General features: G+C 35.7%; 2 protein-coding genes across 4 annotated transcripts; one reads left to right on the forward strand and one right to left on the reverse strand.

The window, feature by feature from the left end:
- Positions 1-34,883: 34,883 nt before the first annotated feature.
- On the forward strand, positions 34,884-37,347 carry LOC135092384 (basic-leucine zipper transcription factor A-like). The gene is made up of 3 exons (XM_063990843.1): positions 34,884-35,411; positions 36,022-36,145; positions 36,839-37,347. Exons 1-3 carry the CDS (start codon positions 35,078-35,080, stop codon positions 37,305-37,307), a joined length of 927 nt encoding a protein of 308 aa, XP_063846913.1. The 5' UTR covers positions 34,884-35,077; the 3' UTR covers positions 37,308-37,347.
- Positions 35,413-40,471, reverse strand: LOC135092385 (putative nuclease HARBI1). Of its 3 annotated transcripts, XR_010262834.1 has the most exons (4): positions 39,559-40,471; positions 37,985-38,292; positions 37,365-37,521; positions 35,413-37,143 (listed from the first exon to the last, which is right to left on the reverse strand). XR_010262834.1 is itself a non-coding variant. In XM_063990846.1 (3 exons), the coding sequence occupies exons 1-3, from the start codon at positions 39,906-39,908 to the stop codon at positions 37,519-37,521; spliced, it is 552 nt and encodes a 183-aa protein (XP_063846916.1). In that variant the 5' UTR covers positions 39,909-40,465; the 3' UTR covers positions 37,365-37,518. The 3 variants fall into 3 exon arrangements, 2 of the variants coding, with proteins under 2 accessions (XP_063846916.1, XP_063846915.1); XM_063990846.1 differs by lacking the exon at positions 35,413-37,143 and having other exon boundaries at positions 38,094-38,292; positions 39,559-40,465; XM_063990845.1 differs by lacking the exon at positions 35,413-37,143 and having other exon boundaries at positions 37,998-38,292; positions 39,559-40,461.
- Positions 40,472-72,089: the final 31,618 nt, after the last annotated feature.

The following is a 72,089-nucleotide window of genomic DNA, read 5'->3' on the forward strand; positions in this document are numbered from 1 at the left end:
CTGGGGAGCCCAACGGAGAAGAAAGGGTGAAAGTATAAGCAGAAGGATTAGAGGTCAGGTAAAGGTCAATAATGTTGGGCGTATCTCCGAGACAGTCAGGAGTACGAGTATGGTGTTGCACCAGTTGCTCTAGGTCATGGAGGATAGCAAAGTTGTAGGCTAGTTCACCAGGATGGTCAGTGGAGGGAGAGGAAAACCAAAGCTGGTGGTGAACATTGAAGTCTCCAAGAATGGATATCTCTGCAAAAGGGAAGAGGGTCAGAATGTGCTCCACTTTGGAAGTTAAGTAGTCAAAGATTTTCTTAAAGTCAGAGGAGTTAGGTGAGAGGTATACATCACAGATAAATTTAGTTTGAGAGTGACTCTGTAGTCGTAGCCAGATGGTGGAAAACTCGGAAGATTCAAGAGCGTGGGCACGAGAGCGTGGGCACGAGAGTCATTGCGCACATAAACGCAACATCCAGATTTGTATCGAAAATGAGGATAGAGAAAGTAGGAGGGAACAGAAAAGGGGCTACTCTCAGTTGCCTCAAACTCCTGAGTTTCAGTGAGGAAAAGAAGATTAGATTTAGAAGAGGAGAGGTGATGTTCTACAGATTGAAAATTAGATCTTAGACCGCGAATGTTGCAGAAGTTAATGAAGAAAAAGTTGAGAGGGGTGTCAAGACACTTAGGGTCGTCGACAGAAAGGCAGTCCGACCTGGGGACATTTATGGTCCCCTCCCCAGATGGGGACTCCGAGGCTGGTGTAGGAGTCGCCATGATAATTCTAAAATTTTTGAGTGAAGGGTGTGTGTGTTATTAGGTGCTTTTACTTTTGTGTGGAGAAAGAGAGTTGTCTTTAGAGGGCAGGCTGTGACTGCCCCCTTGTGTCGTGAGACACAAAGGGAAACGTTCAGTGAGGTCACAGCTGGGTTTAATGATAAGTTCACAGCACCCCCTGAACAGTGCTTTAGACCTCACTGGGAGTAATTATCGTTTCGGCAGGTGTCTACTGCCTCCTCCTTTAAAGATTTAAAGATATAGGGTGCTTTATATGCATTTTGGCGTTTTTGTACTTTATAAGCTCAAAAACACTAATAATACACGTTTTTGGTAATGTTCTGTTTCTTCATATACGGTGCTTTATATGCATTTTGGAGTTTTGGTACATAACAAGATGAAAACACTCATGATAACGTCTTTAGTAATGCTGTTTTGTTTCTCCATATAGTGTCATTCACGCGTTTTAACGTTTTTGCACCTAAGACACTTAAAAACACTTATACACGCTGATGTAAAATCGTTTCGTTTAACCAAGTCGGTTACTTTTGCATGCATTTCAGCGTTTCAGTATCTAACAAGCCTGAAAGCACTCAAAGTACACTTTTATTGGTAATGTAGTTCTGTTTCTCAATATAGTGTGTTTTGCTTTGGTTTCACCATAGGAACCCTCAAAAGACTTTTTTTTTTTGTATTTTTTTTATTTTATTTAGTAAGTACACCCTTCATGTGGGGTGCTTTTCATGTGTTTTAGCGTTTTGTTGCCTAACTTGCTGATAAACACCAATAGACACGTTTCTGGTAAAACTATTTTTTTTCCTCAAATTTTGGGGTTCGCCTGCATTTTCGCGTTTGTGCCTTACAATAAAAAAAAAATCAAAAGACATAAATGCATACTTTACATGCATTTAGGCTTTTTGGTGACTGATTTCCTTAATAACGCTTATAATATACATTTTTGGTAATGTTGTTCTGTTTCTTCATATAGGTGGCTTTGTATGCATTTTTGCATTTTACTGGATTTTGGTAATGTAGTTGCCTTTCTCTATATAGGGTGCTTTCCATGCGTTTTAGCGTTTTGGTATGCAAGAAGCTCAAAAGTATTCAAAAGACACTTTTTTTTATTGTGTATGTGGTGTTTTGCATGCATATTTACTGTTTTGGTACCTAACACGCTCAAAAATACTTGTAGTACACGTTTTGCTAATGTTGTTGTTTTTTTTTTTTTTTCACTCAAGGTGCTTTGGACGTCTTTTTTTCCGTTTTTGTGTCTAAGATGGTGAAAAACATTCATAATGCGCAATTTTGGTAATATTCAAAAGACATGTTAGTGATAATATTGTTTTCTTTTTTTGTATACAATTTTGCGTTTTGGTACCCAACACAGTGAAAAACACTCATAATACACCTTTTAAGAAACATAAGATCATAAGAAATAAGGGAAGCTGCAGGAAGCCATCAGGTCTTCACATGGCAGTCCCTGTATAAAATATACTTAGCTATTTCCACCTGTCAACCCCATTTATAAATCTGTCTAATATTATGTTAAAGCCCCCTAATGACAGCTCTAACAATTTGATTACTGAGTCCGTTCCATTCATCTACAAATCTATTTGAGAACCAATGCCTTCCTCTGTCTTTTAACCTAAATTTTTCAAGCTTGAACCCGCTATTTCTTGTTCTATCCTGGTTACTGATCCTAAGAATTTTGGTGACGTTCCTCTTGTTAAAACCCTCATGCCATTTAAAGACTTCTATCAGGTCCCCTACGTCTCTCTAAAGAATGTAAATTCAACAGTTTCAATCTTGCTTCGTAAGGAATGCTCCTAATTCCCTATATCCTTTTAGTCATCTTCCTTTCTACTAATTCTAATAGACCTATATAATTCCTGAAATACGAGAACTAGAACTGCACAGCGTGCTCTATATGAGGTCTCACCAGCGCCAAATATAGCTTTAATATTACTTTGGGACTTCGACATTTAACACTCCTGAAAATTAATCCCAATACCCTATTTGCCCTGTTTCTGACCTCTTTGCATTGCTTTCTTAGACGGAGTTCAAAGCTATCTATACCTCGTAAATGTTTTTCGTACCCTGAATCTACCAGAGCTTCGTTGTTTATTACATACCTACTGTGTGGGTTTCCTACACCTACGCTAAGTACTTTGCATTTGTAGATATTAAACTGTATTTGTCATCTGTCTTTTCATTCGTTCATTCTATCCAAATTTGCCTGCAAGGCGCTGACATCCGATTCTGACTTAATTAATCTACCTATCTTCGTGTCATCCAGAAATTTACTAATATCACTACTAATTCCACTATCCAAGTCTTTGATATATATTACAAACAACACTGCCCCTAATACTGATCCCTGTGGCACCCAACTAATTACTTGACCCCACTCGAATTCAGAGCCGTTGGTTACATCTCTCTGTCACCTATTGCTTAGACACAACCTCATCCAGTCTAACACCTTCCTATCTATCCCGTGCGCCTTAACCTATCTCAGTAGCCTCTGATGAAGTTCCATGTCAAACGCCTTACTAAAGTTCAAATATAGGATATCATAACTATCAACATTATCTGCCGTCTCGAAAACCTTACAGTAAAAATTACTGTAAAAAACTTTTGTCTAAATGCTACCAGATGTTCTTCGCTATTATTTATTCTGTTATTTTACCTACAATATAAGTTAAGCTGACAGGTATATAATTAGACGTTAAAGTTTTATCTTCTTCCTTAAAGATAAGAACTATATTCGCCTGCCTCCACATTACCGGTACCTCACTGATTCAAGTGATTTCCTAAAAACTGAAACTAACTGTTCACTAATAACTTCTTTGCATTCCTTAAGTACACTGGGATATATTTCATCTGGTCGTAGTGGCTTGATCTTTTCCGGCCTCTTCATTTGTTCCACTATCTCCTTAGTTCTGGTAACATCTGTCAGCTTCTCATTCTCTTCTGTCCTAAACATCTGCTCACTATTCGGAATTTCTGTATGTTTTTTTTTCTTTCTTTTTTTCTGGTTGAAAACAGTTAAAAGTTAGAATTTTACTAATCTCCCCAGAACTGACCAGGTCTTCATATGCTGCCTTTAGTGGACCTATTGTTTATCTATTCTTCGTCCTATATACGTGATAAATCCCTTGTGGTCCGTCTTCACCTGGCTGGCTACCTTTAATTCATAATTATTCTTAGCTTTCCTCGTTAATTTTCCGACTGTTCTAACTAATTAATTATATTGTGGCCTTAAAATCTCTTCCCCTGCCTTTAATCTCATATATGTACTTCTCTTCCGCCCTATGTAGTGTTTTAACATAACAGTCATCCATTTATTATCATTCTTCTGTGATCTTATTGTTCTATAAGGGATGTTTGCTAACTTTCCAGTATGTAATTTATCAACGAAATATTTATACAACTCATCTATATTTACTTTCCCTAGTCTTCTAATCTCGGCCCCCTCCATCCTCTCCACTCCATCTTCTACTCGCCTCGACCTCTCCTCGCCCATCTCATCATAACCTGACTCTCTAACATGCACATATCTCCCCCTCTCTCACTACTCCGACCCCTCCGGATCCTTCTCCCCTCCTCCTGCCCTTCACCCTCACACCTCACCTCACCTCCCTCATCCTGCCTCATCTCTCTCAACTCTGTTCTGGACCATACCTCCCCTTGCGTCCGGTGCTAATCAACTCCTTGGAGATACATCTTTAATTCCTTACTAGTGTTTCCAATTTTATTAGTTTCCTCCTATTTAAATGTGTACATAATTTCACAATGTTCACTGCTAACTAGCTGTCTTCCAACTTCTACCTGCGTGACTACTTCCTTCCTGTCGGTTAGAATTAAATCTAGAATAATGCTCCCACATGTGAGCTCTAAGATTACCTGTTAAAAAAAAAATCCTGAATTACCTTAAGAAATTCCTCTACTTCACTGTTAGAAACCATCAGGCTCCTTTCGATTTTCCTAAAATTTAAATCTCCTACAACACATACCTCATTGTACCTGCCTACTTTATTTCCTGCCATAGTGAGGTGTTAATTTCCTTTGTACTGTTCGGTGGTCTGTAAACTAACCCAAGTACTACTAACTGTCATCCATCCTTAATATCTACTAATTTGGAGTGTGTTTTGCTATTTTAAATCTACTATTAATACAATTTTGTAATGTGTCCCTATCGTACAGCGCAACGCCACCTCATCTCCTGTTTTCCCTGCTTTTTTTTTTTTTTTTATAGAATATTGCATAACCATCTATCTTAACCTCTGGATTAAATACTTTTCCTGACATATCTAACCAAGTTTCTATTATAGCAAAAACATAAAAGTTCTCTACACACGCCATTCCTTTAAGCAAGTCTATTTCATTCTTCCACAATTTGTATAGTAAACACTAAAGCTATCCCACGCTTCTCTGAGCTACATACCTTTCTAGATTTAACTAATTTTTTGTATGCGTTGCTGCGTTTTGGTTCGTAAGAACCTGAAAAAAAAAGTTTTTTGGTAATGTTTAATTTTCAAATACTGGGTGTTTTTCACACTTCTTAGAGTTTTGGTGCTTCTTTTCCATTTTTTTTTTTCCTCCATAAAGGGTGTTCTGCATACGTTTTGGCAATTTGTTAGGTAAAAAGTTCAAAAACACTCACAAGACACGTTTTTTATCATGTTTTATTTTCCCATATAGGGTGCTTTACATACATTTTGACGTTTTGGTACCTAACAAACTCAAAAGCACACATAATACACGTTTGTGGTAATGTTCTGTTTCTTCATATAGGGTGATTTGTATGTATTTTAGCGTTATAGCACCTAACAAAGTGAAAATCGCTCATAATACACGCTTTGGGTAATGTTTTGTTTCTCCATATAGAGTGCTATTCATGCGTTTTAGCGTTTTGGTACCAAAGACGCTCAAAAACACTCATTACACACGCTTATTGCATTTTTTCATATTGATTATTTTAGATGTATTTAGGCATTTTGTTACCTATCAAGCATGAAAGCACTCTAAATACAGCTTTTGGTAATGTTCTTATGTTTGTTTGTTTTTTCAATATAGGGTTTTTTTTTTTTTTTTTTGCTTGCGTTTTAGCGTTTTGGTATCCAATCATAGAATCACTCAAAACAGATATTTTCAGTAATATTCTATTTCTACATATAGTGTGCTTTTCATGTGTTTTTTTGCGTTTTGTTGTCTAACATGCTTCTAAACACCTAAAAGACACGTTTCTGATAATATGATTTCGTTTCTCTATGTGTTGCTTTGCCTGCATTTTGGTGTTTTTTACCTTACAAGATGAATAACACACATACATGGATTTGGTAATATCCTCTCATTTCTTCATAAAGGCTCCTTTTCATGCATTTAGGCATTTTCATATTTAACAAGAACACTCAGAAACAAAAACACTCAGAATACACGTTTTTTTTTTTTAATGTTTCTCCATATGGGGAGCTATTCACGTTTCTTTGCGTTTTTTGTACACAAGAAACCCAAAAATACTCAAAAGACACATTTTTTTATAATGTTGTTTTCTTATTTCCATATATGGTACTCTGCATACAGTTTAGCGTTTTAGTACCTAACATGCTCAAAAACACTGAAAATACACGTGTTTGGTAATGTTGTTCAGTTTCTTCATTTAGGGTGTTTTTTATGCATTTTGGCATTCTGGTACTTAACAGGGTGAAAAAATCGTAAAACACGTTTTTTTGGTACTGTCAATGTGTTTCTCCATATGTAATGTTTTGCATACGCTTTAGGGATTTGGTACGTAAGAAGACCAAAAATACTTAAAAGACACGTATTTGGTAATGAGGTTTTCTTTTCCATATAGGGTGCTTTGCATGCATTTTGACGTTTTCGTACATATCAAGGTGAAAAACGCTCATGATGCACGTTTCTGGTAATATTGTTTTATTTCTTCATGTAGAGTGCTATTCAAGACGCTGTAAAAAAAAAAAAAAAAGAAAGAAAGAAAAAATACACGTTTACAGTAATATCGTTTTGTTTCCCATACTGGTTATTTTACATGGATTTCGGCGTTTTCCCACCTATCAAGATTAAAAACACTCAAAATACGCGTTTTAGGTAAAATTGTTCTCTCTCTTAATATAGTGTTTTCTGTTTGCTTTTCAGCATAGAAACACTCAAAAGACACGTTTTTAGTAATATTTTTTTTTTTTTCATATAGGGTGTTTTTAATGAGTTTTAGCATTTTGTTACCTAACATGCTTATAAACAACCAAAATACAAATTTCTGGTAACATCGTTTTTTTTTCCCCCATATGTGGTATTTTGCCTGCGTTTTGGCGTTTTCTGCCTTACAAGCTGAAAACACTCAAAATGAACTTTTTTATTATTATATTTTTTTATTTATTTATATTTATTTATTTTTTTTCCATATAGGATGCTTTGCATATATTTTCGCTTTCTGCTCAAATTCACACATAATACACGTTTTTTTGGTAAGGTTGTTCTGTTTCCTCATATAGGGTACTTTGTGTACATTCTTTTATTATATTTTGTTACTTAACAAGGTGAAAAACAGTCATCATACAAGTTTCTAGTAATGCTCTTGTGTTTCTCTATACGAGAAGTTTTGCATGCGTTTTAGCATTTCGGTACACTTAAAAACACTAAAAAAGAAATTTTTTTGGTTGTGGTTTTCTTTTCATATATAGTGTGTTTTGCTAGCCTTTCGGAGTTTTCGTACCTAACACGGTGAAAACTCTCATAATACACCTTTTTGGTAATGTTGTTCTGTGTGTTCATAAAAGGTGTTTTACATGCCTTGTTGCGCTCAAGATAGAAACTGGCGGAGAAGTCTCAGAACATCTAACTTCATAGAAACTGTTTTAGCTAGAGATGGGATGTGAAGTTTCCAGTTAAGATTATAAGTAAAGGACAGACCGAGGATGTTCAGCGTAGAAGGTGGGGACAGTTGCGTGTCACTGAAGAAGAGGTGATAGTTATCTGGAAGGTTGTATCGAGTTGATAGATTGAGGATTTGAGTTTTTGAGGCATTGAACAATACCAAGTTTGCTCTACCCCAATCAGAAATTTTAGAATGATCAGAAGTCAAGCATTCTGTGGCTTCCCTGCGTGAAATGTTTACTTCCGGAAGGGCTGGACGTCTATGAAAAGACGTGGAAAAGTGCAGGGTAGTATCATCAGCGTAGGAGTGGATAGGACAAGAAGTTTGGTTTAGAAGGTCATTGATGAATAATAAGAAAAGAGTGGGTGACAGGACAGAACCCAGAGGAACACCACTGTTAATAGATTTAGAAGAAGAGTGATCGTCTACCACAGCAACAATAAAACGGTCAGATAGGAATGTTGAGATGAAGTTACAGAGAGGAGGATAGAAGCCGTAGAAGGGTATTTTTGGAAATCAAAGCTTTGTGCCAGACTTTATCAAAAGCTTTTGATATATCGAAGGCAAAAGTTTCACCAAAATCTCTAAAAGAGGATAACCAAGACTCGGTATGGAAAGCCAGATCACCAGTAGAGAAGCCTTAACGGAAACCATTCTGGCGATCACATAGAAAGTTGTGAAGTGATAGATGTTTAAGAATCTTCCTGTTGAAGATAGATTCAAAAACTTTACATAGGCAGGAAATTACATATATATATATATATATATATATATATATATATATATATATATATATATATATATATATATATATATATATATATATATATATATATATATATATATATATATATATATATATATATATATATATATATATATATATATATATATATATATATATATATATATATATATATATATATATATATATATATGTGAGGAAACGGGACAAGCTTACCAGAAAACGTGTTTTACGTGTGAATTTGAGTGTGTTAGGTAGCAGAAAGCGAAAATACATGCAAAGCACCCTATATGGGAAAAAAAAAAAAAGTAAAAAAAAAATTCATTTTCAGTGTTTTCAGCTTGTAAGGCACAAAACGCCAAAACGCAGGCAAAATACCACATGTGGGGAAAAAAACGATGTTACCGGAAATTTGTCTTTTGGTTGTTTATATGGGTTTTAGGCAACAAAATGCTAAAACTCATCAAAACACCCTATAAGAAGAAATAGAATACTACTAAAAATGTTTCTTTTGAGTATTTCTATGTTGAAAAGCAAACAGAAAACACTATATTAAGAGAGAGAACAATTTTACCTAAAACGTGTATTTGGAGTGTTTCAACCTTGCTAAGTGCCAAAACGCCAAAATCCATGTAAAATAAACAGTATGGGAAACAAAACGATATTACCGTAAGCGTGTTTTTTTTTTTTTTCAGGGTCTTAGGTACCCAATCGATGAAACGCTTGAATAGCACTCTATATGGAGAAATAAAACAATATTACAAGAAACATGTATCATGAGTGTTTATTACCTTGCTATGTACGAAAAGAAAAGAAAATCTCTTTACCAAATACGTGTCTTTTCAATATTTTTGAGCTTCTTACGTACCAAATCCCTAAAAGGCATGCAAAACATCGTATATGGAGAAACGCATCAACAGTATCAAAAAACGTGTATTACGATTTTTTCACCCTGTTAAGTGTACCAGAATGCCAAAATGTATATAAAAGAACCCTAAATGAAGAAACTGGACAACATTACCAAACACGTGTATTTTGAGAGTTTTTGAGCATGTTAGATACTAAAACGCTAAACTGCATGCAGAGTGCCATATATGGAAATAAGAAAAAAAAAACATTATCAAAAACGAATTCCATGCTAAATTGCATATGGTCAACTCGTATCTCCTCCCTTATTTATTGAGCAATGTCTTTCATTCAAAAATATAATTTTAATCAGGAGGGATAGGAGATCATTATATGCTATCATTTTCCTTATTTAATAGTGCAATATATATATATATATATATATATATATATATATATATATATATATATATATATATATATATATATATATATATATATATATATATATATATATATATATATATATATATATATATATATATATTTTTTTTTTTTTTTACAAATATTTTTAGCAAATATTTTTAACAAATATTTGAAAGTCAGAATTGTTTTTACTAATCCGTATATATATATATATATATATATATATATATATATATATATATATATATATATATATATATATATATATATATATATATATATATATATATATATATATATATATATATATATATATATATATATATATATATATATATATATATATATATATATATATATATATATATATATATATATATATATATATATATATATATATATATATATATATATATATATATATCGATGGATTAGTAAAAACAATTCTGACTTTCAAATATTTGTTAAAAATATTTGTAAAAAAAAATCTCCACATAAAATTTTCGATAGCAGTCCTTATTTGTTTCTCATACTTTCATAAGCCGCAATAGCCCATATATGTGTCAGAGGAACAGCAATGGATGAATTAATTTTCATATAACAAAATCTACTTATTTTGAGATATGAAGCGATAAAGTTGAAAGAGTTTATATAATTTACCTATTGCACATTACAATTGCAATTGCAGACTTGCTATTCACATGATGTATATATAATAATAGGTGGGAAAAAAAGCAGACATAGTTCCTGTTAGTTAATCGATTGGTTCTGTACATAGGTCTAAAGTGATTCATGACTTCACTGTTGAATTACCGCAAAGAGGGTGTGTCATTAATAGAATTTTATTAGATTTTGTTATATTTCTAAGTGAAAACCAGTTTTTTATTGTTTAAAATAAATAAAATATTCATTCAAAGAACATTTGATGCAGATACATTGATTTTTGTTGGATTTATGAAGAAATAATATATATTTATTTATAAATATATATATTTATATATATATATATATATATATATATATATATATATATATATATATATATATATATATATATATATATATATATATATATATATATATATATATATATATATATATATAATCATAGAATCATACATAATCATAGAATGAGAAAATTTTACACTGTTTTTCTTCGGTTTATATATTAAAAAAAATATATATACATATATATTAAAACAAATATATATACATATATATATATATATATATATATATATATATATATATATATATATATATATATATATATATATATATATATATATATATATATATATATATATATATATATATATATATATATATATATATATATATATATATATATATATATATATATATATATATATATATATACGAGTATATATATATAAACCGAAGAAAAATAGTGTTAAATTTTCTCGTTCTATGATTATGTACGCAAAGAGAAAGCCATGAATTTTAATTAACGACTAAAGATACACATTATATGAGAGAAATACTGGAAAAAGGGAAAAGAAAAAAATGTCGCGGTGCGTGAAGCAATGAAATTTCATAACTGGAAACCTCATTGCATATAAAAAAGAATTGTTGAGAAATTTTTTGCATAAAGCCCCCCCCCCCCAAAAAAAAAGAGGATAAAAAGATACAGAAAAATATAAAATATAAAAATTTTCAGTTCGAGAAACGTTTATTATGTGTGATTTTGAGCTTCTTTGGTACCAAAACGCTAATACGCGTGAATATCACTTTATATGGAGAAACAGAACAACATTGCCAAAAATGTGTACTTTGAGGATATTTCACATTGTATGCAAATCATTCTATATGGGAGAACGAAAAGACATTACCAGACACATGTCTTTTGAGTGTTTTTGAGCTTGTTAAGCACCAAAACGCTAACGAGCATTGCAAGCATCTTATATGGGGAAACAAAATAACATTACCAAAAACGTGTTTTTTCAGCGTTTTTGAGCTTCTAACGTACCAAAACGCTGAAAAGAATGCAAAACACTCTTTATAGAGGGACAGAATAACATTAACAAAGACGTATTTTAAGTGTTTTCACATTGTTAGGTATCAAAACGCTAAAATGCATGCAAAGTACCCTATATGGGGAAACGAAAGGACATTACGAGAAACGTGCATTACGAGTGTTTTTGAGCTTCTTAGGTACCAAAATGCTAAAACGCATCGATAGCACTCTATATGGAGAAAAAAAAAACATCACGAAAAACTTGTATTTTGAGTGTTTTTCACTATATGGAGAAACAAAACGACATATCCAGAAACGTGTCTTTTGAGTGTTTATGTGGTGTTAGACACCAAAATGATAGAAAAAAAAAAGCATGAAACCATCCTATATGGGAATAGAAAACAACATTACCAAAAACGTGTCCTTTGAATGTTTTTGAGCTACTTACGTACCAAAATGCTAAAAGCATGCAAAACTCCATCTACAGAGAAACACGATAACATTGCGAAAAACATGCATTTTTAGTGTTTTTACGTACAAAAACGTCAAAATATATGCAATGTACCCTATATGGGGATAGGAAACGAGATTACGAGAAACATGTATTATGGATGTTTTTAAGATTCTTAGGTAAGAGAACCCTAAAACGCATAAATAGCACTCTATATGGAGAAACATAACAGTACTGAAAAAAAATGTGTAATTTGAGTGTTTTTCACATTGTTAGATACTAATGCGCCAAAATGCTTGCAAAGCTTAGTATATGGGGAAACAGAACGACATTACCAGAGTGTTTTGAGTGTTTTTGAGCTAAATACCATGGAAATTATCATATGTGCAAATATAAAGTAAAATTACCGAAAAAAAAAACGTGTCTTTTGAGCTTTATACCTAACAAATCGTTAAAATGTATGCAAAACATTCCTTGTGGAAACATAATAACATTATCAAAACGTGCATTTCGAGTTTTTTTTTTTTTCAGCTTGTTACGTACAAAAACGCCAAAAAATTTGTATCCCTATGTAGGGATACTAAAGGACATTACGAAAAACATGTATTATGAGTGTTTTTGAGTTTCTTACGTACCAGAAACGCTAAAACACATTAATAAAATTCTATATGGAAAAAAAAATATACTAAAAAGGTTTGTTTGTTTTTTTTCGCAATATTAGGTACCAAAATGCCAAAATGCATGCAAAATACTTTATATGGTAAAACGAAAAAAACATTTCTAGTAACGTGAGTTTTGAATGTTTTTAAGCGTATTAGGTAGTGATACGCTAAAAATCACTGAAAACCATATATATATATATATATATATATATATATATATATATATATATATATATATATATATATATATATATATATATATATATATATATATATATATTGTTTCTCTTTAAAGTGTGTTTTCCTTGCTTTTTACCATTCTGGTACGTAAAAAAGCTCAAAAAACTCTAAAAACACGTTTTTTGGTAATGATGCTTGGTATATATATATATATATATATATATATATATATATATATATATATATATATATATATATATATATATATATATATATATATATATATATATATATATAAAACCGAAAAACTTTTTTTTTTTTTAGCTTTTTACGTATCAAAACGGTAAAAAACAAGGAAAACACACTTTAAAGAGAAACAGAAACATTACTAAAAACATGCATTTTAAGTGTCTTGAGCTTCGCACGTACGAAAACACCAAAATGCATGCAAATTATCCTTTATAAGGAAGGAATCGATATTACCAGAAACGTATTTTGAGTGTTTATGAGCTTCTCAGGTACCAAAATGCTAAAACGCAGGAATAGCAGTCTATATAAAGAAATAGAAAAAAGTAAATATTACGAAAAACGTGTACTTCGAATGTTTTTTTTTTACAATGTATTTTACCAATACGCCAAACTGCATACAAAGAACCCTATATGGGGAAACGGAAAGATATTTCTAGAAACGTGTCATTTGAGTGTTTTTTCAGCGTGTTACGCACCAAATATACTGAAAAACAAGGAAAGCACGCTATATGGGAAAACAAAATAACATTACCAAAAACGTGTCTTTTGAGTGTGTCTTGAGCTTCTTAAGTAGCAGACTCTAAGCATTCAAAATACCTTTTCAGGCGAAACAGAAAAGAAAAAAAAAATATTTCAGGTACAAAACGCCAAAATGTATGCAAAGTGTATGGAGATGCGAATGGATATTAAGAGAAATATGTATTTTCAGTGTTGTTTTTAGTTGCTTAGATACCACAATGCTAAAACGCATAAATAGCACTCTATAAGAAGAAAAAGAACATTACCAAAAACGTGTATTTTGAGTGTTTTTCACATTCTTAGGGACAAAAACACCAAAATGCATTCATAAGAATGGAAAGAAAACGACATTACTGGAAACGTGTGTTTTGAGTGCTTTTAGTGTGTTAGATACCAAAACGATAAAATCATAGAAATCACCCTATATAAGAATTCAAAATAACATTAGTAAAAGTATATTTTTTAAGTGTTTTTGAGATTCTTACGAACCAAAACGCTAAAACGTATGCAAAACACCCTTTGTTGAGTTGCAAAATAACAACACCAAAATGCTGCATTTTGAGTGTTTTTGAGTTTACGTACAAAAGCGCCAAAATGCATGCAAAGTAACCTATAACAGGAAACCAAAGGACGTTACGAGAAACGTGTATTATAGGTAATTTTGAGCTCCTTAGCTACCAAAACGCTAAAACGCAGGAATAACATTCTATATGGAGAAAGAGAAACATTGCAATAAACGTGTATTTTGTGTTTTTCGCATTGTTCGGTATCAAAACGCCAAGATGGATTTAAAGACCCTTATTATGGGGAAACAAAACGACATTTACCAGAAACGTGTCTTGAATGTTTTTTTTGAGCGATTGATGCACCAAAACGCTAAAACGTAAGAAAACCATCGTATATGGGAATACAAAACAATGCCAAAAACGTGTTTTTATTTTTAATTTTTTATTATTTTTTTTTTATGTTTAGCTTTTTACGCACCAAGACGCTAAAACACGAGCAAAATACTTTTTGTGGAGAAAAGAATATTACCAAAAACCTCTGTTTTGGATGTTTTGAGCTCGTTACGTAATGGAACACCAAAATACATGGGAAGTACCTTATACCGGAAAGGAAAGGACATTTTCAGAAAAGTGTCTTTGAATGTTTATGAATATATTAAGTACCAAAACGTTAAATATCATGAAAAACACCCTATATGGGAAAGCAAAACAATAATACCAAAAAACGTGTATTATGAGTGTTTTTGATAAAGAACCAAAACACTAGAAAACAAGAATTAACAAAAACGTTTATTTTGAGTGTTTTTCACACTCTTAGGTCCCAAAATGCCAGCATGCACGCAAAATATCCTACAAGAAGAAATGAAAGGACATGACGAGAAATCTCTTTTCTGAGTATTTTTGAGCTTCTTGCGTACCAAAACGCTGAAACGCATGCAAAACATATTTTAAGGAGACAAGAGATAACATTATTAAAACCCTGTATTTTGAGTGTTTTTCAGTTTGTTATTTACAAACACGTGAAAATGCATACAAAGCACCCGATATAAGGAACATAAGAACATAAGAACATAAGAAATAAGGGAAGCTGCAAGAAGCGACCAGGCTTACACGTGGCAGTCCCTGTATGAAACACACCTACCTATTTCCATCTGTTATCCCCATCCATAAAATTGTCTAATTATTTCTTAAAGCTCTCTAGTGTCCTAGCACTAACTACATGATTACTGAGTCCGTTCCACTCATCTACCACTCTATTTGAGAGCCAATTTTTTTCTATCTCCATCCTAAACCTAAATTTTTTAAACTTGAACCCGTTATTTCTTGTTCTACCCTGGTTGCTGATCCTAAGAATTTTGCTTACATCTCCCTTGTTATAACCCTTATACCACTTAAAGACTTCTATCAGGTCCCCTCTTAACCTACGTCTCTCTAAAGAATGTAAATTTAACAGCTTCAACCTCGCCTCGTAAGGAATACTCCTCATCCCCTGTATCCTTTTGGTCATTCTCCTCTGTACTGATTTTAATAGACCTATATCTTTCCTGTAATGTGGGGACCAGAACTGCACAGCGTAGTCTAGATGAGGTCTGACCAACGCCAAGTATAACTTTAATATTACTTCCGGCCTTCTACTCTTAACACTCCTAAAAATGAATCCTAGTACCCTATTTGCCTTGTTTCTGGCTTCTATGCATTGTTTCCCTAGACGGAGTTCAGAGCTAACTATAACTCCTAAATCTTTCTCGTACCCTGTACCTACCAGAGTTTGGTTGTTTAATGTGTACCTATTGTGTGGGTTTCCTCTACCTACGCTAAGCACTTTGCATTTATTGATATTAAATTGCATTTGCCATCTATCCGTCCATTCATTCATTCTATCTAAGTCTGCCTGCAAGGTGATGGCATCCGATTCTGACCTAATTGATCTACCTATCTTTGTGTCATCCGCAAATTTACAAACATCAGTACTAATTCCACTATCCAAGTCATTGATATATATTAGAAATAACAATGGCCCTAATACTGATCCCTGTGGCACCCCACTAATTACATGACCCCATTCGGATTTCGAGCCGTTTATTACCACTCTCTGTCGCCTGTTACCAAGCCATGACCCTATCCAGCCTAACACCTTCCCATCTATCCCGTGTGCCCTAACCTTTCTTTCTCAGGAACCTTTGATGGGGTACCTTGTCAAATGCTTTACTAAAGTCCAGATAAAAGATATCATAACTATCACCATTATCTACTGCCTCGTACACCTTACTGTAAAAACTTAACAAGTTTGTCAGGCAAGACTTCCCCTTCATGAAGCCATGCTGTGACTGATTTATTAAGTTATGTTTATCTAAATGTTCCCTAATGTTCCTCGCTATCATTGACTCTAACATTTTACCTACAAATGAAGTTAAGCTGACAGGTCTATAATTAGACGCTAAAGTTTTATCTCTTTTCTTAAAAATGGGTACTACATTAGCCTGCCTCCACATTACTGGTACCTCACCCGACTCCAGTGATTTCCTAAAGACAGAAACTAACGACTCACTAATAATCTCTTTACATTTACTTTACGAAAGGACATTACGGGAAACGTTTATTATGAATGTTTTTGAGTTTCCTAGTTACCAAAAAGCTGAGACGCACGAATAGCAGTATTTATACATATATATATATATATATATATATATATATATATATATATATATATATATATATATATATATATATATATATATATATATATATATATATATATATATATATATATATATATATATATATATATATATATATATATATATGTATATATATAAAGAATAATATTACCAAGAAGGTGTATTTTTAGCGTTCTTCACTTCATTAGGTACCAAAACGCCAAAATGCATTCAAAAACAAAAACAAAACGATATTATAATTGAGTTTTTGAGTCATTGAACAATACCAAATTTACTCTGCCCCAATCAGAAATTTTAGAGAGATGAGAAGTCAGGCGTGTTGTGGCTTCCCTGCGTGAAATGTTTTTTTTTTTTTGTTTGTTTTTATGTAGGAAGGACACTGGCCAGGGGCAACAAAAATCTAGTAAAAAAAAATGCCCACTGAAATGCCAGTCCCATAAAAGGGTCAAAGCAGTGGTCAAAAATTGGTGGATAGGTGTTTTGAAACCTCCCTCTTGAAGGAATTCAAGTCATAGGAAGGTGGAAATACAGAAGCAGGCAGGGAGTTCCAGAGTTTACCAGAGAAAGGTATGAATGATTGAGAATACTGGTTAACTCTTGCGTTAGAGAGGTGGACAGAATAGGGGTGAGAGAAAGAAGAAAGTCTTGTGCAGCGAGGCCGCGGAAGGAGGGGAGGGATGCAGTTAGCAAGATCAGAAGAGCAGTTAGCATGAAAATAGTGGTAGAAGACAGCTAGATATGCAACATTGCGGCGGTGAGAGAGAGGCTGAAGACAGTCAGTTAGAGGAGAGGAGTTGATGAGACGAGAAAAACTGGCGGAGACGTCTCAGAACACCTAACTTCATAGAAGCTGTTTCAGCTAGAGATGAGATGTGAAGTTTCCTGTTCAGATTATATGTAAAGGACAGACCGAAGATGTTCAGTGTAGAAGAGGGGGACAGTTGAGTGTCAATGAAGAAGAGGGGATAGTTGTCTGGAAGGTTGTTTCGAGTTGATAGATGGAGGAATTGAGTTTTTGAGGCATTGAACAATACCAAGTTTGCTCTGCCCCAATCAGAAATTTTAGAAAGATCAGAAGTCAGGCGTTCTGTGGCTTCCCTGCATGATATGTTTACCTCCTGAAGGGTTGGACGTCTATGAAAAGACGTGGAAAAGTGCAGGGTGGTATCATCAGTGTAGGAGTGGATAGGACAAGAAGTTTGGTTTAGAAGATCATTAATGAATTGAATTAAATGAATTAATAAGAGAGTGGGTGACAGGACAGAACCCTGAGGAACACCACTGTTAACCAGAATCGTCCAAGGTAGAGTTTTTAGCAAAGGTTTGAGCAAAGAGTTCAGCTTTAGAAACAGATGTGATAGCAGTGGTGCCATCTGGTTGAAGTAGAGGAGGGAAAGAAGAAGAAGCAAAGTTATTGGAGATATTTTTGGCTAGATTCCAGAAATCACGAGGGGAGTTAGATCTTGAAAGGTTTTGACATTTTCTGTTAATGAAGGAGTTTTTGGCTAGTTGGAGAACAGACTTGGCATGGTTCCGGGCAGAAATATAAAGTGCATGAGATTCTGGTGATGGAAGGCTTAAGTACCTTTTGTGGGCTACCTTTCTATCATGTATAGTACGAGAACAAGCTGTGTTAAACCAAGGTTTAGAAGGTTTAGGACGAGAGAAAGAGTGAGGAATGTATGCCTCCATGCCAGACACTATCACCTCTGTTATGCGCTCAGCACACAAAGACGGGTCTCTGACACGGAAGCAGTAGTCATTCCAAGGAAAATCAGCAAAATACCTCCTCAGGTCCCCCCAACTAGCAGAGGCAAAACGCCAAAGGCACCTTCGCTTAGGGGGATCCTGAGGAGGGATTGGAGTGATAGGACAAGATAAAGATATGAGATTGTGATCGGAGGAGCCCAACGGAGAAGAAAAGGTGACAGCATAAGCAGAAGGATTAGAGGTCAGGAAAAGGTCAAGAATGTTGGGCGTATCTCCAAGACGGTCAGGAATACGAGTAGGGTGTTGCACCAATTGCTCTAGGTCATGGAGGATAGCAAAGTTGTAGGCTAGTTCACCAGGATGGTCAGTGAAGGGATAGGAAAGCCAAAGCTGGTGGTGAACATTGAAATCTCCAAGAATGGAGATCTCTGCAAAAGGGAAGAGGATCAGAATGTGCTCCACTTTGGAAGTTAAGTAGTCAAAGAATTTCTTATAGTCAGAGGAGTTAGGAGAGAGGTATACAGCACAGATAAATTTAGTATGAGAGTGACTCTGTAGTCGTAGCCAGATGGTGGAAAACTCGGAAGATTCAAAAGCGTGGGCACGAGAGCAGGTTAAGTCAATGCGCACATAAACGCAGCATCCAGCTTTGGATAGAAAATGAGGATAGAGAATGTAGGAGGGAACAAAAAAGGGGCTACTGTCAGTTACCTCAGACACCTGAGTTTCATTGAGGAAAAGAAGATGAGGTTTAGAAGAGGAGAGGTGGTGTTCTACAGATTGAAAATTAGATCTTAGACCGCGAATGTTGCAGAAGTTAATGAAGAAAATGTTGAGGGGGGTGTCAAGACACTTAGGGTCGTCGACAGAAAGGCAGTCCGACCTGGGGACATTTATGGTCCCCTCCCCAGATGGGGACTCCGAGGCTGGTGTAGGAGTCGCCATGATGATTTTAAAATTTTTGAGTGAAGGGTGTGTGTGTTATTAGGTGCTTGTAGTTTTGTGTGGAGGAAGAGAGTTGTCTTTATATATATATATATATATATATATATATATATATATATATATATATATATATATATATATATATATATATATATATATATATATATATATATATATATATATATATATATATATATATATATATATATATATATATATATATATATATGGGGAATCAAATCGACTTTACCAGAAACGTATCTTTTGAATGTTTTGAAGGTGTTATTCATCAAAACGCTTAAAAACAAGGAAAACACCAATGTGGGAATACAAAAGAATACTAGCAAAAACGTATCTTTTAAGTAATTTTCAGCTTATTAAGCACCAAAACGCTAAAACGCATGTAAAACTTCCCCTACTAAAAACATCAATTTTGAGTGTTTTTTTTTCACGTTGTTAGGTATTAAAACGGCAAAACGCCTTCATATGGGAAAACGAACCGACATTCCCAGAAATGTATCTGTTGAGTATTTTTAAGGTTGTTAGGCACCAAAACAATAAAAATTATGGAAATCACTCTAGATGGGAATACAAAACAACATTAAAATGACCTCCATTTTGATTTTTTTTTTTTTAGCTTCTTACATAGCAAAACGCTAAAATGTATGCAAAAAAAAAAAATTCTGGAAAACTTATTAAATTTACCAAAAACATGTATTGAGACGTAGAAAACGCCAAAATGCATGCAAACCACCATATATGTGGAAACGAAACGACATTAACAGAAATTTGTCTTGTGAGTGTTCTGAGCAAGTAAGGCACCAAAATGCTAAAAAGCATAGAAATCACCCAGTATGCGAAGACAAAAGAAAAATTACCAAAACCGTATCATTTGAGTGTTCTTAGCTTTATACTTCCCAAATCGCTAAAATACATTCAAATCACTCTCTCTGGTAACAGAATAACATTACCAAAAATGTGTATTTTGATTTTTTTTTTTTTTTTTGAGCTTGCTACATATAAGAACTCCAAAATGCATGCAAAAGACCATTAACGGAGAAACAGAATAACATTACCAAAAACGTGTATTATGTGAGTTTTTGAGGTTGTTACATTTAAAAATGCCAAAATGCAAGCAAATTACCTTATACAAGGATTTTAAATGATGTTTAGAGAAACGTGTATTATGAGTGTTTTTGAGCTCCTTAGGTACCAAAAGCCATGAATGGCACTCTATAAAGAGAAATACATTAATAAAAACGTGTATTTTTTTTTCACATTTATAGGTCCCAAAGAGCAGATACATGTAAATCATCTTATATGGGGAACGAAACATTTCCAGTAACGTGTCTTTTGAGTGTTTTTGAGCTAAAAAAAATAAATAAAAAATAGAAAATAAAAAATAAAGCATCCTATATTGGGAAAAAAAAACAGAATATTACGATAAAACTTATCTTTTGAGTGTTTTGAAGCATGGAAAGCACCCTTTTATGAAGGAACAGAATAACATAACTAAAAATGTGTTCTTTGAATGTTTCTGAGGTTGTTACGTACAAAAACGCCAAAATTCATGCAAAGTACTTTATATAGGAAAAGGAAATTATATTACCACAAGCGTGAGATTCTTTCCTACAAAAAACACTAAAATGACTGAAATTGCACTTTATATAGAGAAACAGAATAACTTGACCAAAAACATGTGTTTTATGTGTTTTTTTTCACATTTTTAGTTACCAACACGAAAAGAAAAAAAATATCCATCTATATGAGGAAACGAAACATTATCAGAAACGTGTCTTTTGAGTGATGTTAGGTAGCAAAACACCTGTAGCGGAACACAAGTCACCGCTCCTAGCACTCCGTTTTCTATTATATTATCACCCTTCCGTTTTCACTCTCTCTACTGCACAGACTTTTGTCTTTCATCTCTTCTTTCCTCACTTTATACATATCTCTTACTTGTACACATTCTGTGCACGCTCTTTGACACATGTGTTACACATCTTCTCAATACATCTTATTACTCCTTTCTTCACACAGACATACACACACACATACACTCTCTTTTTCTATAATTTTGTGTGTGTCGTTTGTTATGTTAAGTATTTTTTGTATATATTGTTCATGTTTTTGCTGAATAAACAGAGAATACCCAGGCTAAGTTTCCTTTGCCAGAGCTACACTGTTATGACATTGGAAACTGTTACCCTTCAAGGACTAAACACTGCTATGACCAAGAGTCATAGTTGGGAGCCTACACTTCTCACTTGAGCAACTTCCGGGCGGCCAAGTAGCACCACACCTTCGCTACACACCAAAATGCATGGGAAACCGAATAAAACATTTGTAATAACGTGTTTTCTGAGTGTTTTTAAGTACTAAAATGCTAATAAGCATGAAAAGCATCCTAGATGGGAAAATAAAACATCATTAATAAAAAAAAAAACGTACCTTTTTTAGTGTTTTTGAGCTTTATACGTACCAAAACACTAAAACGCATGCAAAATATCCTTTTTACAAAAATATTACGAAAAACGTGTATTTGAGTGTTATTGAAGTTCTTATGTACAAAAACGCTTTAAATAAATGCAAAGTACCCTATAAGGAAAAACCTGATGACATTACGAGAAACGTGTATAATAATGAGTATTTTTTTCATCTTCTTAGGTACCAAAACGCTAAAACGCAGAAGTTACAATCTACATAGAGAAAGAGAATGCATTTCTAGGTACCATAACGCTAAAATGCATTGAAAGCCCCCTGATATGAGGAAATAACATTGCTAGAAACGTGTCTCTTGAGAGTTTTTGAGCTTTGAGGTTTTGGGCTTGATAAGTACCAGAACGCTAAAGTGCATGCAAAAAAAGAAAAAAAAATTGTCATTTGAGTGTTTTCAGCTTTTTACACTTCAAAACGTTAAATGGCATTCATATCGGGTGTTTTTTTTATGCTCTTTAGCGTTTTTGTTCCTAAAACACTCAAAAATACTCAAAAGACACGTTTCTGGCATATATATTTTATTTCGTTTCATGTTTATATATGAATTTTCGTGCTTTGGTACCTAACAATTTGAAAAACCCACAAAATATACGTTTTTGGTAATGTTGTTCCGTTTCTCCATACAGAGAGCTATTCACGCGAGGTGAAAAATATTGGCGTTTTTGTAGGTAAGAAGCTCAAAAACACTCAAAATACACGTTTTGATTAATATTTTGGCACCGAAGACGCAAAAAAAAAAAAAAAGAAAAAAAAACACATAATACATGTTTCTTGTAATGTTCTTTCGTTTCCCCATATATGGTACTTTGCATGGATTTCAGCATTTTGGTACCAAACGAGCTAAAACACGCTCACAATACACGTTTTTGATAACGATGTTCTGTTTCTTCAAATCACGTGCTTTACATGCATTTTGGCTTTTTTGGTACCTAATAAGAAGAAAAATCGAAATCGAGTGCTTTTGAATGCAATTTGGCGTTTTGGTACCTAACAACTCATTACTCCGGTTTTTGCTAATGTTTTTTTTTTTTTTCATATAGAGTGCTATTCACGGTACCTTAGAAGTTCAACAACACTCGTAATACACATTATTCGTAAAGTCCTTTCCTTTCTCCACATAGAATGCTTTGCATGCATTTTGGCGTTTTCGAACTTAACAAGGTGAAAAATGTTGGCGTTTTTGTAGGTAAGAAGCTCAAAAACACTCAAAATACACGTTTTGATTAATGTTTTTCTGCTCCATCAAGGGTGTTTTGGATGCCTTTTAGTGTTTTTGGTACGTAAGAAGCTCAAATGCAATGAAAAGTAACGTTTTTTGTTATTATTTTGTTATTATTTTTCTTTCGCATAATGGGTGCTTTACATGCATTTTAGCGTTTTCGTGGCTAACACTCCCAAAACATTCAAAAGACACGTTTTTGGTAATGTCGTTTCGTTCCCCCCATACAGAGTACTTTACATGCTTTTTGGCGTTGTGGTCCTAACTATGTGTAAAACACTCATCAATACGCATTTTTGGTAATGTTCTTCGGTTTCTCCATATATAGCGCTATTCATCGTTTTAGCGTTTGGTACCTTAGAATCTCAAAAAGACTCATAATATTCGCTTCTCATAATGTCGTTTCGTTTCTCCATATAGGGTGCTTTGCATGCATTTTAGAGTTTTGTTACCTAACGAGCCAAAACACACTCACAATGCAGTTTTTTTTTTTTTTTTCAGGCAACATTGTTCTGTTTCTTCAAACCACGTGGTTTGTATGCATTTTTGCGTTTTGGTACCTAACAATGTAATAAAAAAAAACTTTAATTACACGTTTTTTATAATGTAGTTCTTTTCTCCATACAAATTATTATTTGTGCGTTTTAGCGTTTTGGTACCTAAAAAGCAAAAAAAAAAGACATAATACACGTTTCTCGTAATGTTCCTTTCTTTCCCCGCATAGGGTACTTTGCTTGGATTTTGGCGTTTTTTAACGTAATACACTCAAAAACACTCAAAATATTTGTTTCTGGTAATGTTATTCTGTTTCTCCATAAAAGGTGTTTTGAAAGAATTTTAGCATTTTGGTACGTAATAAGATGAAAAACACTCAAGACACGTTTATGGTAATGTTTTCTATTCGCATATAGGGTGCTTTCCAGAATAACGTTATCAAAAACGTGTATTTTAGCTCGTTAGGTACCAAAACGCTAAAAGGCATGTAACGCACCCTATCTGGGGAAATTAAATGACATTATGACAAACGTGTATTATGAGTGTTTTTAAGTTTCCTAGTACCAAAGCGCTAAAATGCATTAATAGCACTCTATATGGAAAAGAGAACAACATTACCAAAGACGTGCATTTTGGGTGTTTTTGATATTGTTAGGTACCAAAACGCCAAAAGAAAAATCATGGAGAGCCCCTATATGGGGAAACGAAACGAGTTTTTCAGAAACATTTCTTTTGAGTGTGAGGAGAAACAGGATAACATTACTAAGACGTTTTCTTTTTTTTTCTTGTGTGTGTTTGTTTTGAGCTTGTAACGTACAAAAACACCAAAATGCATGCAAGTTATCTTATATAGGGAAGTGAAAGGTCATTACGAGAAAAGTGTACTATGGGTGTTTTTGAGCTTCTTAGGTACCAAAACGCCTGAACGCAGGAATATCACACAAACGGAGAAACAGAACATTATCTAAAACGTGCATTTTGAGTGTTTTCACATTGTTAGGTACCAAAACGCCAAAACGCCGCGCATGAAGAGCACCCTATATGGGGAAAGGAAACAACATTTACAAAAACGTGTCTTTTGAGTGTTTATGAGCGCGTTAAGTATCAAAACGCTAAAAAGCATGAAAAGCACACTATATGGGAAAACGAAACATTACCAGAAACATGTCTTTTGGGTGTTTTTTAACTATTTGCGAATCGAAATGCTAAAATGCAATGAAAACACACTCTATTGAGAGCAGAATAACATTACCAAAAACGTCCATTTTGAGTGTTTTTGAGATTGTTATGTAAAAAAACGCCCAAACGCATGCAAAAGCAAAATATATGGGAAAACGAAAAGACATTACAAGAAACGTGTATTATGAGTGTTTTCGATCTTCTGAGGAACAAAACACTAAAATGCATAAATAGAACTCTATATGGATAAACATGACAGCATTACCAAAAACGTGTATTTTGAGTGCTTTTTCACTTTGTTAAAAATCAAAACACCACAGCACACGCAAAGCACCCAATATGGTGAACCAATACGACATTTAAATAAACGTGCCTTTTGAGTATTTATGAGCATGTTAGCCACCAAAACGTTAAAAAGTATAAAAAGCTCCCTATAAGGGAAAACAAAACATTGTAAAAAAAAAAGGTTTTTTATTTTTTTTTATTTAGTTATTTTTTTACATCTTACGTACCAAAACGTAAAACGCATGTAAAACTTCCTTTATAGAAAAACAGAGTAATATTACCAAAAAAACGTGTATTTGAAGAGTTTTGAGGTTGTTATGTACAATGACGCGAAAATGCATGCAAAGTAACCTACATGAGAGTACGAAAGTACATTAAGAGAAATATGATTTATAAGTGTTTTTCAGCTTCCTAGGTTCCAAAAGGAGAAAACGGATGAATAGCACTCTATATGAAAAAAAAAAAATATATATCATTACCAAAAGTGTGTGTATTTCGAGTGTTTTTCACATTGTTAGATATCAAACGCTACAATGCATGCATAGTCCTTTATATGGAGAAATGAAACGACATTACTTGAAACGTATCTTTTGAGTGTTTTTGTTTGTGCTAGACACTTAACACGGTAAAAAGAAAAAAAAAAACCATCCTTTATGGGAAAAAGAAACATTACCAAAAACACGTCTTTTGAATATTTTCAGTTTCTTACGTTATGATAGGATATATATATATATATATATATATATATATATATATATATATATATATATATATATATATATATATATATATATATATATATATATATATATATATATATATATATATATATTATAAATACATTTTCTTTTTGCTATTGTTGTCATTATTACCATTATTTATCATTCATATATTAAATTTGTATGTACGACGCCTCTCGTTCCTCTTTTGTTTTCCGATCACTACTCTGGTGGCACCACGCGCGGCGTCTGTCGCGCGCCTCTCAGTCAGCAGTTGGCCTCTGGGCTTCAAGGTCAGTCGTGTACTTTGCAGTTTGTTATTATACTGGAAGATATTTTGCACAATGTTTCTTGTTATTCCTGGATTTGGACGTTACCTACAGGTGCTAGCGCAACTCCTAGCACATATTTGATGGCAGCGGTGCTCTCACAGTGCCTCTTGTGACTATTTCGATGTTTTGTGAGGATGTCCTGCGAGCGGACTCCCTTTGTTGACGTTGCCCAAGCTCCACACCATGTGTTCCCGTCTCGTGCTTTCTGTTTTGGCCGAGCCTCCCTAGTATGCCACTTGCTACCAAGTTGCCTTGCGGTATCTTCTGTGCCTATCCTCAGTATTTATTTATTTTTTTTTTGGACTACCGGTCCCACGTGCGTTGCTGTCCCTCGACTCACTCCTCTCCGCTCCGCTGGCGCCGCCTGGTTTTCCTGTCCCCACACTGCCGCTGTATTTGCTGGGTGCCTCATAGGCTTTGTGGCCTGTTCTATGATTTAGATCCTCCTACACGCTTCGAGAGATCTGCCTTGTCTCCGGCTGGTTCCCTTCTTGCTCAACAGGCCTTGTGCTTTGTCCTGGTCCTGCCTGTTTGTGATCAGCGTCCACCGTCGTCCCCCGGCCTCCAGCACTGTCTAAAGCTTTACTGCTTTTATCTAAGTATCTGGTGTTTATTTGCCTGCTGTGGTTCTCATATTTTTTGTCTGATGAATATTTTTATTTTTTTATTTATTTATTTATTTTTTTTGCATTTTCTGCCATTGCTCTGTTTTGGCGTTCATTTTTGCCAGCTGTTCTTTCATTGGCTCCCCTACTGCTTTCTCTGCCTGCATTGCTTCCTCTCATTGGTCCTTGGCCTTTGTTTACATTTTCCTCCTCTCTGATTGACCGCGGCATCGTATTCCGGTCTCTGATTGGCTATTTCAAATCGTGTCGCCATTTTGTGTATCATCCTGTAATTTTCTTTTTCTTAGGCTCTTGTGTTTATTGCTTTTTCATTATGCTGTGTCTTTCTACAATTACCCACGGCTATACACGCACCTTTCAACACATACTCGTACACTCACAATTATGTTTTTTTGCTTGTTTTGCATTTTTATATACCACATTTTCTTGCATTTTTATTTATTTTTTTTTCCCAAGGCATATATATTTTTTTCTGTGCATTTTTTTTTTTTTTTGGGGGGGGACCGTTTTGCAGTATTCTGTTGTGTATGCTGTGTGTGTGTGTGTTTTGGTGTTCCCTGAGACTGCAACTTTCTCAACCCCTGGGCCCCCACAGCTCCCTGTGCCTGTGCCTACCTGCGCCTCTCCTTGCTGAAGCTGCAGCAGCTCCAAGCCTACACCTTATCCAGTTGGGTTGTGTCATAAGTTTTGTTTATTTATTGAGGTCAAGTTAGCATAACTTGCATTTTTTTGTGCTCACTCCTGGTAGTTATTTTACCATTTTATCTTTTTTTCTACTTGTGTACTGATTTTTTGGGTGTGTATGCCTTTGCAAATATCACAAGCTCATTTAGCATAGCAAACCAGTATTTGCTTAATTTTTGCCATATTTTGCCATCAGTACCTTATATTTTTTTGTCACTTGTTTACATTTTATTTTTAGGCACATTATAGTTCCACTTCTAACATTATTGCTATATATATTTCATATTGCTGACATATTATTCCATTTATATTTTGTGTTATTGTGTTTACTTTCTGAGTACATTTCTCGTGTATATTTTTTGGTATCGTGTATTTTTTTTATTTTTTCATTTTATTATTTATTCATTTTTTTTTATGTTTGTAAGAATTGGCAATTCTACAATTTGTAATCCTAGCATTGCTTCTACTCTACCTACTGCTACCGCTTCTGCTTCTTCTGGTACCACTAGGGCACCTCCTTCACTATTAAACTCCTGCACTAAGACCCTACCATTAAAAAAAATTTGGGGACGAGGACCCCAACTACTCTGCACTGCCGTTTTTACAGCAATGTGAGAACTTGATGACAAACAGTAACATTATCTCCAGGACAGACAAGATATCTTCTGTCAGGTCACAATTAATCCCTGGCTCGCTTGCCTTTACCATGATGGCAGTTCACTGCTTTAAGCCTTGTATGCTTCAAGATGGTTATGCTAAGTTTCGTAGTAATTTCTTGCGTGCCTTTAGAGCTTAACGGACTCACAATTCCTTTCTTTAGGCTTTTCGTTATGCAGAGTCACTACACAGCTTGGAAATGTAGGTCACATGGTCGGTCAAATTCATGCTGTTGAGTACACATATGTAAACTAGTTACAATATGGTCAGATGAGTCTAGATAAACTACAAGTCTTCTTTTCTTAGAGTTCACGAGTTATGTTAATTACCTTTACTCCTCGTGTTCTTTCACCAATGAAATTAAACACACTTACTCTTTTTGATTTTGCCATGAAAATCAGTAACAAACTGCAGGAATTGCCTCATGCTCTTAGCCTGTCACCTGTTGTAAGTGACCCATCTGCATCTTCACCTCTTCAGACATCTCCCATTGAGCATGTTTCCTTTCAAGTGTTTCAAGTTTTCTCGTGCACTTATTGTTGCAAAAATGGTCACACCTACTGATATTCCTTCATATTCCTCTTAAGAAAAAAAACTCGTCTGCTCGCTCATCGCCTCCACCAGAGCATGACACAACTTCTAGGAATGTGCCTTCTAAGCAATTTTCAGGCTGCTCTTGTCTTAAACCTTCCATTTTCATTTCTCTGCTCTTCACGATATACGCGCTCACGATCTCCGGCCCCTAGACCTTGTATGCCCCTTGAGTGTCTTGTCCGCTTTCACTCTTCTGCTCAAACACGGTATACTTGCTCCCTGTCTCCAGCCCCGAGACCTCGCATGTCTCTTGAGCGTCCATCTAAATTGCCTCATGCAAGGAATGTTTCAAAATTCTAGAATGGCAGCAACACCAAGTTGTAACAGTCACTTCATGAAATTTTCAGAGCTGTCAAACTTAACACAGGAAAGATTAGTGTCGTCTTGTCCAGAGCACTCTCACTCTTCCCAATGTCATTGCTGCCTTTCAAGGTATGCAGTGCTTTTCTTATGACACTCTTCTTTCCTTGGGAGTTGACACTGGTGCTTCTTGTAATCTCTTGAGTGTCCAGGCTTATTCCAAATTTAAGGATTTACTTAATCTTCCCTTACAGCATGCTGACAATAATTTTGTCAGTGTACAAGGGTCTTCCTTACATGTCCTTGGCACAGTTGTTCTCCCCTTGTCTCTTGCCAAAAATTCACCACCATTTGAAGCATTTTTTTTTTTCTTGTAGCTTCTGATTTTGTCCTCAACAGCGATGGTCTATTAGGATTTGACTCACTCCTGACTAATGGTAGTGATGTTTTTCCTCAACATCATGCTATTTCATATCAGGATGTTGTTATCTCTGGAATGCACATTCCAGCACCACTCTTAGCCTGTTGACTCCTGTGTCTTATCTTTGGTTACCAGAGTTCATTCATAGGTTGGCTTTTGAAAGTACTCTTTCCTGTGTCTGATAAGATCATGTAACTGATGCCTTGGTGACCAACCTAACCGGCACCACGACTTCTCTTAAGAACGGCGTTCTTCTTAGTTTTTTTTTTTTTTTAAGTCTGCAACACTAGATCCTTTAATGACTCTCCACACCTTATTGCTTCTGTTTCTCCTAATACAGATATTTCTCATGATATTGCTGGTCTCATTTCTCAGCTTTCAGCTCATGTTAAGGTGTTGGATTTCTCAACAGCAAAATCTCGTCTCCCCGGTTTGCTAGTCATTCACAAGCCTTTTTTTCAATGTAGGAGGGACACTGGCCAATGGCAACAAAAATCTGAAAAAAAAAAAAACTCACTGAGATGCCGGTCCCGAATATGAATAGGGTCCGAAGTGGTGGTCACAAATTGAAGAACAAATGTCTTTGAAAGCTCCCTTTTGAAGGACTTCAAGTCATAGGAAGTTGAAAATACCACAGGAGGAGGGGAGGCATGAAGTTAGCAAGATAAAAAGGGCAGTTAGGATGAAAATAAGAGATGAAAACAAGAGATGCAACATCTCAGTGATGAGAAAGAGGCTGAAGACAGTCAGTTAGAGGAGAGGAGTTGATGAGACAAAAAGGTTTTGATTCCATCCCAGACATGTGAAGCATACATGGACGGATAAGGCACATGTACGAGTATAGAGTTAGCAGCTGGGGGGGGATGAGAAAAACTGGCAGAGAGGTCTTAGAATGCCTAACTTCATAAAAGCTGGTTTAGGTAGAGATGAGATCTGAAATTTACAGTTTAGATTATAAGAAAAGGACAGACCAAAGATGTTCAGCATAGAAGAGGTTGCCAGTTGAGTCATTAAAGAAGAGCGGATAGTTGTCTGGAAGATTGTGTCGAGTTGATAGATGGAGGAATTGAGTTTTTGAGGAATTGAACAATACTAAGTTTGCTCTGCCCCAATCAGAAATTTTAGAGAGATCAGAAGTCAGGTGTTCTGTGGCTTCCCTGCATAAACTGTTTACTTCCTGAAGGGTTGGAGGTCTGTGAAACATTGTGGAAAAGTGTAGGGTGGTATCATCATCGTAGATGTGGATACCACATGAATAATAGGAAGAGAGTGGGTGACAGGACAGAACCCTGAGGAACACAACTGTTAATAGATTTAGAAGAACACTGGCCATCTACCACAGCAGCAAGAGAACGGTCAGAAAGGAAACTTGAGATGAAGTTACAGAGATAAGTATAGAAGCCAGAGAAAGGTAGTTTGGAAATCAAAGCTTTGTGCCAGACTATTAAAAGTCTTTGATATGTCTAAGGCAACAGCAAAAGTTTCACCAAAATCTGTAAAAGATGACCAAGACTCGGTAAGGAAAGCTAGAAGATAACCAGTAGAGCAGCCTTCACAGAACCCATACTAGCGATCAGATAGAAGATTGTGAAGTGATGGATGTTTATGAGTTAAGCGTGGAGGGGAGGGAGGAACAAGTCCTGAATCGTCCAGGGTAGAGTTTTTAGCAAAGGTCTGCGTGAAGAGTTCAGCATGAGACATAGATGTGATAGCAGTGGTGCCATCTGGTTGAAATAAAGGAGGGGTAGAAGAAGTAAAGTTATTGAAGATGTTTTTGGTTAAATGCCAGAAGCCACGTGGGGAGTTAGATCTTGAAAGATTTTGACACTTTCTATTAATGAAGGAATGGTTTCGGGCAGAAATATAAAGTGTATGAGATTCTGATGATGGAAGGCTCAAGTACCTTTTGTGGGCCACCTCTCTATCATGTATAGCATGAGAACAGGCTATATTAAACCAAGGTTTGGAAGGTTTAGGTCGAGAAAAAGAGTGAGGGATGTATGCCTCCATGCCAGACACTATCACCTCTGTTATGCGCTCAGCACACAAAGACGGGTCTCTGACACAGAAGCAGTAGTCATTCCATGGAGAATCACCAAATACCTCCTCAGGTCCCCACAACTAGCAGAAGCAAAACGCCAGAGGCACCTTCGCTTAGGGGGATCCTGAGGAGGGATTCAAGTTATAGGACAAAATACCGATATGATATTGTGATCGGAGGAGCCTAGCGGAAAAGAGAGGGTAATAGCATAAGCAGGATTAGAGGTTAGGAAAAGGCCAAGAATGTTGGGCGTATCTCCAAGACGGTCAGGAATACAAGTAGGGTGTTGCACCCTGCTCTAGGTCATGGAGGATAGCAAAGTTGAAAGCTAGTTCACCAGGATGGTCAGTGAAGGGAGAGGAAAGCCAAAGCTGGTGGTGAACATTGGAGTCTCCAAGAATGGAGATCTCCGCAAAAGGAAAGAGAGTCAGAATGTGCTCCACTTTGGAAGTTGAGTAATGGAAGAATTTCTTATAGTCAGAGGAGTTAGGTGAGAGGTATACAGCACAGAGAAATTTGGTTTCAGAGTTACTCTGTAGTCATAGCCAGATAGTGGAAAACTCAGAAGATTGAAGAGCGTCATCACGAGAGTGAGTTAAGTCGTTGCTCACAAAAGCATCATCCAGATTTATAATGTAAATGAGGATAGAGAAAATAGGAGGGAACAGAAAAGGGGCTACTGTCAGTTGCCCCAGACACCTGAGTTTCAGTGAGGAAAAGAAGATGAGGTTTATTAGAGGTAAGATGGTGTTCTACAGATTGAAAATTAGATGTAAGACCGCAAATGTTGGAGAAATTAATGAAGAAAAAGTTGAGGGGGATACCAGATATCAAATGTCCCCAACCTGGGGACATTTGTGGTCCCCTCCCCAGATGGGGACTCCAAGGCTGGTGTAGGAGTCGCCATGATTTTGAATTGTGAGTGAAGGGTGAGTGTAATTAGATGGTTGTAGTTTTGTGTGAAGGAAGTTGTCTTTAGAGGGCAGGCTGTGACTGTTCCCTTGTATTGTGAGACACAGAAATGTTCAGTGAGGTCACAGCTGGGTTTAATGATAAGTTCACAGCACCTCCTGATCCAGTTCTTTGGACCTCACTGAGAGTAATTATTGTTTCTCCAGGTGCCTACTGTCTCCTCCTTTGTCTAATGAACCTCTTGGAGTCACAAACCGCATTGCACATCACATTCGGTTAAAACCTAATACACGTCTTTCTTTTGTACCTTCCTATCATTTCCCTCAAAGTCAGCGTGCTGTTATTCAGAATTTAGTTGATGTGATGCTGAGAAACGGTATCATCCAAGAATCACTCTCCATGTTACTAACCACTGTTTTTTGTTCCAAAGAAAGACAGTTCTTTTCGTGCTGTAATTGATTTTTGGAAAGTTAACTCTGTGAAGGCCCCTGATCATTATCCTCTTCCTGGTTTAAGTGATCTTTTGCAGTCCATCGGGAAAGATAGCACTATGGACCTCAAATCAGGTTTTTTTGGAAAATTCCTTTGGATTCTAGTAGCCGTGAAATTATTGCCTTTTCTACGCCATTAAGTCATTGTGAGTGGCTCCGTGCCCCAATGGGTTTATGTAACTTGCCTCTGATTTGCCAGCAACCTGTTAATAGCCTTTTTCAAGGTCTTACTGGCGATGGTTTGTTTGTATACCTTAATAATTTTATCTTGGTGTCCCATGATCCTGAGACACACTTTGACAAACTTGAACTTGTTTTCCAAAAATTTCAAGAATCAGGTCTTAAACTTAACCTGCCTAAGTGTAAATTCCTTCACTCACGCATTGAGTTTTTAGGTTAAGTAGTTGACAAGGATGGTATTCACACTACTGATGCTAAAGTTCGAGGAGTTCAAAATTTTCCTATCCTGAAGTCAATAAACCACGTGCATTATTTCCTTGGTCTTGCGGGTCATTACCATGCATTCATCAGAAACTTTTCATCCATTGCGTTACCTCATGTACCTTCTCAAAAAGGATGTCTCTTTCATATGGCATGATGCCCAGCAAACTAGGTTTGACTGACTCAAACATGCATTCACTCATGCGCTAGTCCTTGCCTTTCCAGATTACAGTCTGCCTTTTACACTCTTCACTGATGCAAGTGCTTTAGGAGTAGGCACTGTTCTGATGCAAGTGACTGGGAGTTCTTGTCCTCAGGTCATTGCGTGTGACAGCTGTACCATGAATAGTGCTGAATCTCAATATTCAGTTACTTATCTAGGGGCTCTGGCACTGGTATGGGTTTTACATTATTTTCGTGACATCATCTATGGCTACCAATTGAATGTTTATATAGATCATGCTGCCTTGCTTAACCTTTTCAAGGGTAAAAATTTATCAGGTGGTCTCGCCAGATGGTTTTGTCATAGTTGATGAATTTAATCTGACAATCAAGTATTGCCCAGTAAAGTAAATATGACTGCACATGCTCGGTCTCAAAATGTTGCTGTTGCTTCTGTGTCAGAAATTGCTAATTTCTCATGAGAGGAACTTTTTCCTGCCCAGCGTCAAGATCCTTTATGGTCTGCTGTGGTCTGTGGTCTGCTGTGGCCTTAGAATCAGGTGATGAGTCTGTTTTACTCAAGTTGCATGTACCTTTGTCTCAGTTTTCCATTGTTGATGGTATATTATGTGGTACTTTGTCAATTCATGAGCAAACGGTGGCATAACTTGTCATCCCCACTTCTTTAGTTCCATCTGTGCTTCAACTCATTCATGACGCTCCCCAGTCTGGTCATCCAGGACGTGACAAATCATTAACAATGGTTTGTAATTGTTATTACTGGCCTATGACGAATCTTGGCATCACAAATCGTGTAGCGCAATGTCTTTCTTGTGCACAAACTAAAGGTATCACTCACACAGCTCCTATGCTTGAATATCCGACTCCTGTGGATCCTTTTGATACTGTTGCCATGGACCTTCAGCAGTGAACTCGCAGTCACCAAAGATCTTATCTTCTAGTCTGCACTGTAAAAATAATATTTAAGTTTTACAGAAAATTTACTGGCAACCAGGCTGCCAAACTTTTTATGTAAAATTTACAGTTATCTCTAAACAAGAATTTCCATATAAATAACAATTTTCTGGTAAATTTTAAAGGTTTCTATTTTTTCCTTGTAAATTATCACAGGATTTTTATGTATACCATTTGTTGGTATACACAAAACTTTTCTGTTAGCCTTAACAATTTCTGCTAGCTAACAGAGAGATGCTAACAGGTATGCTACAAAGTGGAACTTGGCAACTGTTAGCTAGCAAACAGCTGTTTGGTAAGATTCCGCTCACTGGCGCTACATTTAGCATATTCTTGACATCGTCATTTATTTATATGCATTAATCAGGTGATTTCAAACTCAATATTGATTAAAAAGCATTTTAGATAATTTTAAATGTATTTTTTTATTATATTAAAGTATTATTTATCTACGTATGAGTATTAATATAAATGTGTGCTGTTCAAAGGAAGTATGGTAAACAAGGCCCCTGACAACAATTTAAACTCCATGGACCCAACTCCAAACACTCAACAAAGGAGGAAGAGGAAACCAAACTGGTCAAGTGATGAAACACTGCGCTTGGTTAACATCATGGCAGAAAAACGATATATAATAAAGGGACGGTTTCATCCTTCCCTGACCCGTGCAGATAAGAAACGTGCATGGGAAGACATTACGAACTCTGTAAATGCACGCAATTTACATGTGAAAAGAACTGAAGAAGAAGTTGTAAACAAATGGTTTACAGTGCTGTCCCACTCACGGAAGAGGATTGCTAATATCAACAAGGAGCAGAATCAATCAGGCAAGTTTCTATTTGTTTATTCATTCTATTTGTTTATTTATTCAAGGTTAGGTTAGGCTAAGATAGTTGAAAGTACCAAATATAATAATTGGTAAGATTAACAAAGAAAGGTGGTGCGATAACCTAACCTAACCTACTTAACCTAACCTTCCCTAAGATAAATAAAATCAAATACAACAGGAAAATCTGAAAATTAGTGGTGGGGCAAAAGCAGGAAAGTAGCAAATGATAAAGTGAAAATGAAATGCACTCATAAGGTTTAGGTTTGTACATAGCCCCCCAAACATTATGATGACTAAATCATGAATTAATGCAAGAAAAAAAAATAATAACCTACCCAAACCTAATTATGCAAAGTGCCAGTAGAAATATATATATATATATATATATATATATATATATATATATATATATATATATATATATATATATATATATATATATATAAAAGAAGCAAATAAGGGAAATTAAATAAACAAAGTAAACTAAAATAATCCCAAGGAAAGCTTTGCAACAGGCCATTTATGTGACACAAAGAAAACAGGCCATATATGTCACACAAAGAAAAGTAACATAGCATTAATTATGAATTGTGTAATTGATCTTTTAGGTGCTGGTGGCCTTGAAGCAACTCCCCTGGATCCCATCAACTTGAAGGTTCAAGAAATGATTGGGGAGAAGAGTGTAACTATTGGTGGCATTTCTCATGTCAAAGGAACCCTGTTGAGGTTGCAGTAAGTACAACTTTGGTAAAGATTTGGAAAACAGACAAATCTCTTTTTTAGAGAAGAACATGTTGAAAATATGTGTTTTTTTATGTATTTTATAATGGATATATTCTTTTCTCGGAAACCTGTCATTTCCTAATTATAATTTTTTGTCATAACCAATAAATGGCGTATTTCCAAGAAAAGAAACAATCTCCATTAAAAAGCACACCCAAAACACCTAATTTTCCGCATGTTCTCTGAAATATTACAAAAACACCCATTTTCAACATGTTCTCTGAAATATTAAACTAACTAAACCTAACCTAACCAAACCTAACATAACATATCCCTCGGACACTCTTCTCTGTAGTATTAAACTAATTAATCGTATCCCTCCTCCCGGAAAGTTATTTGCCAAAACTTACCTTATACATGATGTAGGTGACGATAAACTGTAAACTTACAATGGATATGCCAACTTTTCTTGTCTCTACATACCTACTTTTGTATTATTAATAAAGTAATACAAAAAATAATATTACTTAGCATATGATTTATTGTGTAGTATTATTAAGTTTGTTATGCTGTATCATCATTTGCTTCAATAATTTTATATTGATGTGTTTTGTCATGAAGATGCCTTCGGCCAAGGCAAAGCGTAGCATTAAAGTTGCAAGATCTGATTAAAAGTTGTTCCTGGTTTTACGCTCTTTTTAGGAAGCTGCGGGCCAACAGGGCACGTGACCAACAGCAGGTGACCCATCAGCAGCAGCAGCACCAGGAGGACCACCAGCAGCAGCAGCACCAGGAGGACCACCAGCAGCACCAGCACCAGGAGGACCACCAGCAGCAGCACCACCAGGAGGACCACCAGCAGCAGCACCACCAGGAGGACCACCAGCAGCAGCACCAGGTAGACCACCAGCAGGACCCCCACCAGGAGGACAGCCAACAGTATCAGCTCCAGGAGGTGCATCAGCAGCAGGAGGAGGAGTTGGTGATCCCTTCACCACAACTAGTGGCTGATGATAGTAGCAATGTTCAAATAAATTATTTGGACCTTGCCGCAGCAAATGCAAACTCAGTTTACAGGGACGAAAAGCGTAGGCTGAAGCTGCTCAAGGAAAAAGCCAAGATTGAGTACTGGCAAGAAAGAGCAAAATACTACAAAAATAAAAGAACTTAAGACTTTGCATAATCTTACTTTTTCTCATGTGGAATAAAACTAGTCTGTACATCTTACTTTTATTTCCTATATTACTGCTAAGTGATATTATGGCCATCTTCTGCTCCCTTAAGAGAAAGTAGTTCGGTGAGAGAATTTGTTGTCTACAGTCTCCATATGAAGATACATGCAATGCTGACTTGACAGGATCCACATGTTGTGACTTCATGCATCACTGAAACAATCAAAAAGATAAACATTAGAGCATACAAATTTTGGGTTAAGCAATAGGGAGAGGAAAGGAAGAGTTTCTGTTATTTAAGCAAGGTTTGGTGTTTCCAACTACAGTGATTCCCACATATGGAGATAGATCTGTTACAAATGTGTGACATCAAAACCACATGTTTGTAATAGATCTGTCTTATGCATGTTAGAATTACTACATAATATACATATATACTATATAATATATAGTGTTTTTGATATTATTAAAATACTATATAATATATATAGTGTTTTTGATATTATTAAAAACACTAAACCTTGCTTAAGTAAGTCTCTTCTTTTCCTCTCTAAATCTCTAAATGTAGGAGTGTTAATAATTATGACACTAACTCTTTAAATATGTAGAGAAGCACAATTCATATAAAATCAGCCGATGATTATAATGTAGTAGCTCTGATAAACTGGATACGAACTAAGGGTATGTACTTGAAAATGTAGGTTGGCAATATAGTCCCGGAATGGATGTCTATTGTGGGCAGCAGGAATGCCTGGATTTAGATGCAACTGTGCACCATCACCTACTTCCACTGCATCATCCTCAACATTGTCATCAGGCAAAGGGATGTTCCGAGCCTTACAAATGTTGTGAAGCACAGCACAGACAGTAATCAACTTGCACGTCTTTTCAGGACCGAGACGCACCTCACTAAGCAGAACATGAAATCTTTTTTTAAGTTGGCCAATGCCTCGTTCCACAGTGCAACGAGCCTTCCTATGAACTCTGAAAAAAGCGAAAGGAATGACATACGTACTTTTATTTTTAAGTATCTATATCAGACCATATACCTATTCATGATGACCAGTGATTAAAATCTAAATCAAACATAATAAAAGAATCACATCGTAGTAATGCATATACTTCAAAATACACTATTGTTTATTCCCTACACAAAAGCATTAAGGTTAAACCAAAGTGGTATACACAAATTAGTAACTAGATTTGGGTTGAGTTAACTGGTACAAGATAGTAAGATAGTTTTTCTTTCCTAGCTTTCTCTGGCCTGTTTTGGTTAATGTACATATGTTGGATTAGCTTGGAGAACACTTGGAAAGTATTTATAACCTAAATGAGTTGTGCTTTTAAGGTTAGGTTAAGATAGGGTGGCTGAATACTATGGGTTTTTATTGCCTATGAGAGAACTTGAAAAATCACAACCTAAGTTTCTTAGGTTATGTGAATTTGGGGTGGCTGGATTTACCGGTAAGGTAGGTTAGGTTAGATTAGTTGGTAGAATTAGGATGTGTTAGTGTGTTCACTTAAGTTCTGTTCAATTCAGCTAGGTTGGGTTTCAGTTATGTTTCTATTTTTGTGTGTGTGAATTTGTTCTGTATGTGTGTAGGGAATATATGAGCAAAAATTGCAGGGTAAATTTCTGTTGGGAGATTTTTCTTCAAATTCACCATTGCGATTGGTTAGGTTTAGTGATGTTAGGTTATAATTTGGTTAGGTTAAGTTTAATTTTTTTTTTTCTGCTCATATATGTGTAAGGTGGCATATAAAAAATTGTGACAGAAAGCAATATAATTTTAGTTTATGCCCATACTCTTCCCTCTCCTTGCCAACAAGCATGGGGACTTGTGGGACATTAAATGCATATTTTCTTGCGTAATAAGGGTTGAAAAGTTAGATTAAGTAGGGTACAGTTAGATAATTAGTATTTTGGGAGGTCCAGGGGGATGCAACCAAGGCTAACTGGAGAGAGCTCCCCCTGTAGTCAGCCTTGATACAACCCCCTGTGGCTAGGTTAGGTTAGGTAGGTTAATTAGTTAGGTTAGGTCAGGTTAGGATAGGTCAGACATTGGATACAATAGGTTAAGTTAGGTAGATTAGGATAGATCAGAGATTTGATAGCTTAGGTTAGATTAGGTCCCACAAGTTCCCATGCTTGTTGGCAGGAAGAGGGGAGAGTGTGGGTACAAACTAGAATTTGACCTAGAAAGCTACTAGATTCATTCAAAGCAGAACACAATTTACAAATAAATTCACCTGTTATAATTAGCTTGTGCAACAGTTTGAGGGCGAAGGTAAGGAGTGAGGAGCCACTGCTTGCAGGGATAGCCACTGTCCCTGAGAAGGTAGCATCCTGCAGGTACATGTTGTTCCTCAAACATCAATTTCAGTGCTGACTCATCTAGTATTCTTGCATCGTTGACTGAGCCAGGCCACCTTGCCACAATGTCAAGAATCTTATAGTGAGCATCAAATACTACTTGCACATTTATGTTGTGATAGCGTTTCCTGTTCACATATACATGTTCATCGACATGAGGAGCCACAATTCTTATATGAGTGCCATCAATCACTCCCACAACACCGGAAAACTGAGTTGCTTGCATGAACTCTGCCTGTTTTTGCTGCACTTCATGCTAGGTGTGAGGGAAATCCACGAACTGGCAGATTACTTCTGGGTCAGCCAGTGCATCAATTATCTGTGATATTGCACGGCTGATAGTGGGCTGCGTTGTTCCAAAATCATCACAACTGCACTGTTGCATTTTTCCTGTGCCTAAATATCGTAATGTGATGGCCACCTTCATCTCAGGGCTCAAGGCTCTATTTCTTTCAGTTTTACTTTGCAGCTTGTCTCTCACTATATCAGTCACTGCAACAATACCAGCACGGTCCAATCTGAATCTTTTCAGTAACTCAGCATCGTCGTACTCAGCGAAAATATCTCTTCTCACTGTAGGTGCGCCGCTGACGTTGTTGTGCTGCCATCCTGCTGACAGCTGTTTGCTAGGAGCTAAAGGACCTCTGCCGTGCTGTTACCTTAACAGTGCTGTTAATGCCTTAACAAGTTTTGTGAATGTCTGTTAGCGCTTAACAGGAAAATGTTAAGGCTAACAGGAATTTGTTAGTCTTAACAGCTGCCAAACTTTTTCTGTAAAATTTAGTTATCTCTAAACAAGAATTTCCATATAAATAACAATTTTCTGGTAAATTTTAAGGGTTTCTATTTTTTCCTTGTAAATTATCACAGGATTTTTATGTATACCATTTGCTGAAATTACTTGTCAAAAGAAAAGGGGAAAATTAATTCTTGATTTTATTGTATCTTACTGGAACAGTACTGGCAAACAGTATTTGTAGTTTACAGGAACTTGTGAACAACTTAACAGTATTAATTTCTAAAGAAATTTCTAGTTGATATCCATATTATGTACACTTGATAATAGCAGTACAGCACATAGATTCTTCATATATCAAACTAATTTGGAAAGTCTGGATTGAAAAAAAAAAAAAAAAAGATACTTCCCAAATTTTCTCTGTATATCAGAAGAAAGTTTGTATACCTGTGTACTATTGTATGTGCAATTAAGACAATACAGTACATACATATCAAATCATAACTTTAGATACAAATGGTGGAGGTTGCAATGCTGCTGCTCACTACACATTACTGTTTGCAATTGCCAGCTGATCACACACCTGAATGCCTGCTGGCCAACCGAACCATGCACCGCATATTATTAAACTTTATTCAGTATACACTGACCAACAGTTCGAAAGGTCGACTGACTGGCAGCCAGGCAGGAGTATATTATCTCCTTCAGATGGTCAGCATGTAAACAAAAGGCACACTGAGAGCAGTGGGCAACTGCTATACACAGACTTTTTTTTATGATGAACTGAAAAGTTCACTGTATGCAGAAAAGAGCAGATATCAGAAGAAACCAGTATTTGATAGAGTAAATTTGATATATTGAGGTTATATCCTGAATCAACAGCAATATGTTTTAATTACAACAGTAAAATACTGTAATCTCTCCAATATCCATCCTAGTTATTAGCCAAAGGCCCATCCAGAGAATGAATAGGGGTGCACATGACTGTAAAACACCCAGATAATGACTTACTGTCCGAATAGTGATCCTTACCCTCCAGATAGCAACTCTTACTGTCACAATAGCCAATCGGACACTTGTCTGGATAATGACAAGTCTAGATACTGACAGTCTGGACATTGGAGAGATTGGCGTACTGCAGAAATGCGACTATTCAGCACTTGTGAGATTTTTTACCTTTAATAGCAATATAACTAAATAAATACTATAATCACACTTGACGTAGTATAACTTATATTTACTAGGGCATTTTGAGGACTTTTTTTTTATGAATATTAAATTTCCTTTTCTATATGAACAGATCTTGAGTATATCAGACATCTACCTGACAATATACACAAGTACAAAAATATTTAATTACCTCTGTGGGAAATCACTTGAACTGAACCAAAGTATATGAAAATAAATTAACTGTTTCCAGTATCTGAAACATTCTTGGAAAAATAAGCAAGGTATTATTTAAACTGTATGTGTTTATGAGAGAAGCACAGAAGGAATGCATGGACTGAAATATATAAGGAATCTGATAACCAAGCTGAATAAAAAAAAAAAGTCATCCTTTTAGAGAAAGCACGACATCAGTAATAAGAAACATGGGAACCTGAATGCTAGCCTACTGCACATGGAAAAGTTATAAACATGAGAAAATTCATAGTAGAAAGATTTTATTTAACACAAAATTAATAATGTATCAACAGCATGTCAAGTTAGGGCATGGACAACCTACATTTTCTTCATGTTCTCATGTAAAAGATGAACTAGATAAGAGGCTTCAAAATCAATATAAGATAAAAGGAGAAATTACCTGACCACATTTTTTAAACTAAAAATACATTAGACAAACTTGCTAAAATATTTTCACTAAACCACACTATACAACTTAATCAATTACTTGACACTTCATCAAAGAGCATTCCTAAAAAAAATAATAAATATATAAATAAAAATAATAATGAATCTAAGCATTTCACTACATCGCCAAGCATGGAGAGAACTTTACATTATCATCATCATCATCATCATCATCATCATCATCATTACACCTCATTAAAAGAGAATTCCAGAAAAAAAAATCATAATGAACCTAGGCATTTAACTATACATCATCATCACCATTATAATCATTACGTACACCAATAAAAAAGAGCATTCCTGCAAAAAAAAAAAAAAAATTGAACCTAGATATTTAGTTATACATCACCAATCATGGAGAAAACTTGCATCATCATCATCATCATCACCACCATTATAATCATCATTATAATGCAGAATCCATGGGGTACATTATATTGAAGTTATAATAGGAGGCGAACAGCATAGCTAGGCCAGTGGTAAATGTGGCAATATGCTCAGTGACCATCAATTGACAGCATATATCTTGTTGTAGTAAACCTTGATTCCCCTGAAAGTATTAAAAATAAATAAATAAATAAATAAAAATAATGTAGCCACCTCTGGTAAGGACTTCATGACTTACCTCTAACATCTTCATCCCTTCCTCACCAATCAATGCTTGTGGCAGAACTGCAGTAGATATTTTATCTCCTCCACCTAAAGCCTCTCCCACAAAAGACCACAGGTAATAATAATGATAACAATTTTTATAGACCACAAGATACTTCTCTATCATAATTTTTATAACAAATACCAACATATCCCCTTCCTGTTCATTAAGCATAAAGGAACCAATTAATAACTTTGTCAAAGGTAAAATGATAAGAAAACTACAATTATTTACACTGCTCCTGGTTGCAGTATTATACCTCCTTTGGTTACATATCATTACCCATTAAACTTACCAAAGCCTATATTAAACATGGTGTTTGGGGAAGGTCCTTCTCAAAATCAGGACTAGATGCAGTTGGCTGAAAAATGTTACAGCAAAAATAAATATACGTATATGAATATTTTCAAAATTAGGTAATAAATCACTCATGTAAAAGCACTACAAACAGACAGCACATGACACATAAAAAGAGTATTACATATACAAAAAGACAGACATACATACATGACAGCCAGGCATGAAGACAGACAGGTACTTGATGAGACACAGTGGTGCAGATGAACAAATGAACATGAAGTCCACATCATGGGGTTAAATTTTTCATTTTCCAGAAATCAGCTGCCAAAGAACTGTAGTAATATCATTGTTAAAGGTAAACTACATACTATTGTACTAGAATATGTGGTTTATCAGTTCAGCTTGGTATTCACTTCTGTATGTAAAGGTAACTTTTAAGGAACTAACCTTGACACATATATACAAAAAATTTTCTTTTTCCTGTAGGTAAGACACAACAGCACAGGTCATGGCTGCCATTTCTCCATTACTATTATCAACAGAGCATCTAGCTTTTACAAGTTCCTGTCGAATTCTTACATTCTTAGTTGGTTTTTCTTCCATCCATTTCAGAATCTGTGCTTCCTTACTTGTGATGACAGAATCAAATTTTTATCTTATATTAATACCAGTGAGCTCCCTAAAATGAACAAACATCCTTACTGGTTCAAATAAATAGGGCCATTCATTTTGTTAAATGAAGAACATCCATTTTTTTTTTCTACAATATCTTTTCTTTGAGAAGAGTAAGTTTTTTCCATCAAATCCTCCACTTCATCACTAAGTTTTTGGTTGTATTTCTGCTTCAGTAAACCTTGCTTATTTTCTTTAGTTGTTTCTGATTCTCCATCTGGGTAATCACCTGGTATATCATTTATGCAGCCATATTTATCCCATAAGGGTTGGTCCAGCTTCCACAGCATCCTCCTCTTCTGTTACAAGGGAGTTCTTCTTTTTCAGTGAGTTACTCTTAGAATTTCTGTTTATTTTGTCAAACCTTGACTGCAATTGTTTCAGAAGGGAACTGTATCCAGTACCAACAAGAATCCCCTCAATTTCTTCTAGGAAAAAAATTTGTATATATCTTCATATCTTTTGTGCAATTATTGCTAGTGCCATTTTGCCTGGCTTCTGGGAGATCTTGCAAATTTCATCAACTAGAATTCTCATCATCTCTCTTCTTGCTGATGTCTCAACCCATTTTGTAAACATCTTATTAGATTTTTTTTTTCTTTTTCTTCCATCTACCCAAACACTATTTACACCAAACTGTAACGTTGATGTTTCTCTGTATTGCTCTGAGGTTGAAGGTGGAGTAACAGTTTCAGATACTTTAGCATGGTCTGATATAGCATTTTCTTGTGATGTTTGAGATGGTGTGGCCTCTGAAACTTAAAGTAGATCTAAATAACATAGTGCGTTAAATTTTCCTGGACAAACACTATAGTCAAATCTCATACACTGCCGTATCCAGACGGCCTTTTATTGTTATTTAGGACTTCCAAGTTTTTCAAGTTTTGGAGCTTTTGAGTTCTAAGGTTTCATTATACCTGTTTATTTCATAATGTCTGTCAATAACAAGTTCATAAAATGTTAGTGTAGGTAACATACACATTTGCTACAATATTTTATAAGATGATAAAGTAATTTATCTTTTACTGTGTATGTACCTTTTTTTCCAGTTACTAAGAAGCTTTCGCATCTGAATTTGCTTAAGTATGAGAAGATCAGAGGGCTGAACATATTTTAGGCCACCTCCTGTTTCAACACCTATTTTGATAAGGTGTTCACATGCTTCCTCCAGAAGTTGTGGAAGAAGATTTGGAAGAACACTCTGCCTTTTTGATTTCCTTCATTACTCCACAGCTCTAATGACAGAAACACACAAAATGTGAAAAATCAAGAGATTTAAAATGACCCTATAAATTCCCTTGACTTTACTAGGATAGTACACCCACCCTGGTATATGCCCAAACCAAAATGTGGCAACCTTGGCCAACCAAGGAGTGCATCATGTGAGTGGGTAAGCAGATCTCATTGAATGCCCTCATATCTAACCTAAATACCCCTGAAGTACTATGATAATTAGTATATATCTGTTCCGTTATGAAATACTCATGTAGCTGTGCATTAAATGCACGATTTTGTAATATAAGGAAATTTGTCAAGCCTATCAGGGAAATTCCAAAGATTTGTTGTGAGATCTGTGTAAATATGGCCAATGTAATGTGGCAGGGTTGTTGTAGCGCCACTGGTAGCATGGGTGCATGTCAGTGCAAAATTTTGGCATCAGGAATGGGCATAAGCTGGTTTCAGCATTCATCTAGGCTCATAATCAATGTGTCTCGACGGCTTGTACTACACACGTCACTATCACTAGCATCGGCCTCATATCCACCACTGTCCTTGCGTACCAACAATTCAAGTTCATGTCTCAGTTTTTTGTGTGGAACTTTAGTGACAAGTTTCCAATTCAACTTGAACTTTCGTTGCCTTTTTGTAATCATGTTCTACTATTCCACACATTTTTTCCTGCCTAGGGAAAAAAAATATAGGAATTTGCATTACTCCTAAAGATCCCTAAGGATTTTTTTTTTTTTCCAGTGAACAATACTATAATCCATAATAATCAGGTGTCCCTTAGGACTATTTTCTTTGACTTACCTAAGTTCTACCACAATGTTCTATGAAGATATAACATGTTTGAGTGGGATCAATAGTGATTTTCTTTTCTTGTAGCCATTAAGAGGTACGTAATTGATCAATTTTAAAGACTCTATACACTGGACAGAAGTGGGTGCTGCATTGTGCAATAATGTGTATACATGTAAGCTTTTTGAAAGTTGTGACTTGAATTACTGTACATTTGTGTACAACGATTCAATACAATAAGCTGAATTTCTCTTAATAGTAGGCCAGTTTCATATATACCTAATACAATATAGTGCTCCTTCTTATAATGGGTGCCCTTTATTACTACTTCCAAACTAACTTCTGCATTTTTTGCTATCTGACACATCTTCATGGCAGTCTGAATACTTTTTTTTTTTTTTTGTGTGTGTGTGTGTGTGTAGGAGGGACACTGGCCAAGGGCAACAAAAATCCATTAGAATAAAAATGCCCACTGAAATGCCAGTCCCATAAAAGGGTCAAAGCACTAGTCAAAAACTGATGGATAAGTGTTTTGAAACCTCCCTCTTGAAGGAATTCAAGTCATAGGAAGGTGGAAATACAGAAGCAGGCAGGGAGTTCCAGAGTTTACCAGAGAAAGGGATGAATGACTGAGAATACTGGTTAACTTGCGTTAGAGAGATGGACAGAATAGGGGTGAGAGAAAGAAGAAAGTCTTGTGCAGTGAGGCTGTGGGAGGAGGGGAGGTATGCAGTTAGCAAGATCAGAAGAGCAGTTAACATGAAAATAGCGGTAGACGACAGCTAGAGATGCAACACTGCGGCAGTGAGAGAGAGGCTGAAGACAGTCGGTTAGAGGAGAGGAGTTGATGAGATGAAAAGCTTTTGATTCCACCCTGTCTAAAATAGCAGTATGAGTGGAAACCCCTCCCCCCCAGACATGTGAAGCATACTCTATACATGGATGGATAAGGCCCTTGCACAGAGTTAGCAGCTGGGGGGGATGAAAAAAAAAAAAAAAACTGGTGGAGACGTCTCAGAATGCCTAACTTCATAGAAGCTGTTTTAGCTAGAGATGAGATGTGAAGTTTCAGTTCAGATTATAATTAAAGGACAGACCAAGGATGTTCAGTGTAGAAGAGGTGGACAGTTGAGTGTCATTGAAGAAGAGGGGATAGTTGTCTGGATGATAAACATCTGGGATTAAAGAAATGCCTTTTGGTACCTCTACTCTATTTTGAAAATAAGGTCTGGCCTACTTACAGGCTTGTAATAACTGCTATTTTTCACTTAGTGTTTGGTATACATTCTTTAAATTCTGTGCACTTTTAACACAGCTTTTAAAGTAGCAATGCTTGCTTTCAAAGTGCAACGTCCACGAACGTATTAACGGACAAAACTGCAAAATGAGCTTTGGATAGTGCTTCAAAAAAGTGATGTTTGGGCTTTAGTTTCTCATTTGGGAAACATGATAGCCTGTCTTCCAGATATTCATCAGTGAGAACCACAAGATAAGCAGTGTCAGAGTCTTTAATTTTTGGGGCACATACTATTTCCACAATATCATGCAGTAAAAGGAACAACTGCCAAACTGGATCATCTTCATTCTTTATTATGTCAGATATGATAACAGGTAACGCGTATTAAGCACCAGTTTTGTGTAGCTTTGCCACCCAATCTATTGCCGATAACATTTCCCTGGCATGACTTTGAGGCAGCATCAGCACCAACATAATTAAACATGGTTATTCGTTGGTTCAGTCCTGCATATGTAAACCAGCCTTTTACATTGATAAGATGCTTCAAATTCATGGCTACATCATAATCACCAACACCCAAGCATGGTGGAAAACCAGGTGCACAAACATGATAATATTTCAAAACACAGAAAGCAGAATTAAATTTAATACCATTTACATTATTCAAAACACTGTGTTCATTGTCAAGATGCCTTATTGCTGCATTATAATTTAATGTTGTTCTCTGTCTGCCAATACAAACAGGGTCACTCAGAAATTCTTTAAGGGTGATGGTACAATATCGATAGAAGTGTTCAACTGCACTGAAATTTTCAATTAAGCCACCAATACCATGTGACCCCAAGTTATCTCCAGTAATACAATACAATGTTAGTGTTCCCTTTACAGTTTCATTACGTATCTTAATTCCATTGTTCTCAAGGTCCTATACATCTTCAACTAATTGACGAAATATTTGATCATATCCAAAATGTTTCAAGTCCACTTCTTTACACAGAACTAAGAGGGTATTATCCACAATAGAGAGAAGGTGTGGACTAAAATTGCCGATTGTCAAATAAACCCCAAGAATTTTGTATTTTCTTACTTGATCCTAAGGGGCTGCATACTTCAAAAGCATCTTGATAAAGAATAAGCTGTAAAGAGTTAGGATGACTTTTAAATAGTTCATTATTCTGAAATACAAGGCCATCAGTAATATCACTGAAGCAACAGTCAACGAGTGCTTTTGCATGGTACTTTGATGTCGATGTGTATTCTCTGAGAACAGACTCATCCTTAAAAATACACTTTATTGTCTCAAGAATTGGAACATACTGATAGGTGCACTCTTTGCTCTGATTGTTCCTCCCCAAATAATGACACTGGGGCTGAACGTAATTAAATTTCTCCTTCAAAAATGCATTGCGACTGTAATTAGACTGTTACGTTTTGAAAATGAATCGGCTTCAATATCATTTTGAATTTCTTTAATTTTGGATTCAGGAATATCCAGCTGCTTTAATGAAGTGGTTAGTTTCTGCAAGCAATAAGCAAAGTGAGGGAATGTTTTGAATTTTTTTCAACAATGCATTGAATAACTGATGATGGTAATAAGTATTTAGTCAGTAATTTTAAATAAAACTGCAATTTTTCTTTTAAATAATTCATGATCTGTGGTTTCTATTTCTTCATCGCTGATCCCTTCCAAGTCATAAATGTCATTTCTTGTTGTACTGGACACCTCCAAAGTCATCACAAAGGTCTGAATTTGATGAGCAGATCATTTCAGTTGGGAAGTCCTTAACTATTTCATTTCTGTGATGCCTACTTATACTCGTATGTGATTTAAATGTGGTTGTCTTTGAGAACATTTTGGAGCACTGATTAAAGGGGCACTGAATCCTGGTGCCATCATCGATGTGCTGTCTCAAATGCTTTAATGAATCCTTCATTCTATCACAAACTTGTTGGCACTACAGAATTTTACACTGTAATTTCAAATGGAGACTTAAGATCAACAATTTTTCATCACTTTTTGACGTACGTTTTTGGTGGTCTCGGTATATATATATATATATATATATATATATATATATATATATATATATATATATATATATATATATATATATATATATATATATATATATAAGCCTTTAGCCCTGTATATGATGAAAGTGTCCGTTTGCAACCCCCTAATGGGCATTTGATAATTCTTCTGTATTCATTTGAATGCCGGATGGAACAGACTACCACTTAACCTAGGCAACCAACCTAAAACTAATGAAACTAACCACCATAACCAAACCAAACCAAATTAGCCTGACCTAACTAACCTAACCTAGCCAAACCAGCATAATCTAACGTAGGTATACAATCAAACTAACCAAACTAAGAATGCAGGTGAAGCCCCATTAATTAATAATTTAGTTTACCAGTGACTTCATGCATAAACAAAATTTGTATTAGGTAGGTTAAAAAAAATGAGTATACATCAGGCACAAATAAACACACTTAGTAATGACAAGGCTTACAAACTGAGGTTAACCAACCATTGAATTGTCACTCACATGCGAGAGAGGAGACCAGGAATGTTGTTGAATGCAAGGTCCTTATGTCTCAGGGCCTTAGGAGGTAGGTAGATAGAATACTTTCTGGCTGTGCTCTTCGTGGTGTTTTTGTTGAAGCCATGTAGTTAAGCCTCAACAACGTCGACACAGCCTCTAGTGTCCCAGAAGTGCAGTAAGCAGGTAGTATCAGGTTTGATGAAGGTACAAGCCTGGGTCTTGCACAGTGTAGGATAAAGGTGTAGCTATTAGTCTCATAGTGGTGTTTGGCAGGCACCTGGTATTCATAAACAAAAAAAAAATTGACGGTTCAATAGTTGGACTTCTCGATGCGCATGTAACTACTCTTATGCTTTTATTATTCTTCTCATCATACTTCCTCAAAATTTCATACTACTAAATGTTTCAACAGAGATAACAAAATATATTTCTTAACTTGCATGTCTCCCCAGAGTAGAATATTCCATCATCTGGTTACTGAAGTTCTCACTTTTTTTCTCACCAGACGCAAGGTAGGCAATGCCTGTCAGTGTCCGGCCTCTACGAATCTTCTCCAAAGGTCTCTATCCATGAAATCCTCATCTCTGGTTATTTCTTGTAGATTTCTTCCTCTTCGTTCAGCAGCTTCTTCAACTCCCTGCATCCATCGCTTCCTAGGTCGTCCCACCGGCCTCCTGCCTAGAGGAACCCATTCCAGAAACTTCCTTGCGTATCTTGTATCTTCCATTCTTTGGACATGTCCATACCATCTCAATTTGTTCTTTTCAATTATCTTCAGTACAGATGTTATCCCTAATCTCTCTCTGGTTTCTTCATTTCTAATTCTATCAAGTCTGGTCACACCTCGGATCATTCTCAGAACTCTCATTTCTGCTGCTTGTATTTGTGAAGATGTTCTTGTTGTCAGTGTCCAAGTTTCTGACCCATATAGAAGTACTGGTCTTAGTATTGTTGTAAATATTATGGTTTTAGCTTTTGTTGGAATATTCTTATCTTTAAGTATGGGATACAATGCACTGACATTTGCACTGTACTTCTGTATTCTATTTAAAATTTCTATATTCTGTCTGTTTTCCTCGTCGAAAAAGTACTCCCAGATAACAAAATTTGTCGGTCTGCTTCAGTTTAACGTTTTCTATGTAAATATTACATTCCTCCTTTATTCTGCCAACTTTCATTATTTCTGTTTTTTGTTTGTTCATTCTCATTCCTTCCCTATTTAAGACATCATTCCATCTTGTCATGGTCTCTTGAAGATCTTGTTGGCTTCCTGTCACGACAGCGACATCGTCTGCATAGGCCAGCGTGATCTCTTTATCCTCCCTTACACACACTTCCTTCAGGCATCTGTCCATGTATATAATGAATAGCAAAGGAGAGAGCACTCCCCCTTGTCTCACTCCTGTCTTAATGCTAAACCATTAACTCTCCAGCTCTCTGTTCTTGACTCTGCTCTCCGTGTTCTTATATATACTCTTAATTACTCGTATCAGTTAAGAGTTTATGCCGTAGTCTTGATGTTTTAAGACTCTCCACAAGCAATCTCTTCTAATTCTATCAAAGGCTTTTTCCAGATCTATAAAAGCCACATATTTATCAATGCTCCACTCCCAATTCTTCTCCATTATCATCTTTAAAGTGAACACTAGATCTGTCGTGCTCCTATTGGGCCTGAAACCATACTGCCATATTCCTAGTTTCTCCTCGACACAGGTTCTTAATCTTTTCTCAACTATTCTTTCATACAATTTTCCAACATGAGATAACAGGGATATACCTTTATAATTTGCACAATCAGTTTTACTGCCTTTCTTATATATTGGACATACTATTGCTTTGTGCCAGTCATGGGGCACTTTCTCCTCTTTCCACGCATTACTGAAAATGTACCTCATCCACTCTACACATTCTTCCCCAGCAGCTTTAAATAGCTCTATAGGGAGCTCGTCGTCCCCTGGGGTTTTGCCACTTCTCATCTTCTTTAGTGCCTCCTTCACTTCCTCTGTACTGATCTCATTTGGGTTCTCTCCTTGTTCCTCCTGTATATCTAGATTCCGCTCTTCATCCACTTCCACATCCTCCACATTTAGAAGTTCTTGGAAGTATTCTCTCCATCTTTCTTCAATCTCCTGTGGTTTTGTTAGTAGTTCTCCTGTTTTGTTCATTATTGCATATGTTGATTCGTTATTTCCTTTCCTATAGTTCCTAGCCATGCTATACAGTAATTTTCTTGTTCCTTCTACGTCTCTCTCTAGATCTTGACCAATCTTGATCCACATGTCCTCCTTGGCTGCTCTTTTGGTTGCTTCTGCACTGTTTCGTTTATCTACGTAATCTTCTCTATCTTCAATGTTTCTTGTTTTCATCCATTTTCTGAAAGATCTTGTTTTTTCTTTGACTGCTTCCTTAACATCATAAGTCCACCATGCAGTACTTTTCTTTTTGGTTCCATATTTGATTTTAATACCAACTGTCTCCTCAGCTGCCCCATACACAGTGTTCTTGAATTTATTCCATTGTTCTTCTATGTTCATTTCTTCCAATTCCAGTTCGGTTGGTTTTCGTAATGTTACCAGTTGCCGCAGTGCTTGCTTCTTCTCTTCGTCCTTGAGGTTTTCCAGTTTGAATCTCTTTTGCTTTTTCTTGATTTTTTCCTTTGGTTTTACAATTTTCAATTTAGCCACCACCAACCTGTGGTCAGAGTCTAAGGACACAGATGGTATGGTCCTAACATCTTTAAATATGTTTTTCTTGTTGGTGAGAAACAGGTCAATCATTGAACCTCTCAGTATATCCTTGTTATGCTGCATTCCACCGATACCATGTCCATTTATGGCTCTCCTGATGTTTATAATAAGTATTCATAATGGACATGTTATTCATCACACAATAATCTATTATTCTTTCTCCCTCCTGGTTCCTTTCGCCAATGCTAAACTCTCCGATGACGTGCTCTACTCCATCTCTATTCTGCCCGACATGTCCATTCATGTCTCCCATGACAATGACATTCTCGTGATGTCTTATTGTTTCTGTCATTTCTTGTAGAGTTTCATAAAACTGCTCTTTCTCCCTCAGACTTCTGCCCTGTTGTGGAGCATATGTTTGGATAATGCTAATTTTTGTCTGTTCTATAGTTAACGTTATACCCATCACTCTCTCATTTCTGCAGTCCATACTGTCCATCCTTTCTGCCATCAGTGGTGACATCATTATAGCAACCCCATGTCTTCCATCCTCATTACCACTATATATGATCTTATAATTTTCATGTAATGTTTTTTCTCCTTTCCCATTGATTCTAGTTTCACATAATCCAACGATTTCCAGCTTTCTTTCCTTCATCATCTCTATTATTTCCTCTTCTTTATCCTTGAATGTTGCCAAGTTTATCGTTGCAATCTTTATTGTCTTTTGTTTCCTATTTTCATGTCCAGTTCCATTCCGGTTCGTTACCCTTTGGTCAGTCCGATTCCGAGGCACGTTCTGCGTTTCTTGAGCAAAATCTGTAACACCAGTGGCTTGCTAGGCCTATCCTGGCTCTTCGGAACTGTTAATTAGTCCTTTCCTGCTGCTTATTGCCCCCAACTGGTTACAGGGAATCTCCTACTAGTCCCCGGGCAAGCCTGCAGGTTAGGGTAAGCCGCGACACTTCTTCAAAGTTACACAGTTCCTTGTTCATGTGGAGTAGGCCCATGAACCGTCGCGGTTACTGAAGTTACTAGGTCAAAATAACCTTGCATCACTGAAATGTTATATAGAACGTCTGAGCTTTTTATTTCATTGTGAATAATTTTCATCATCACCTTAGCAAAAAATGTATGCGATAAATGCACATCGACATACAAAGGCGCTACAAGGCAAGTTTTCAATAACGATGCCAGGTGCCGCAATAAACAATACGCATGACAAATAATATGGAAAAAAAAAAAAACATTCAAGACATGCTTTTAAGGCCATTGGTGTATCAGCAATGAATAAGTATTATATTCCAAGTATTTTATAAAGAATAATATCGAATACAACTTTTTAGCAACAAAGAAAAAAAGTGCAACATTTACCCTGTTACTTCGATTTACAGTGCTTATCTGCATTTAATTCTATCACAATAAAATATTATTTAGATAATATGAAGGCTTATGGTGTCTCGGCATACTCAACATTGCCTATTAAATGTTAACAAGGACTCAGTCAAGAAATTCACGACATCACAATTAAAATGCATATCACATACAACAGTCGGATTTGTAAACATTGGTTACAGTTACTTCCTGTTAGTATTTATAGGGAAAATACTGTAAAAACAACAGTTATTTTTTTTGTGTGTGTTGATCATTTAATTGCTTTGTTATTTTTGCACCTTAACCCAACAAATCTTTTACAGTTCTGCCTCATGCTTTAGTGTCCCACCTCCTTTGTCCATTCACTACACCTTCAATTTTGCTTTCTGATAATGGGTCAGAGTTTAAGAATGAAGAACTTAATACCATTTGCCAGCAGTGCAGAATTTCCCAATGCTTTATTGCTGCTCACCATCCAGTTTCTAATGGACTTGTGGAACGGACTAATAAAAAGAATTTGGAGATCCTTTGGCATATTGCAAGTAAACTGCAATAAACGGCATAAACAGGTAAAGAGCATTACCAAAAGCGTGTGGGTTGAGGGTTTTGAGCTTGTTAGATAAGAAAACGCCAAAATCTATGCAAAGCACGCTATTTGGATTAACTAGACAACATCACCAGAAACGTGTCATTCTGGTGTTTATTACCGTATAAGCACCAAAATGCCAAAAGGCTTAAAAAAAAAAAATGGGAAAACAAAAACAACATTATCAAAAACGTCAAACATACTCAACATTGCCTATTAAATGTTAACAAGGACTCAGTCAAGAAATTCACGACATCACAATTAAAATGCATATCACATACAACAGTCGGATTTGTAAACATTGGTTACAGTTACTTCCTGTTAGTATTTATAGGGAAAATACTGTAAAAACAACAGTTATTTTTTTTGTGTGTGTTGATCATTTAATTGCTTTGTTATTTTTGCACCTTAACCCAACAAATCTTTTACAGTTCTGCCTCATGCTTTAGTGTCCCACCTCCTTTGTCCATTCACTACACCTTCAATTTTGCTTTCTGATAATGGGTCAGAGTTTAAGAATGAAGAACTTAATACCATTTGCCAGCAGTGCAGAATTTCCCAATGCTTTATTGCTGCTCACCATCCAGCTTCTAATGGACTTGTGGAACGGACTAATAAAAAGAATTTGGAGATCCTTTGGCATATTGCAAGTAAACTGCAATAAACGGCATAAACAGGTAAAGAGCATTACCAAAAGCGTGTGGGTTGAGGGTTTTGAGCTTGTTAGATAAGAAAACGCCAAAATCTATGCAAAGCACGCTATTTGGATTAACTAGACAACATCACCAGAAACGTGTCATTCTGGTGTTTATTACCGTATAAGCACCAAAATGCCAAAAGGCTTAAAAAAAAAAAATGGGAAAACAAAAACAACATTATCAAAAACGTGTCTTTTTAGTGTTTTTGAGCTAAAACACATGCAAAACACTCTTCATGAAGAAACAAGACATTATGAAAAACGTCTATTTTGAGTGTTTTTTGAGTATGTGAGTTACCAAACCGCTTAAAATGCGTTTAAAGTACTCAATGTGGAAAACGAAACGATATTAACATAAACGTGTATTATGAGTGTTTTTAGCTCCTCAGGTACCAAAATGCTAAAACACATGAATAGCACTGTATACTGAGAAACAGAACATTACCAAAAATGCGTATTATGAATTTTAACCACCATGTTAGATACCAAAACTCCAAAATGCATACAAAGCACTCTATAAGAAGAATAAGAACAACATTGCTAAAAACGTTGCAATATAAGTATTTTTGAGCTTGTTAAATATCAAAACGCTAAAGTGCATGCAATGTACCGAATTTGTGAAAAGAAAATATTACTAAAACCATATCTTTTGAGTCTTTCCATCTTCTTATGTACTAAAACGCTAAAAAAAAAAAAATATATATGTATGTAGGTATGGAAAAGCACTATATTGGAAAATAAAACAGCTTGATCAAAGTCGTATCTTTTGAGTGTTTTTAAGTTTCTTACGTATGAACACGCTTAAATGCATGCAATACAGTCTTTATGGACAAACAGAATAACATTACTAAATCCATTTACTTTAAGTGTTTTTGTGCTCAAGTACAAAAAAAAAAATCATCGGGTACCAAAGTAGCCTATATGGGTAAATGAAACGATATTAACAGAATCGTGTAATTTAAGTGTTTTTCAGCTTCTTTGATAACAAAATGCTCTATATTGAGAAACACAACATAACCAAAAATGTGTTTTATGTTAGGTAAGAAAACGCTAAAAAGGCATACAATAAACGCTATATAAAGAAACAGAAGAACATTGCTATAAACGTGTAATATTAGTGTTTTCGAGGTTGCTACGTACTAAAAATGCTAAAATGCATAGAAAGAACCCTATATAGGAAAAGAAAGAAAAAAAAAACTAGCAAAAACGTGTCATGAGTATTTTTCTGCTTCTTACGTACCAAAACGCTAGAACGCATGCAAAACACTCTTTATGGAGAAAAGAACACCTGTACTAAAAATGTATATTTTGAATATACATCTATATAATTAATCTATATAGATTAAAGAGATGATATTACGGGAACTGTGTCATTTGGGTGTGTATGAACCTAATAGGCACCAAAACGCTTAAAAGCTTAAGAAACACCCTATGTGGAAAAACAAAAGGATATTGTCAAAAGAGTGTCTTTTGAGTGTTTTCGAGTTTCTTATGCACCAAAACGCTGAAACATATAAAACACTTTTCATGGAGAAACAACATTTTGAAGAAAGCATCTGTTTTGAGTGTTTTAATTTTTTTATTTATTTATTTATTTATTTATTTTATTTTTATTTTTTTTTACCCAAAATGCATGCAAAGAACCCAATATGGGAAACGAAACGATATTAACAGAAACGTGTATTAGGAGTGTTTTTCAGCTTCTACTTACAGTGTAAAACATTGTATATGGAGAAACAGAGCAATATAACAAAAAAAAACGTGTATTATTAGTAATTACAACTATGTTAGGTCAAAAAGCATACATAGCACCCTATATAAAGAAACAAGAAATTTCAAAAAAAACATTTAATATGTGTGTTTTGAGTTTGTTAGGTACCGATATGCAAAAGCGCATGTAAAGTGCCCAATATGGGAAAAAAAAAACCTTACAAAAAACGTGTCTTTTAAGTGTATTCAGCTTCTTTCCAAAACGCTAAAACGCATGCAAAAAAGACTTTATGGAGCAAAGAACAACTTTACAAAAAACGTGTATTTTGAGTGTTTTGAGCTTGTTAGGACCAAAACACAGAATTGTATGAAATGCACCCTATACAAGGTAACAAGGCGACATTAGGTGAACCCTGTCATTTGGGTGTTTATGAGTGTATTCTGTACCAAATCGGTAAAAAGCTTGGGAAAAACCCTTTGTTGAAAAAAAAAAAAAAACATTGTCGAAAATGTGTTTTTTCAGTGTTTTTGAGCTTCTTAACTACCAAAACGGTAAAACACATGCAAAACACCCTTAATGGAGAAACAGAACATAACCAAAAAATATGCTTTGAGTGTATTAGATCTTGTTAGGTATCAAAACGCTAAAAATGCATGTAATGTACTTGATATCGTGAAAGGAAACAATATTAACAGAAACATGCATTGTGAGTATTTTTTTTTTTTTCAGCTTGTTAGATGCCAAAACGCTACAACACGTGAATAACACTTCATAATGACACGAAGATTGGTAGATTAATTATCTCATAATTGGAAGCCATCGACTTGAATCAAATTTGGATAGGATTAATGAATCAACAGTCAGATGACAAATGCAGTTTAATATCAACAAATGCAAAGTATTTAGCGAAGGTAGAGGAAACCCATACAGTATGTAGAGAATAAACAACGAAGCTTTGGTAGGTTCAGGGTACATAAAAGATCTAGGGATTAGCTCTGAACTTCGTCTAAGAAGGCAATGCACAGAGTTAAAAAAAAAGGGTAATTAGGGTATTAGGATTAATTGTTAGGAGTGTTAAAAGTAGCAGTCCCGAAGTAATATTAAAGTTATATTTTGGCACTGGTCAGACTTCATCAAGACTATGCTGTGCAGTTCTGGTCCCCACATTATAGGAAGGATATAGGTCTATTAGAATCAGTACAAATGAAAATGACTAAAAGGACTCAGGGAATGAGAAGTATTCCTTATGAGGCGAAATTGAAGCTGTTAAATTGACATTCTTTAGAGAGAGGTAGGTTAAGAGGGGACCTGATAGAATTCTTTAAGTGATATAAGGGTTATAACAATGGGGATAAGCAACCAATATAAAACAAGAAATAACGGGTTCAAGCTTGAAAAATTTAGGTTTAAGGAAGAGATAGGAAAAAACTGGTTCTCAAATAGAATGGTAGATGAATGGAATGGACTAAGTAATTAAGTTGTTAGTGCTAAGGCATTAGGGAGCTTTAAGAGAAGATTAGATGGATTTATGGACGGGGATGATAGGCGGAAATAGGTAGGTATATTTCATACAGGGACTGCCATGTGTAAGCCTGGTGGCTTCTTGTAGCTCCCCTTATTTCTTATGTTCTTATGTTACACCTTGAACATATACTTGTTATTATGTTATAACTTTTTCCTAGACGTGGTTGTTGATTCTTTCACAGTTGTGGGTATTAAGCGTTGTTAGAGTATTTCCCATGTCTGTAGATAAGTATAACAGATTGGCGAACTCAAATTAGTGATGCAGGAGTCACCCGTATCTGAGATCTGCGCTGAGTCCACGTAAGGTGTTGAGGGAAGCTAGTCCAGGTGCAGCAGCTTTGTGAAGGAGTTGGGGATTGTGGACGTAACAACCAGAAGAGCAGTCCTACCTGGGGATATTTGTGGTCCCCTCCTCAGATGGGGACTCCACGACTTGTGTAGAATTCATCAAGATAATTTTGAATTTTGAATGAAGGGTGTGAAGGAAGAGAGTCTAATTGTGTGTTTCCTTTTCTGTTCTTCTTCTCTTCACATCCACTTTCTCTTTTTTACCTTAATCAGTGATAAAAAAAAAAAAAAAAGACATTCAATCTCCGTTGAATTATTCATCACTCACTAACTTTCATTAACCTTGCTTACCTCAACCTCTTTTTTTTTTTTCTGCTCTTTTACCCTTCCCATCACTTTCTTTGTTTTACCTTAATAAAAAAAAAAAAATTTGCTGTTGTGTTTCTCTTTCTTGTTGTGGCTTCATTTTGTATGGATGTGCATCTAGGTGTGGATGTGGTGTGTGATGTGGTTTATAATATTGTAAAAAAAAAATCTTTAACTGTATTTACCTAGATATGTATAATTATAAAACCCTTATTTTATACTTACCTTTATCCTGATCATGATTTTTGTATTTAGAGAAAGGGTAGTCAAACTAAATTTGAATAATCTTTTATTCATTCATATTTAAGATACCGTCAATGATCAACTGCTCCTTTGGGACACACTAGACGGGGACCACAGGGCGGCAACTGAAAAGAGAAAACATCAGTAAGTAAAATAATGAATAATAAATAATAAATAACAAATAAAAATAAATGACATCAATTGCTCACGGGCTAAACATCGAATAAATATTATATAAATGCTCCAGTGGCTGGTTAGACATGATAAAACTAAAACAAAATTAGCAATGTAGTAAATTCCACACACTTTCTTCTATCCCTCACCCCATTCTTTTCACCCCATCAATTCACCACATTTTTCTGTCTCCTCTCCTCTCCTCTACTTCAACCACCCCTTCTCTTTCCGATTCCGATTCCGTCCAGTCATTCCACAGCTACTGAGGAAAGGTTGAAGAACACAAAATTGCAATATAGCAAGCACGACTAGCTATGGCTTATTTCAAAAGAACATGAGACTCTTAATACGAGTAGATAAAAAAAAAAAAAAAATCTAAGAAAAAATTAAATGCTAACCTAGCGATCACATTTAATGAAAAATGTGTAAAGAAGAGTCTCCTGCCCATATATACGTTCAATATATATATATATATATATATATATATATATATATATATATATATATATATATATATATATATATATATATATATACAAACACACATACACAGATAGTGGAACCTCGGTTACTGAACACTTCCCTTTTCGAGCAATTCGGTTTTCGAACAAATTTTTCAACACATCATTCCTTTGCTTGTGGTACAATAATTCGGTTCTAGAACAAAGTTACTTGATTTTGGATATTAAAAGATATAGCAAAAGCTGCCGTTTCTTACTAATTTATAATTTCTATAAATATCTGATTTGGAGGAGAGACAGTGTAAGATAGTAATTCAATCTTTAAGATAAGTCAAATGTGAACCGTTGAAAAGCTTCCATGTAAACAAAGTTTGCGGCGCATAGGAGCAATCCCGAGCTACCTTTTGTTCTCTCACTCTCTTGATGACCCACAACGCCATCTTTACCGCACAGCTGCATTTTTCCAGTAGCTTTTCCCAGCAGCAACATGTCTAAGTGTTATGGTCACCTTCATTTTGAAGGTAAGTGGGTTGCTCCTCTGTGTGTCCCTCTGTAAGGCTTCCCTCGGTAGATCGGTCTAAACAGTATCTTGTGATAGGTTCTGTGTCACTAAGTTCAATTGTTACATCCTTTCTGGATAAATAATTTGTGAACTAGAGATGTTGTGAAGCAGCCATCTTGCATATATATATATATATATATATAGAGAGAGAGAGAGAGAGAGAGAGAGAGAGAGAGAGAGAGAGAGAGAGAGAGAGAGAGAGAGAGAGAGAGAGAGATAAATAGATAGAGATAGATATTGTTGCAGGCTGCAAAGATTAAAGAAAATAGAGGGAGAGAAGGAAAAAAAAGAAAATAAGTGAAGATGAGATCAGAGCGGCGGAGAGGACCCCCTCGCTAAATAGGCTGCAATAGATGTTTCTACCTTTTCTCACTACCGTTTTGAGCTCTGTGTTTGAAAAGCTAAATCCTAGGATACTAAGATTCATTTTTAGAAGTGATAAAAGTAGAAGGCTGGAAGTAATATTAAAGTTATACTTGGCGCTGTTCAGACCTCATCTAGACTACGCTGTGCAGTTCTGCAGTTCTTAGGATCAGCAACCAAGATAGAACAAAAAATAACGGGTTCAAGCTTGAAAAAGTTAGGTTTATGAAGGATAGGAAGAAATTGGTTCTCAAATAACTCTATTTGAGAACCATGGTGAGTGGAACGGACTCAGTAATTGTGTTAGTGCTAGAACATTAGGGAGCTTTAAGATAAGATTAGATGGGTTTGTGGATGGGTATAATAGATGGAAATAGGTATATTTCATACAGGGACTGCCACGTGTAAGCCTGGTTACTTCTTGCAGCTTCCCTTATTTCTTATGTTCTTATGTCCTTATCAGTACGGTCTGTCGAGTATTTAGCGTGTCTGTGAGCAGTCAGTAGATCCCACTCTTCTTTTGTGGGCAACTTGTTTGTGTACTTGTTGTTTTGTTACTATGGATGGTTGTCCAACGAGGTATTACACCTCGACCTCTTAAGTGTGTGTCCTTGGTCATAAATGTCCCTTCCAAGAACATGGCTGGCGATTCTTTCCCAGCTGTTCGAGCGATCTAATACTAGTAATATTCCCTTGCCTGTAGATGATTGAAACAGGCTAGCAACCTTATTTGTGTAGTTCACCACAGGAGGCCAGAAGGACTCTGTGGAAGTGAATCTTAGCTCTGCACTTCACTGTGTAGAAGAGGCCGTGAAGGGAGCCTGATCCTAGGTAGTGGCAGCTGTAAAAGGGAGCAGAACCTGGAGTAAAAGGGAGCAGAACCTTTCTATTAATAGGATGCAAGAGTCCAAAAGGGACTTTGTAACCCATATTAAACCATGCACCAAGTTACATAGGGGAAGATTTGGGGAAGCGAACCGAGATAAAGGCTGCTGTGGCATATATATATATATATATATATATATATATATATATATATATATATATATATATATATATATATATATATATATATATATATATATATATATATATATATATATATATATATATATATATATATATATATATATATATATATATATATATATATATATATATATATATATATATATATATATATATATATATATATATCTCTCTCTCTCTCTCTCTCTCTCTCTCTCTCTCTCTCTCTCTCTCTCTCTCTCTCTCTCTCTCTCTCTCTCTCTCTCTCTCTCTCTCTCTCTCTGTCTATCTATCTACCTACTTATCTCTTGCAGGTCATTAAGAAAGCTGTGGATCTTGGTTTCCGGCCCTACTTGTTGGATATTGATGGTGGGTTTCCTGGTACACGCAGTTCTTCCATCAATGATTTTGTTGAATTCATCAACATAGCATTGGATGAACTCTTCCCGGAAGGATGTGGTATTGAGGTAACTTAAAGAATTTTTTTTCCTAGCCGAACTCATCGACATGTCATTTGATGAATTCTTCCCGGAAAGATGTAGTTTGCAGATAACATATAGGAAATTATATGAAGTTCTTATCTCAGACTGCAGTGTTTTACGTTATTTGTCATAGCTACTTACAAATTAACAAAAAGAAAAACTAATCTTATTGTCAGTGGTGTGGATGCTGTCAGAATGAACATCTTATGAAGGTGATGAAAAATTTCAGAGAAAAAGCATACTAATGTAAATTAAGTTACCTTTAAAAGATGGTCTTGGAGAAGATTTAGTATCTGAGTTTGAGTATTTAAGTCACCGGAGACTGCAATGAGGTCATCAAAATAAGTGACCAGATCTTGGTCAATAATGCCTAAGAACTGATTATTCACCTTGTGGTAGCAATAAGGCGACACCTTATATAATCTCATGGGGAAGCATAGCCATTAGCAGTGACCATTATGATTATGTGTTCAAGGCAGTTGTCACAATTATTCATCAAGGGGAGCCTAGAATAAATCTGGCGAGAGGTCAAGGGTGCTAAAGACTGCATTACATTTCTGATAGACTGGAGTTCTCTCTCTCTCTCTCTCTCTCTCTCTCTCTCTCTCTCTCTCTCTCTCTCTCTCTCTCTCTCTCTCTCTCTCTCTCTCTCTCTCTCTCTCTCTCTCTCTCTCTCTCGATAATTCAATATGAGACATGGGAGAATAGGCTTTTCCTGAAGGATTTTTATCACTCAGGAATATTAGTCAGGAACATTAGGTGTGTTAGAAATCTCAGTCCAAACATTGGGCACAAGATGCGTAGAATTCTCCAAAGGCAGGTCGGAACAGGTCTTAAAACCGCCCATTTGAATAACATTTTTTGAGCATGATGGGACAGACTGTTGTATTTGTGGCTAAACCATCACTGAGAGATGGTGACCTAACTAAAAATAACTATTGCATTGGGATGCAGCAAACGAGGTCATATGGCAAATAATTATAAAATTGTATAAAAAGGCTAATAGTGTTAAAATGAAAGATAAAGGTAAGAAAAAAGACATGCATCAAATTTAAAAGAATATATATATATATATATATATATATATATATATATATATATATATATATATATATATATATATATATATATATATATATATATATATATATATATATATATATATATATATAAGTATACTAGGATTTAAATATATGAACTGCAAGTGAAGGGTTACTGATCACAGTGATGCAGAATGGTACACCTGGAATTGTTCACTTTGTACCCAAGGCGTTGACCCAACTTACCCAGATATTTGGCGTTATTCATTATGTGCCCAAGACACTGACTCAGGTATCCAGCGTTTTTCATTATGTGATTTCCTTATTTGCCTCTGGGTTGGCCTGTTACTGACAGAGATAACACCATGCGTTTGCTCTTAAAACTTAATACAAGGAAGAAAACAATAAAAAATATAGAAGTCAAGAGATAAAAAAGAGTACTTTTTATAAATTATAGAGCCGTATATTTGTATCAGAGGAGGCTGCCAATAGGGAACTCTAGGAAACTGATGCAGGCAAACTGACAGGGAAGGAACATCCATATTTGCCGTGACAGAAGCATCCCTGTAACCAAATTATGTAGACTCGAGCGGGCTATATAAACTTATAAACGCAAATCTCGTTAGAGTACTATGCAGAAAACAAATTCTTAGACATTGAACATGGTAACAGTATCTCATCATCAAAGAACAGAGTTGTATATAGGTGATGAGTGCTCCAGTTGCCAAAAAAACGAACACCTGCATGGTGCTCATAGTTAAATAAATACAAAGCAGGTTTCAGTAGCAGAAGGGGAAATCTTACTTCTAATTTAGAAAGGATAAGTTATATTTGTAACAAAAGGCTGAGTTTCTATGTCAGCATTCCATCTACTAAACCTCATTTTCTTTTCCTCACTGAAACACAGGTGTCTGAGGCAACTGAAAGTGGCCCATTTTCTCTTCCTTCCTACTTTCTCTGTCCTCATTTTGAATCCAAAGCTGGATGTTGCGTCTATGTTGCGCAATGACTTAACCTGCTCTCGTGCCCAGGCTCTTGAATCTTCCGAATTTTCCGCCATCTGGCTACAACTACACAGTCACTCTCAGACTAAATTTATATGTGCTGTATACCTCTCACCTAATTCTTCTGATTATAAAATATTCTTTCACTTAATTTCAAAGCTGGAATACATTCTGACACTCTTCCTTTTGTAGAGATTTCCATTCTTGGAGACTTCAATATACGCCACCAACTTTGGCTTACTTTTCCCTTTACTGACCTTGCTAGCTTTGCTATCCACTGACATCTCACAATATGCCCACTGGTACCCTCACACTTAAGTACCTCATCAGCAGGGACTGGGTAGGCAAGGTAGGCAGTGCTTACCCTGAATAAAATAGTTCAGAAGCCGCATTCTCCCTCTGTGCTACGATATGTATCTAATTAAAAAAAAACTGTGAAAGTTACTCTGATTATTATGCATAAAGTGTTTTATTTTTCTGAAGAATAAGTAGGCATAATTCGCCCCTGCCTTTCAAACTTAGTATGTGAGCTACGCTTAATAGTGGTTTAGCCCACGTGCTGCATACACCCTTCAATGCCGTTTTCTTTACGCGGTATAAAGGCAGAAACATATCTGCCTTCTACTCAAGCAGGTGACCACTCTGGCTTTTTTCCCAAGGTTTTTTTTTATACCTAGTCTTGGAATCTTGGATTTTTAAGATAAAAATGTCACTAATTTTGCGATTTCTTATAAGGAACTATATATATTTAGTTTTGTTGCTAGTTTTTCCTAAAGATATCTAGGCCTGCATTACCTACAGTAACATACTCGTAAGAAAATAATTCTATCAAGAACAATAGTTTGATACGACATCCAGGAAAATGCTTAATTTCTGGTATTAAGCTTGTAGCTTAATACTAATAAGAGATATTTTCCTAATGATGTGGCACGTCGCAACAGGCAAAAGTACGTACATGATACACGTATGAGTCTTTATATGAGCCTGGGAGGGAGGGACAAGTATAGTACACGTATGTGTTACTGAGGGAGGGAGGCATCATGTATGTCTCAGACACTCAGTTCTGAGAGGGTCAGTACATACTGAGGTCGGGTGTACTTGTTTGAACAAAGAAACAATAAGTGATCAGAGTAATGTTGATCATCCTGTACCAGGAGGATGTGCCTATAAAAGTACAACCCCATCTAAAAAGAAAACAAAAACATGGTACAAAAAAACTTTTAACACAGAATGGCTGAAAGACCCTAGTCTTAAGAGCTGGGTGAAGCCGGATTCAAATGATAAGTATACAGCCCTTTGCAGTGTTGTGAAATCATATTAAAGAACTGTAACAAATCGTTGCAGTGTTTGTGAAATCATGTTAAAGAACTGTAACAAATCGTCTCTTATGCAACACCAAGCTTCAGGAAAACAAACTATAAAACTATGAAACTAAATAAAGTTTTGTTAGCGTCCAGTCTTTTTTTTTTTTTTAATGCTCCCGATTCTGAAGATAATATTAAAGATAAAATGGCAAAGACAGAGATTGTGCTGACATCATACATAGCAGAGCACAATGTTTCCTTCAGACATGTAGATCATTTAGTTGAATCTATCAAAAAAATGTTTCCCTCTTCTGAAGTAGCACAAAAATTAAGGTGAAGAGAACTAAAGCTTCCTGTTTGATGCAAGACGGCATTGCATTTGAAGAAAAACGGTCAGTAGTAAACATCCGTAAGAAATTTTTTTTTTTTTTTTTTCATTGATAATAGATAAGTGCACTGATGTATCTGTCTCAAATACTAGCAGAAGAATTGCTGAAAAGTAATGAGATACCCTTGGAAAATATTACTGGATTCGCTGGTGATAATTGCTCTACTATGCTAGGAGCCAGCAAAGGATTCCAGGCGCTACTGAAGAATGATGTTCCATCAGTTTTCATTCTAGGATGTGTGTGCCACTCATTTGCTTTGTGCTCGAGTCATGCCAGTCAACAGTTGCCATCGTGGCTTGAATCTTTTGTGAAAGATGTTTGTTGTTACTTTACATGTAGCAGTAAACGGCAACACGATTTTCAGATGATTCAGGAGCTAGTTCGTGCTCCCAAACACAAAATCATAAAACTCACAGACTCGATGGCTTTCAAGAGGGTCAGTCATTTCCAGACTTTTGGAACAGTGGGAAGCATTACTGCTTTATTTTTCAAAGTGAAGCCAGGACTGACAAAGTTGATGGGGCAGCCCATATACACAACACTATGATTAACACAGGAACCAAGTACTTGCTATTATTTCTCAATTACATCCTTCCCAAAATTGACAAAATGAACATAGAATTTCAGTCTCAATATTTCAGACTTTCAACACTCTTCACTACTATTTCAGATGAATACAGAAGTATCTTGGGAATGTTTATAAGAGATGATGTAATTCACTCCAGAGTTAGCTTTCATTGGCCCATGTAATGTTTCTTTACACAAGAGAGTCAGAGAGATCGACCTTAGTGGCAGATGTAGAGCCATGATGATTAAAGAACCCCTAGGAGAAAATGAAAACAGATTTCGCCTTGATTGTCTGGCGTTCTTAGTAGAACTGTGCTCACAGATGAAGAAAAGATTTATCTTTGATGAAAAAAGTGTTCTTTCTTTTCAATATTGTCAAGATTTATGTGCAGTCTGCTGGCTCTTCCTCACTCCTCTGCATGTGTTGAAAGGGTCTTTTCACAGCTGAATATGATTAAAACAAAACAGACAAATAGACTCAGTGTATCTACTGCATGAAACCGTCTTGCAAAACGAGCAGTTGTGCAACAGGGTGCACCTTGCTATCAGTGGCAGCCCTCGACTTCATTCATCAGAGACGTCAAGCATGGTCAGTGCTGCCAACGCTACGTAGAGCGAGAAAACGAACGCAAAAAGGAAGAGGAGGCAACACTTTATCCAGGTGTCGAAGTTGCCAGTGATGACGAAGCAGATGATTCTCCAATTAGAGACGTCGCAGTGAGCGTTTTGATACCAGATAGCGCCAGAATTTTGAAATTCTCGCCGGAAAATAAATACTTTTTGGGGCAAGGTTTTACAAGCTTACAAAGGTGTATCGTTGCACAGTAATGCGTCTGAATTTTAAGTCAATTAATTTCGTGATAACTGACAGCACATGACATTGTTTGAGCCTCTATTCATAATTTCAGATGATATTCTTAAAAGAGCCTATAAGTGTATCAAGGCAGGCAATCTGTAATTTTCTACTGACCTCAATGGAAGTATACTAATATATACTTGCATTTTCATGTACTAAACAACAGGCAAATCCATTTAATGTAAAGAAAATATAATTTTGTATCAGAGACTTTATTTTTGCGGTACGATCACTATCCTCGGGTACTTGGGCAGCGAGCAAACCAAAACACAGGACCCCGCTTACTCGACTACCCTGCACAATGGATACATCACCGCCACAATCATGGACTACAGCGGAATTAAGAAAATTCCTGAAAGAACGAGCTATACCCTATTCTGGATATAGTAAAGCAAAGTAAAGGCCTTTGTATCGGCAGAACTGAGAGGCTATTGTTTACACTTTACACTCCTTCCTAACAGCGCGCGGCGCTTTCTTTAACTGAAGAATCATGATCAAGATAAGTACGTCGTACGTCCGCCACCGGTGCTGTTCTTTTTTTTATTTCACTGATTTCATATACAGGACGTGTCAGTGATATCTGATATTTTTCAACATTCCCAGATAAAATGCACAAGCCGAAATCAACATCCTTTTATTTTTACTGTTCATACTTACTTAAAAAAAAAATCATTACCTATTTCTAGTTTGATCTTATAATTCAATTAACAAAGCCTTATCATACACCAGTAAGTATGAATATTAATATTAAGGGTTATGTTTTTAATTTTTAGATACACTTGTGCAGCAATTCATGCTGTACTTTTCCTGCACATCGATTTCAAATTTAGCTAAGACACCCCTTTGCCCCAGGAAATCGGAGACAATTAAAAATGCTGGCGCTGATAGGTATCTACCAGCCTCACTGCGACGTCTCTAATTCAAGTATTTGTTCAGTGATATGTAAGGTAAGACTTATACTTTATTTTGTAAAAATATGCTCAATTTCTATATATAGCGATATTTAAGGAATCTTTTTTTTTTCACCCTGGATTTTTTAATAGAGCATTCTTGGGATCTGCCAATATTATGAATGGTTACACTGCTACTCAGTCACTTGGCCTCTTCCGTAGGGTAAATTTGTGCTCCTTTCGTATTCTTATTTTCCTATTTGTTTTTCTTCAGTTTTAGGTCATTTACATTTATGCACATATTTTCCCCTTCCAACAGTGTATAATGAATATCTTAAGATATTTCCAAAACTAACTTATGAAGAAAAACGACAAATTAAAAAAAAAGAAAAATGGTAGGCCAACACCAGAAGTTAAGGGCAAAAATTATCAGAACGTTTCAAACTGCTTGGTACAACAAGAAACAGTGGTCGTGTGGCTATGCTACAATCAACAAAAGTTCTTTTGTTTCCCATGTTTGCTATTTTTTTTGTATCAAACGGAAGTGTGTGGGTAAAAGGAAATATTGTGATTTAAATAATTTTCCCAATGGTAAACACAAACGATCAGTAGCACATTAAGAAAGCCGAATATTACTGAAAACTTTTGAATCTAGGGGAGTTGACTTGCTCTTAGATAAACATAAGTTTATAGAATTCATTTTTTTTTTTCTGGCCTTTTTAGTAAGATACAAAATTACTTGATTGAAGCAGTAGGCATGATTATAGAAAATAATATTAAAGAAGAAATCCCACGAGCTTCATTTGTTGCTGTAGAAGTGGATAAAACAACAGATATTTCATGTAGAGCAGTGTTCTACAGTACTGAAGTACATGTTGGGCTCTGATATCAAACAGGTCTTTATAGGATTTAACGTCTCAAGGACAGAACTGTTGGAGGTGTAACATAGCGAATATTTAAAATATCCGGATAAATACGACTGTGTTGAGAAACTTGTAGCTCAGATGTATGATGGGGCAATGGTGATGGCATCCCATTTAAATGGTGTTGAAGTTAGAGTAACAGAAAAGGCACCAGCAGTTTTATTTACCCACTGCTATGCTCATCAATTAAATCTTGTTCTATCTCAGTCAGCAAAATTCATACCTGAATGTATAAGATTTTTAAAGACCAGTGAGGCACTTGCCTCTTTTTTTTCCATCACTCTACAAAGTGAACGTAATTTCTCGATGAGATAGTGAGAAAACGCATTCCAAGGGAGATGGAGTTCAAATTCAAAACTAATCCAAACTATTTTACAATACTATGGTGATCTTTGCAAACTCTTTAACAGTATGAACAATAATCCTGTGTTGTGGGATCCAGATACTTTTGTGAGAAGCACGGTTTTTATGAGTGGCAATAAAAAAAAAGAAAACATACTATTTTCTGATGGTTTATAATGAAATTTTCATTAAAGCTGACACTCTTCAATGTCTTACAAACTAAAATGATAGATATTCCATACTGCATTCAGAGGATTAATGGAACAATAAGTTTACCTGAGGATCTGCACAAAAATTTTGAGGATTTGTATGTGAAATTTAAAGAGTACTCCAAAGAAAATAACTGAATCAAAAACTTGTATGAAAGGTTCAGTTAAAATTAATAAGGAATGATAATATCTGGTGTAATTTTGGATGACATACTGAAGAACATAAAAGCAGGATTTGCTGATTTCAAAAACTTGAAGTTTTCATTTTATTAGTTCATGGAAAAAAAAAAAATAATCAAAATCAGGCTTGCCAAGTTGGTAAGGAACTACGAAAATTTTTTTTCGACATCATAAGACTGAAAACAGGTTTAGATGGAATTTACAATGCACAGCTGTTTCAAGATAAATCTGTTACAAATTTGATTTATTTTATATTTGTTAATGAACTGACCCAAACTATCCCAGAAGCTGTGAAGTTGCTGCAATTAATTTTTACGATTCTTGCTACAGCTGTTTATGTGGAGGGGTCGTTTTCTGCTTTGAAAAGAAATGAGCTACACTAAAAACAAAATGACAATTCAAAGACTTTCGTCACTTGCTTTAATATCCATTGAAAAAGAAAGACATAAAAATGGAGCAAGACCCACCTTTCAATTTCTATGAAAAAGTGAGATTTTTATTTTTATTTTATTTTATTTTATTTTATTTTTTGCCCCCCCCCAAAAAAAAAGAGAGAGAGGAGTGGATTTCCTGTACAAGTAAGCTACTATAATTAATAAACTTTTATTTTATTTTTTTTTTTTATCCTATTATATACTGTTAGGGCACATATAAATGTATGTGTATATTTCATTTAGTGTCCCTAACATGTGCTCGTGTTTTGATTAGGTTCAGGCCTGGGTACTTCATGTTTCTGTGAGTGCTGGATTTATATTTGGAGGAGGCGAATACCTCAGTTATTGTATCGTAGAATATTTATTTATTTATTTATTTATTTATTTTTTTTTTTCTATCTGCCTTTGTGTTACGTGCGACTACTCTGAGTAATTATTTATTGATTTTATTTATTTATTTATTTTTTTTAGCTATGTTGCACCCAGAGCTGGGATGAGTGTATGATAACTGACTGCAAGTTTCTCTCTCTCTCTCTCTCTCTCTCTCTCTCTCTCTCTCTCTCTCTCTCTCTCTCTCTCTCTCTCTCTCTCTCTCTCTCTCTCCTGCCCGTCTTCTTCGCATTGTGATATATTTCCGCTGTCACGTATCCACGGGAGGGATTCTTGCTGTGGTTTATTTACTTGTGTTAAGTACCAATGTTATTTTTGCTCATGTGTTGGTTACGCGGTTGTGTGGCGTTGAGAAACTATGAATGTTCACCTGAGCACACCCGAGTTGAGTTACCAGAAATTATTTTGATTGCTATTAAGGGAGTTCACCTTGATGTCATCAAGGATTTTGCTCATATTTTCCTTTCGCTTTGCCTAGGCTGTGTGCACTATTTATTTTTTTTGTTATGCCTAGGCTTGTGGCTCACTTGCCTGCAACTTTATTTTTATTTATTTATTTATTATATATTTCATTTTATTTTATTTATTTATTTTATTTATTTATTTATTATATTTAATTTACTTATTTATTTATTTATTTATTTATTTTTTTTTTTTTTTTTGAGCATTCATACAGCATATGTTTGGAGACAGAAAACCACAGGGAGATATTTCCACCTCTAGCAAAGTATTTATTTCTTTGGATCGTCATTAAAGTTATTATTTCTTATTTTGGCGTTCATGTTTCCATCGCGTGTTATTGTCTTTTTATTAATTTGCTTACCGTCTTTCGGAGAGACATGGGATGGGGTAAGGACACCTGTTTACCCAGTGTCTTTCTCAGGGACGCAGGCAGATAGAGAAATCGAACTGGTGTCGAACCATCTCCAACAATACTGACTAATATTTTGATGACATTTTACTACATAAACGTCACAAGTTGCCTACCTGAGTAATTACTGACGGTACGTGCCTGCTCATCACGTACCTGCTATTTGCTGGAAAAGCTACGAAAAAAAAAAAAAAAAAAATACACCAGCCTCACAACTATCAAGCCTGACCTTTCACACCAGAACCTCTCTCTCCAACCCAAAACGAACACTTCCCAGCAGGCCCCAAACTCAGTGGCTGAGCATCACCCACCTCTGGCTTCTCACACTCGGCCCCTCGAATTTTGTACGTGCCCCAGCGCACATCCGTCACAGACAAGACACCTACTTCCATCCCTCCTCTCTTGTTCTGCAAGGCTCAGAGATAGTCTCAACCTCTCTGGTTCTCTCCTTTCCGGCCCAACCACT

This window comes from Scylla paramamosain, chromosome 40 (genome assembly GCF_035594125.1).
Source record: "Scylla paramamosain isolate STU-SP2022 chromosome 40, ASM3559412v1, whole genome shotgun sequence".
In the NCBI taxonomy this organism is placed as follows: domain Eukaryota; kingdom Metazoa; phylum Arthropoda; class Malacostraca; order Decapoda; family Portunidae; genus Scylla; species Scylla paramamosain.

Bases quoted from the DNA above. Each gene is read 5' to 3' on its own strand.
- LOC135092384 (XM_063990843.1), top strand. From the start codon at position 35,078: ATGGTAAACAAGGCCCCTGACAACAATTTAAACTCCATGGACCCAACT. The intron at 35,412-36,021 runs GCAAGTTTCTAT...TTGATCTTTTAG, and splicing joins CAAGGAGCAGAATCAATCAG to GTGCTGGTGGCCTTGAAGCA. The intron at 36,146-36,838 runs GTAAGTACAACT...CGCTCTTTTTAG, and splicing joins GGAACCCTGTTGAGGTTGCA to GAAGCTGCGGGCCAACAGGG.
- LOC135092385 (XM_063990845.1), bottom strand. From the start codon at position 39,908: ATGCAAGCAACTCAGTTTTCCGGTGTTGTGGGAGTGATTGATGGCACT. The intron at 38,293-39,558 runs GTGAATTTATTT...CGCTTTTTTCAG, and splicing joins GCACAAGCTAATTATAACAG to AGTTCATAGGAAGGCTCGTT.